At 32.7% G+C, this 72,089-nt stretch overlaps 4 protein-coding genes and 1 pseudogene across 7 annotated transcripts; 1 reads left to right on the top strand and 4 right to left on the bottom strand.

The window, feature by feature from the left end:
- Positions 1–18,541: 18,541 nt before the first annotated feature.
- Positions 18,542–23,647, bottom strand: LOC117913916 (ankyrin repeat-containing protein At5g02620-like). The gene is made up of 6 exons (XM_034829036.1): positions 23,613–23,647; positions 22,598–22,945; positions 22,030–22,204; positions 21,556–21,930; positions 20,879–21,426; positions 18,542–19,373 (listed from the first exon to the last, which is right to left on the bottom strand). Exons 2-6 carry the CDS (start codon positions 22,892–22,894, stop codon positions 18,756–18,758), a joined length of 2,013 nt encoding a protein of 670 aa, XP_034684927.1. The 5' UTR covers positions 22,895–22,945; positions 23,613–23,647; the 3' UTR covers positions 18,542–18,755.
- A 6,457-nt stretch (positions 23,648–30,104) lies between these two features.
- LOC117915214 lies at positions 30,105–32,027 on the top strand (annotated as a pseudogene).
- A 1,453-nt stretch (positions 32,028–33,480) lies between these two features.
- Positions 33,481–38,199, bottom strand: LOC117913879 (ankyrin repeat-containing protein ITN1-like). Of its 3 annotated transcripts, none has more exons than XM_034828977.1 (5): positions 38,112–38,199; positions 37,181–37,534; positions 35,950–36,447; positions 35,284–35,819; positions 33,481–34,259 (listed from the first exon to the last, which is right to left on the bottom strand). In XM_034828977.1, the coding sequence occupies exons 3-5, from the start codon at positions 36,074–36,076 to the stop codon at positions 33,642–33,644; spliced, it is 1,281 nt and encodes a 426-aa protein (XP_034684868.1). In that variant the 5' UTR covers positions 36,077–36,447; positions 37,181–37,534; positions 38,112–38,199; the 3' UTR covers positions 33,481–33,641. The 3 variants fall into 3 exon arrangements, with proteins under 3 accessions (XP_034684868.1, XP_034684866.1, XP_034684865.1); XM_034828975.1 differs by lacking the exon at positions 38,112–38,199 and adding an exon at positions 37,609–37,821; XM_034828974.1 differs by lacking the exon at positions 38,112–38,199 and having other exon boundaries at positions 37,181–37,577.
- On the bottom strand, positions 36,136–37,408 carry LOC117915213 (arf-GAP with ANK repeat and PH domain-containing protein cnt-1-like). The gene is made up of 2 exons (XM_034830778.1): positions 37,298–37,408; positions 36,136–36,447 (listed from the first exon to the last, which is right to left on the bottom strand). Exons 1-2 carry the CDS (start codon positions 37,406–37,408, stop codon positions 36,136–36,138), a joined length of 423 nt encoding a protein of 140 aa, XP_034686669.1.
- A 14,073-nt stretch (positions 38,200–52,272) lies between the features above and the next one.
- On the bottom strand, positions 52,273–71,504 carry LOC117914786 (UV radiation resistance-associated protein). 2 transcript variants are annotated; one of them, XM_034830253.1, is made up of 6 exons: positions 71,181–71,504; positions 70,519–70,725; positions 69,238–69,415; positions 64,899–65,047; positions 63,795–64,022; positions 52,273–52,673 (listed from the first exon to the last, which is right to left on the bottom strand). In XM_034830253.1, exons 1-6 carry the CDS (start codon positions 71,337–71,339, stop codon positions 52,557–52,559), a joined length of 1,038 nt encoding a protein of 345 aa, XP_034686144.1. In that variant the 5' UTR covers positions 71,340–71,504; the 3' UTR covers positions 52,273–52,556. The 2 variants fall into 2 exon arrangements, with proteins under 2 accessions (XP_034686144.1, XP_034686145.1); XM_034830254.1 differs by having other exon boundaries at positions 70,519–70,747; positions 71,181–71,266.
- Positions 71,505–72,089: the final 585 nt, after the last annotated feature.

Below are 72,089 nucleotides of genomic sequence, written 5' to 3'. Positions count from 1 at the left end.
GAAAAAAATCAAAGAAAATAAAAAAATAGAGTTAAAGATGATAAATTATTTTTATTTACTACTTTAAACTCATTTTATTTATTTCAACTCATCAATATAAAGATTAAATAATTTTAAAATGCACAAGTTTCTAACTAATTTTAATTATATTTAATTTTCTTTGGAATATTTTATAAAACAACCAAACATAAAAAAAAATCATTTTCTTTAACTAACTGAATATCATTAAGGAAGTGTTTCTTGGAGTAGGAATCCATGGGGAGAGACATATCAGGATGCATATATGTGTGTGTCTCTCATATCAGGATGCATATGTGTGTGTGTGTGTGGGAAGGAAATGTTTCTTAGAGTAGGAATCCATGGGGAGAGACATATCAGGATGCATATATGTGTGTCTCTCATATCAGGATGCATATGTGTGTGGATGCATATGTGTGTGTGTGTGTGTGTGTGTGTGTGTGTGTGTGTGTGTGTGTGTGGGAAGGAAATGTTTCTTGGAGTAGGAATCCATGGGGAGAGAGAGAGAGAGAGAGAGAGAGAGTGTGTGTGTGTGTGTGTGTGACATATCAGGATGCATATATGTGTGTGTCTCTCATATCAGGATGCATATGTGTGTGGATGCATGTGTGTGTGTGTGTGTGTGTGTGTGACATATCAGGATGCATATATGTGTGTGTCTCTCATATTAGGATGCATATGTGTGTGGATGCATATGTGTGTGTGTGTGTGACATATCAGGATGCATATATGTGTGTGGATGCATATGTGTGTGTGTGGGAAGGAAATGTTTCGTGTGTGTGTGTGTGACATATCAGGATGCATATGTGTGTGTCTCTCATATCAGGATGCATATGTGTGTGGATGCATATGTGTGTGTGTGTGTGTGTGTGTGGGAAGGAAATGTTTCTTGGAGTAGGAATCCATGGGGAAAGACATATCAGGATGCATGTGTGTGTGTGTGTGTGTGTGTGTGTGTGTGTGTGTGTGTGTGTTTTAGATGTCTATCCTGCTTTCGCTTCTATGTGTGTATGTAGACAAGTTTTGGATTGGACTCATATGTGTGTGTGTGTGTGTGTGTTTTAGATGTCTATCCTGCTTTCGCTTCTATGTGTGTATGTAGACAAGTTTTGGATTGGACTCATATGTGTGTGTGTGGGGGGGAAGGAAGTGTTTCTTGCAGTGTTCAAAAAATCGGCCGAGTCCGGTACGACTCGGCCGAGTTGTATCCGCCTCGAAGTGGACCGTGACGAGTCCGATACCTAATACTTAGACTCGGCCTGAATCAGTTGGACTCGGATGAGTCGACCGATATTCCGAGTTAACTCGGTTAACTCGGGGAAAAAATTCAATAGATTCTCTGGAAAAAGCCACACAACAAATCTTGATTTTTCAGAGAAATCAGAGATTCCTCTGCAAAAGAAAACCTATGAAACCTATGAAAATTTAAAAAAAACCTGTGAAGATTTGAAACAAACCTGTGAGTCCGTGACCCTTTCAAAAGCTTTTAAAAAGAGGCTCAGTTGAAGAAATCCACCATTGCCGGAGTCTATAATCTTCATCTTTGGTGCGGTGCTTGGTGGAACCGTGGAAGGTAGCAGATCGTGCCACGAGAGGCTGCGTCTTCGTGGTTTGGGGAAGAAGACAGAGGGTTGTCGGCTGCATCAGTGCATCAGAGCATCTTCGTGGTGTTGCTGTGTTGGGGAAGAAGAAGAAGAGGGCAAAACGTGTGTTGCTATGTAGGGGCTGTTGTTGTTTTGGGGAAGAAGAAGAAAGAGGCAAAACACGGTGTTGCTGACTTGCTGGGGAAGAAGAAGAAACAGAGGTAGGGGGTTAGGGCAGCCTGGGCAGGAGGTCTCATGTTTGACCGTAGGTAATAAATTCATATAAACTTATATTGAATAATTTAATTCAATTATAAAATAGGTTAGAAGCAGATAGCGAATTCTGATACTTTTATTACTTGATTTAATAGGATTTAGTCTTGCAAATCTCAATGGAAGTCAAGTGTTCCTAATTTATATGATATATTATTCCTTTTTAATTTAATATATGTAATCTCTATATATAATTAAATATTATTGCTATATATAATTTGTTATTCATTTTCAAATATTATTGTCATATATCTTATAAACTAAATAAGATATAATTAATAATTTTAAATTATTTCATGAATTTTTTAATTTTTAAAAATAATTTTGAAATTAAAAAACCAATCTAATTAATTACATATAAAATAATTTTTTTTATAATATTATGTTGATAATTCAATTCTAAATGAGTACATGGAATGAAAATTTTGACTCATTTTTAAAAAGTTAAACTTTATTAATTATTCAATTTAAATAAAATATTATGAAAAATTATTAGTTTAAATATTTATTATTAATTTTTAACCCAAAAAATGATAAAGATGTTAATATTTTTATGTTTCTAACATATGCTAAAATAGTATTTTTTTTTATAAAAATAAAATAAAATTAACCTATAATTTTATTTAATATCATATATATAATATGTTATTCCTTTTCAAATTAATATATATAATCTTTATATATGGTTTAATATGTTGCTATATATAATCTATTATTTCTTTTCAAATACTAAATAAGATATAATTAATCATTTTAAATTATTTCATGAATTTTTTAATTTTAAAAATAATTTTGAAATTAAAAAACCAATCTAATTAATTACATATAAAATATTTTTTTTATAATATTATGTTGATAATTTAATTCTAAATGAGTACATGGAATGAAAATTTTGACTCATTTTTAAAAGTTAAACTTTATTAATTATTCAATTTAAATAAAATATTATGAAAAATTATTAGTTTAAATATTTATTATTAATTTTTAACCCAAAAATGATAAAGATGTTAATATTTTTATGTTTCTAACATATGCTAAAATAGTTTTTTTTTTTATAAAATAAAATAAAATTAACCTATAATTTTATTTAATATCATATATATAATATGTTATTCCTTTTCAAATTAATATATATAATCTTTATATATGGTTTAATATGTTGCTATATATAATCTATTATTTCTTTTCAACTACTAAATAAGATATAATTAATCATTTTAAATTATTTCATGAATTTTTTAATTTTAAAAATAATTTTGAAATTAAAAAACCAATCTAATTAATTACATATAAAATATATTTTTTTTATAATATTATGTTGATAATTTAATTCTAAATGAGTACATGGAATGAAAATTTTGACTCATTTTTAAAAAGTTAAACTTTATTAATTATTCAATTTAAATAAAATATTATGAAAAATTATTAGTTTAAATATTTATTATTAATTTTTAACCCAAAAAATGATAAAGATGTTAATATTTTTATGTTTCTAACATATGCTAAAATAGTATTTTTTTTTATAAAAATAAAATAAAATTAACCTATAATTTTATTTAATATCATATATATAATATGTTATTCATTTTCAAATTAATATATATAATCTTTATATATGGTTTAATATGTTGCTATATATAATCTATTATTTCTTTTCAAATACTAAATAAGACATAATTAATAATTTTAAATTATTTCATGAATTTTTTAATTTTAAAAATAATTTTGAAATTAAAAAACCAATCTAATTAATTACATATAAAATAAATTTTTTTTATAATATTATGTTGATAATTCAATTCTAAATGAGTACATGGAATGAAAATTTTGACTCATTTTTAAAAAGTTAAACTTTATTAATTATTCAATTTAATAAAATATTATGAAATTATTAGTTTAAATATTTATTATTAATTTTTAACCCAAAAAATGATAAAGATGTTAATATTTTTATGTTTCTAACATACGCTAAAATAGTATTTTTTTTATAAAAATAAAATAAAATAAACCTATGATTTTATTATAATATCATATATATAATATGTTATTCCTTTTCAAATTAATATATATACTCTCTATATATGGTTTAATATTGTTGCTATATATAATCTATTATTTCTTTTCAATATTGTTCCTATATGTCTTATAAACTAAATAAGACATAATTAATAATTTTAAATTATTTCATGAATTTTAAATTTTTAAAAATATAATGTACAAGAAATTGTCTTGAATACTTTAAAAATATCACTCAATTTTCTATTAGTATAAATAAATTTAGATTATATTAGTGACAAAAAATTTCCCTATTACTCAATTACATTAATACTATATTGCAAAATTAAATTACAATACAAATTAATCATTATTGAAATTTTTTTCTTCAAATAATCATAAATGATTTAATAATACGGAATGAAGGGTATGCATTTACATGGTCAATTACATTGATTTTAATTTAAAAAAAATATAAATAAGTGGAAAACAAAATATGATGAACTTAGGTGAGATCGTGTTTATTGCTTTTTTAGTATAATTTATTTTTATATGGCAACAATATGAAACATATAAGTGAGTGGAAAATTGAATATTATAATTCTTATATAAATGTGTTTATATATATTCAATTTGAAAAGTAAATTGTTTTCCTTTTATACATGGTTAGGTTAAAATTTCAAAATGGCTTCAAAACATGATATTGTTGGGAGCATGCAGAACCTGTTGGTGGTAGTAGAAGAACCACAAAGTGTAAATATTGTGGGAAAGTTATACATGGCGGTATAACAAGATTAAAGCAACACATCGCACATATATCTGGACAAGTGGAAGGATGTCCACGTGTACCGGTAGAAGTGTCACATAGTGTTAGACAACATATGTCTAATACTTCAAAAGAAAAAGCACAGTTAAAGAAAAAAAAAAACGACTTTTGAATTCCTTGAATAGAGATAATTTCTATGAAATTGATGAGGGTGATTCTGATGATGAAATTAAGAAAGTTGCTATGGCTGATTTTGAAAGAAGACAAATGAAACAAGCAATGAAAGAAAGTCGTCGAATTTTTGAAGAAGGTGGACAAGAGCATCAGTAGGGTGGTAGTTCCTCACAACCTTCTAATGCTAGGATTAAGCGCGGACTGACACGTAGCTTCAGTGTAAGAGAAGGAGCTAGCATACCTCCAAAAGGAATTGATCCCTACATGTTCCCATCAAAACAGAAATCAATAAAAAGCTTGTTTTCTACTGAAGGCGTGAAGAAAGTGGGTAAAGCTATTTCTAAATTCTTTCTCTTTAATGCAATACCCTTTAATGCAGCTGATAGTGGGCCTTACTATCAATCAATGATTGATACCATAGCAGAAGCAGGTCCAGGCATCAAGGGTCTCACGAGATACCAAATTGGAAATACATATTTGGAAGAGGAGGTGCAAGAACTTGAGGTATACATAACAACATTGAAGGCTAAATGGCCTATATATGGGTGCACAATCATGTGTGATGGTTGGAGTTCTAGGACTAGAAAGCCTATCATCAATTTCATGATTTATTGTGATAGAAGTATGATATACCATTCTTCAGTTGACACTACCAACATACCTAAGACAGCAGACTACATCTTTTCCCTTATGGATAAAGTTGTAGAGGAGGTTGGGGAGGAAAATGTTGTTCAAGTAGTCACTGATAATGAGGCAAGTTTTAAAGCAGCCGGTATGTTGTTGATGGAGAAGCGAAAGCATTTGTTTTGGTCTCCTTGTGCAGCCCACTGTATTGATTTAATGCTTGAAGATATTGGAAGCATGAAGCAGATTAAGGAGACATTAGATCAAGCTAAGATGATCACAGGATTTATTTATAATAGCTTGAAAGTGGTGAATTTGATGAAAGTGTTCACCAAGGATAGAGATCTGTTAAGGCCAGGAATAACCCGTTTTGCCACTGAATTCATTTCACTTGAGAGTCTTATACGTTATGAGGCTGATTTGAAGAGAATGTGCAAACAAATGAGTGGCGTGAATTCAATAAAGATAGGAGCAGAAAAAGTGTAAGAGATAAGGTATCCAACCTTATCTTAACTGATCGATTTTGGAAGAAGGCCGGAGAAGTTCAAACCATCATGGAACTCTCGTCAAAGTATTGAATTGGTTGATCAAGATAAAAAGCCCACACTATCAATCATTTATGAAGCAATGGATAGAGCTAAATTGGCTATCAAGGCATCGGTCAAGCAATGGGAAAAGTATTGGGAAGTCATTGATAGAAGGTGGGAAGGTCAATTGCACAGACATTTGCATGCTGCAGGTAATAAAAAATTCTTTATATATTTTTTATTAATTTTTTTAAGTACAAATTATTATAAACTGATCATTATTTAACTTATGGCAGCATATTTTTTAATCCAATGTTCCAATATTCAAAGCATTTCTCCAACCATCCGGAAATTAAAGTTGGATTAAAGGAGGTTATCAAGAGATTAGAGCCAGATTTGGATAGACAAGCAAAAGCTATTAACGAGGTATAATAATAGTTTGTGACCTTTATATAATGTATTTTGTATATGTAATGTGCATTAACAAAAAAAAAATTGTTAATGATGTAGGTGAAATTATTTGTTGACGGCCAAGGAGAATTTGGAAGTGCACTCACAAAGAAAGCAATAAATCAATCTCTTCCAGGTACTCAATACATTTATGTCTATTACAAATAAGAAGTTATCATCATTTTTTGTTAAATATATCATAGTGATTAATAAGTATGCATTTTCTTTATTATAGCTGAATGGTGGAACAACTATGGCGACGAAGGTCCACATCTACAAAGATTGCTGTTAAAATTTTAAGCCAAACTTGTTCTTCATCAGGTTGTGAAAGAAATTGGAGCACATGGTCATTAATTCACACAAAGTTGCGCAACCGTTTGGCAATGAAAAAGTTGCATAAGTTAGTTTATGTGCACTACAATATGCGACTTCGAGTTAAGAATTTGATGCAAGAGCGAAGCAATGAAGATTTATACAATCCAATTGATCTGAATCATATCTTTAATGATGGTGATATATTAGATGAGTGGATACGAGAAGGAGAGGAGCCTATTTTATCATCTGATAATTTGGATTGGTTGGATAAAGGTCTTCCCACTAATGAAGAAGGTAGAGAAAGAGATGTTGATTCTCGTCGTAAAGGTAAGGCTTCTAGAACAATTTCTTCAAGTTCTAGCAGTGATGATGGTGACAATAGGGGCAGTAGGCGGAGTGGTGGCACTAGTGGGGGCAATAGAGGAGTTGGTGGCACTAGTGAGGGTGTTGGGGGAGATGGTAGCACTGGGGGCGGTTATGTTAGTCAAGTAGATCCTGGCATGTCATGGGCACAAGGAGGTGAAAATTACTATGCCACACAAGATACAGATCATGGATATCGACCAGGGATATGGGAACAACGAAAGCATTTGGAAAGACTAACTACATTTCCCAGTGATGATGATTATTCTAGTGGGCATGATTATCATAGATCAAATCATCACCGTATTGATGAGCACTTACAAAATTTGGGTATAGGATCAAGGCCGTATTTCAGAGGGGTAGATGATAGATCATATCACAACTTTAGAGACCGTGATAGCTCTTCCAGTACTTTTAGTAGAAATGATTTTAATCAATTTCCAATGATGCATCCAGAGGGATATTCAAATACTGGAACACGAGCTAGTGACTCATATGGATATGATCAATCTTCTAGTAGCAGTAGCATTGCTTATCGAGGTTTGGATACTATCGAGGTTTTGGATACTATCAAGCTGGTGTTGATCCCGAACAGCCTTCGAAACCATATTTTCTTGATTATGGATCATCAAGCCAATCATCTCACCACCATATTTGAGTTATGAACCACTCTTTCAATTATATCCTCACTACGGGAATTGCCACCCCAATTTGTATGCTCGTCGTAGGACTGATGATGAAGATGATTTTGAACCCCTCGTCATTCAACATGGAATTGATTGTTGTATTGTATGTGTTGTTAGTAAAAATGTTATTATATTTGAAATAAAATAACTTTCTTTTTATTAGCATTATCATAAATAATTTTGAGCAGATACTTTTATAACTATTTAAATAATGTTAAATGTGAGACAATTTTATTTTTTTAATTTTTTGAGCTTATTTAATTGTATATATTTTTCTGATGATTTACATAATATTTTTATATTTTTTTGAATTTTCTAATTAGCTTATTTTACGTATCGCCCAATACCAGGCCGATACACCGAGACCGATACGCCTTGGGACCCTCCGAGTCAGTGACCGATACCGCGACTTTGAACCATGGTTTCTTGGAGTAGGAATCCATGGGGAGAGACATATCAGGATGCATATGTGTGTGTGTGTGTGTGTGTGTTTTAGATGTCTATCCTGCTTTCGCTTCTATGTGTGTATGTAGACAAGTTTTGGATTGGACTTTGACGTGCAGTCACCAAGCCCACACATCTTTTAGATCACGCATGCCAATTTCCACCCCATGAGGTATGGAAATAATGTCACCAAGCCCACACATCTTTTGAACCCCGCATTTCGGTTCATACGTTTCCCACTCGATGGCAAGCTCGATTTTTATTTGAAAATTGATTTTATTGATTAAAAGAATGACTTGGAGTCGCCACTTATTTTTGTTTTATTTTTAAAAGGTAAACAAAATAAGAAAGAAAATCCTAAGTGTGACTCCTTATTTTGGAAAATGTGGTCTGTAAAAAAACCGGATCAGGCTTGGGGGTCAGGTTACTTATCGGGAAGACACGGTAAAAACCGTAGCACCCCTCTAAGTCCCTAAAGTCGGGTCTCTACTAATAAAATAAAGCAAACAGGGCGATTGATAAGCAAATCAATGAATACCGAATGAAAATCCCAACAAAATACCCGAATGGATATGAGAGGCAAAGAACATACCTGAGTGATGACTTGACTTATTTCATGGGGAGCAAATGTTAGTGATCAATCACATAATAAACGCGTGTATTTCGTAGAATAGAATAACTCAATCACATATAGCAATCAAATCAATCAATCCATCAATCAATCATAGAATCACGTATATGGGGCCCTCACCAAAACCTGATTTATTTTTGCATGAATCAAACTCAAAAATTCCATTATTTTAGAATTATGAAAATTCATCACTCTTGCTTATGTAAAGTCAAGAGGAGCATAAGGTTATTTGAAAATCAGAGTGGAATTAAAATTGTTCGAGAGAAAACTAGAATTTTGAAGTTTATTTAAAAATTAGGATCTCGAAAATTGTTTAAAAATTGGAGTCTTGGGAGTTAAATTTAAGAATAAGAATTTTTGGAATTATTTAAAGATTGAATTTTAAAAATAAACAAATAAATAAATGAATACAATGATAAAGGATTAAATAAATTGATATGAAAATTGGGATTTCAAAATTTTGGAATTAAATTTAGAAGACGGAATTTTGAAGAGTTATTTAAAGATGTAAGTTTTAAATTTAAACAAACAAATAAATAAATAACATGATAACGATTAAATAAATAGATATAAAAATTGGATTTTCCGAAATCTAAATTATAAAAATTGGAACTTAGGAGAATTATTTAGAGATGTAAGTTTTAAATTTAAACAAACGAATAAATGAATAAAGTGATAACGATTAAATAAATAGATATAAGAATTGGATTTTTGGAAATCTGAATTAAGTTTAAAAACTGGAATTTAGGAAAATTATTTAAAGATGTAAGTTTTAAATTTAAACAAACAAATAAATGAATGAAGTGATAACGATTAAATAGATATAAAAAATGAATTTTCGGAAATCTGAATTAAGTTTAAAAAAAATGGAATTTAGGAGAATTATTTAAATATGTAAGTTTTAAATTTAAACAAACAAATAAATTAATAAACGAATAAATGAATAATATGGTGGGTGCATGCATGAAAATGAAAAAACAAGAGGAACTAATGGGCTTTGGAAATGGGCCAAGAATGATGGCCAGCAAATTAGGGCCTTTAGGAACGGGCCCAGGGGGGGAGGAAAGCCTACAAAGGACGTCCATGGGCCTTGGGCTTGCTAGCAGCCCAAACAAAAACAACAAACAAGGAGGTGGAAACAAGAATAAATAAATAAAAAAAAGATAGAAGGAGGTGCGGCGTGGGCATGCATGCATTTTTCCAGCAATTTTTGGGCTTGGCAGCTGCATTCAGCTTAGCAGCTGCTTTAGGCTCAAGCACGGAAGCCTTGGGCTCGGCTGGTGCCTTCTTTGAGTTATGAGTCCAATAATCAATGACCCTTCAGACGGCAACATTAGCTTCAAATGGATTTTCTGGTTCACAGCCGCCATTTCTGCGCCATGGTAGAAAAACTTTGGGTAGTTCTACCGAGGAGTGGACATGCATGTCTGGGTCATTCTCACAATTTTTGTATACTTAGATTACCTACAGAAATTCATCAGTACCAAGGACACGAGGTGGTAAACGCTCATGATGAAGGAGGTCAGCCCGAGCATGAATCCTCCCGCGTGTATTCTGAATCATGTGCCCACTTTTACCAATGACACAAGACAATCTGACCATGACGGGAACTCTTGGGCAGTATATTGTTTGTGCTTGTGGAGGTCTCTCATGCTTACGCTTGTTGGCAGCATCTATATCAGACGAATACCGTGCTATTTCAGCCGTGGATGATGTAAAGAGAAAGAGGGGGGCTGTGCGAATAGGATTTTTGAAAACCATGGAAGGTGGGGAGATAAATTCAGGTATGAGGGTTAGAGATGGGGTGAAGCGGAGATGGCCACTTGCGAGGGCTTGATGGTATGGGCGCATGAAACTTGGGTTGGCCATGGGTGCATGTAGCGCAAGCTTGGTGGGTACGAAACAATGGGCTTGAGGGCCAAGGATGCACGCATCTCAGATTGGTGGTGCGGGGTGGTGTAAGTCAGTGAAAGATCAGTATGCATAATGGACATGTGGTGTAGAGAGAGAAAATATGGTGGGATGAAATGGGCAGTGAGAAATGGGCATGAGAGGTCTAATGGGATGCAGGTGGTTGGAGGAAGGCGTAATGGGCGTTAATGTGGACACTTATGGCCATGCATTGAAGGAAAGAATGGGTTTGAAATGCACTTAGAAAATGGGTATGTGTTGTGGTGAAGAGAGAGAAGTGGGTTTATGGGTGTGTGTTTGAAGAAATGGAGTAACAGAAATAATTAGAAGAAGAGAAAGAGAAAACAGAGTAAGAGAAAAATAGAGTAAAGTTTCTTGCTGTTATTTTTTAGTGCTGATATCATTACACTTCTGTAGTATTTATATACTTAGTTGTTGATAGCTGTAACTAACTTGAGAGGTTGATTTCAAACAGAAATGATTGGTTGAAACTAACTAGACTAACTCAACTAGTTCACTAACAGCCCCCCTCAAACTCAGGGTGGACTTTGGTTGACATTGAGTTTGGCACGTATGGTGAGGAATCTGGAGTTAGGAGTTGCCTTAGTGAAGACATCTGCTAGCTGATCAGAGGAAGGTACATGATGGATTTGTATTTGCTTCTGAAGAACTTTTTCTCGAACAAAATAAAGATCAATTTCGATGTGCTTAGTTCGAGCATGAAGAATGGGATTAGCCGAGAGGTACACTGTGCTGAGGTTGTCACACCAGATGACCGGAGTTGTGGAGGAAGATATGTTTAATTCTTGGAGGAGAGACTGCAACCAAGAAATTTCAGCAACTAAGGTGGCTACACTTCGATATTCTGCCTCGGTGGAAGACTTAGAGACTGTATGTTGCTTTTGTGAGTGCCAGGAAACCAAGTTTGGACCAAGAAAGAGGCAATATCCTGATGTGGAGTGGTGGTCATCAACATCTGATGCCCAATCTGCATCACAGAACCCTGTTATGTTGAGGTGTGAGTTGGAGCTGTGCTGAAGATGGAGTCTACGGTGAAGAGTGCCAGCCAGGTAGCGTAGAATTCTCTTGACAGCCTTCCAATGAGCAGTCAGAGGAGCTTGCATGAATTGGCAAACTCGGTTGACACTATAGGTGATGTCTGGCCTTGTGATGGTGGCATATTGGAGGGCACCAACAGTGCTTCTATAGAGTTGAGTGTTGCTGAATGGAGCACTTCCAGAGTTGGATAGAGACTGATTAGATACCATAGGTGTAGGAACCGGCTTGACATGAAGCATCTTGGTTTTTTGAAGTAGATTGGAGATATACTTGGCCTGTGATGCTACGTTGTGGTTAGAGGTGGCAGGAGATATTGATGGATTGGTTGAAGAAGAGGTTGGAGAAGGGAGGACCATTAGTGGGAAAGAGGTTTGACAAGAAAGGGAAGTGAATGAAGAGCTGAAAGAAGAGGTTGTCTGTTTTTGGGACTGCAGCTGGGCAAATGGAAAGGCATGTTCATCAAAGATAACATCACGGGAAATCAATATGTTACCATTAGGGCTGAGACATTTATAGCCCTTGTGGTTGAGACTATATCCAAGGAATGTGCAGGGAATGGACCTGAATTGCAACTTGTGGTGGTTAAAGGGCCGGAGGTTGGGGTAGCACATGCAGCCAAAGACTTTGAGCTGAGAATATGATGGTTTTTTGTGGAAGAGAACTTCTAAGGGAGATTTGTTTTTCAAGACTGGAGTAGGCAATCGATTAATGAGATAAACACTAGTGCAAAAAGCTTCATCCCAATATTTAAAAGGAAGAGAGGCTTGAGCAAGAAGGGCAATGCCATGTTCAACAATGTGTCGGTGTTTACGTTCAGCAAGTCCATTTTGTTCATGAGTATAAGGACATGAAATACGGTGGATAATTCCATTGGAGGTAAGGTATTGAGTGAATGAACGATATTCACCACCCCAATCAGATTGCACAGCTTTGATCTTGTGGCCTAGTTGAAGTTCAACTTGAGACTTGAAGTGAAGAAAGACTTGAAATGCTTCAGACTTATGTTTAAGCATGTAGATCCAAGTGAAACGGGAGTAGGCATCAATGAAGTGAATATAGTATTGATGTCCATGTGAGGAGGGTGTTGATGCTGGCCCCCATAGGTCAGTATGTATAAGTTCTAAGGGTTTGGTGTAGGAGGATGTTGAATGCAAGTATGGGAACTTATGAATTTTTCCCATGCAACAAGCTAAACAGATAAGAGATGGAATTTTATTAAGGTGAGGGAGATTACATTTATTGAGTACAAGAGAAACGATATGTGAGGAAGGATGACCAAGTCTATTATGCCACAATATAAAGGGAGATGTAGATGAAGCAGGTACTGTTGGTTCCTTGGACGGGAAAGCTGTAGAAGCAAAGCATGAAGAGTTGAAAGTTTCTACACTGTGAAGAGGGAGTTTCAACTGTGTGTTATCAAACACATATAATCCCCCCTTAAGCTGGTCGTGCATGAGGACTGTCCGGGTGGAAAGATCCTTGACAAAACAAGAGGTAGGATGAAATTCAAAAAATACATGATTACCAGCAACAAACTTAGAAACACTAAGAAGATTCTTTGTAATTTCTGGTACATGGAGAAGTTGTTTTAAGGCAAGTGTTTTGGAGGGAATGAATGATGATGAAAAAGATGTGTGACCAATGTGATGAATAGGGAGACCCTTACCATTTCCCACGAAGACTTCTTCTGATGAAGGAAACTGTGATTGGGTCAGGAGATTGTTGAGGTCTGGTGTAAGGTGATGAGTGGCTCCAGAATCAAGGTACCAGTTGTTGTCTTGGATTATTTCTGATGTTGTTGGTTTGACTGATGGAGATGAGGTTCCTGGGAAAAAAATTTCAGATAGTTGTTGATGAAGATGAGTCATGTTTCCCTGTGGACGATTTCCTTGAAGTTGTGAGGGTCCTGTGAAAGATTGATCAAATCGGTAGTAGCACTGCATGACAACATGACCAATTCTTCCACAAAGTTGACATTGAGGTTTGTTGTTGCCTTTCCAGGAGCCTCGACCATGGCGTCCTCTTCCTTGTTGAGTGAAGTTCCCACAAAAGTGTTGCATTCCATTTCCAGAATATGTAGGTGGACGGAAATTTGAGTTTCTGGTGCTAGCTCTGTAGTTGAAATGTGGAGAACCATTTCTGTTAGTTGTGACGAGATGAGCCAAGCTAGGAGTGGAAAGGTCTGCAATCTTGATATTTTTCTCAATACGGCTTTCTTGAGCAAGAAGAAGAGCTTCAATTTCCTCAACTGTGTATGGATCAAGTCTGGAATTGACAGAGATGATGAAGGTTTCATAATCTTGAGGGAGACCTTCAAAAATTGCATCTATGTGATCTTTGACAGAAATCTTGTGGCCAACCAGAGCAAGAAGGTCAACTACATTTCTGATTTTAAGGAGGTAATCAGTTATGGACAATTCTCCCTTCTTGGTGTTGTGCAATTGCATTTTGAATTGAGTTACTTTGGCTTTCACTTGAGTAGCAAAGTATAGTTCAAGGGTTTTCCATACCTGGGCTTCACCATACGAGTGAGAAGAGCATCGGTTATAGATGCAAGAAGCCAAGACATAATAAGCTGATCTTGTTGTTCCCAATCCTGGAACTTGGGATTTACATGATTTTGGGTTTCATCGTCTAAGGAGAGAAACTCTGAGGGTAGAACTGAAGTTTCAGAAAGGAAGTGTTGCAGCTTATGGCCTCTTAATGTGGTGAGTATCTGTTTTCGCCAAACCAGAAAGTTGTGATTGTCTAGTTTGGATGAGACTGGATGGGGAAAGGAAACTAGGAGAAAACTGGTGGTTCCTGAGGTTTCTTCCATGGCGGATAACTAAGCTAAAGCCTGCTCTGATACCATGTTTGAAGAAATGGAGTAACAGAAACAATTAGAAGAAGAGAAAGAGAAAACAGAGTAAGAGAAAAACAAAGTAAAGTTTCTTGCTGTTATTTTTCAGTGCTGATATCATTACACTTCTGTAGTATTTATATACTTAGTTGTTGTTATTTTTCAGTGCTGATATCATTACACTTCTATAGTATTTATATACTTAGTTGTTGATAGCTGTAACTAACTTGAGAGGTTGGTTTCAAACAGAAATGATTGGTTGAAACTAACTGGACTAACTCAACTAGTTCACTACCAGTGTGGAATGGAAATGGTGGTGAGATGAAATGATAAGTGGGCATTAGAAATGATGACATGCATTTTATGAAAGGGCTTGGGAAGGATGCTAAAGGATGCATGCACGTGGGAGAGTAGGGGATGAGTGAATGGGAAATAGGGTTGAAGGTAGAAATGTGGTGACATGAAGGATTTGCATATCATTTGAATGAAATGACTGATAGATGGTGGTGAGGGAAACAAATCTGATGGGTATTAAAAAAAAAAAAATAGAAACGTGGGCACCATGGATTAGGGTTGTGGTAGGGGCATGAGGAATGAAGGTACGGATGTGGAGAGTGGAAGTGCGAATGATGGGTGCAAATTATAATTTCATCAACTCTCGGGATCATCTCCGTAGCCTCAATGACAGAGAGTATTACCACCTACTTAACATTGAATGAAATCTCCAGTTCTACCATATCTCCTACAGAACCAGAGATGAGATCAATCCCTGCATGACTTTCTTCCTTGTAATCCTCACCCTTACGGCGATCTCTATCATACCGTTCCTCGTCTCTGCTGCGCTCTATCTCTCCCATAACCATTTCGGTCTTCATTTCTTCCCTAGCGGCCTTCATATCGATCATCATCATAACAGTCACCATATCCTCCTGAACTAGAATATGAATTGGGCCTATACATACCGCCAGCTGAGTTTGTGTTGCGAAACCTGTCTCTGTTGGCGGTAGTCTTCTGTCAGACGTCCTATACCCTTTCTTTATTATTCACCAGAGCCACGAGACTTTGTGATTTCTTGCTGACATTGCTTCCTTGAAACTTCCCGGTATTATCTCGTCCATGCAAAAACCCATGTTGCCCAAACAATCAATGCCTCCCGATGTTCTGTATTCATCGTGCTCGACTCTCCGTAGATGGACACCAAAAACAGGGGAAAGAAGAAAAACACGACAAGAAAACAGAGTAGCGGTGAAAGAAGCATAGCAAATCAACGATCTATAGCTTCACGTTTCACGTAATATCCATGGGTTAGTACAGGTGGGGAGGCCTCAAACTGGACTTACAGAATATATGAGAAATAAAATCTTATTGACTCCAAGCCCAAACCACAAAAATAACGGCAAAACCAACAACAATAGAGTATAACAATAGCCTAGAAATCAAACAAAATCTGGCATACATTCCACATTATCCAACTCAAAATTGACAAGCAATGCAGAGAAATCCAAAACGCGAAAGAGAAGAGAAATATATGAATCAAAACGAACGTGAAACTCACCTCGAACTCACCTGCAACTGCTCTCGTTCCCTGTTATCCACCTTTTTTTTCCCTCATTTTTCCCTTTTTTCTTTTTCATTTTCCTCCCCTTTTTCTTCCTTTACCTCCCAGATCCGGAAAGCTAGCACCTGCTCCCCTGTTCCCTGCTCAGCCGGTCTGGAGCTCCAACCACCACCATGGCTCTAGTCACCTGCTCCGACACGCGTTCCACGCAGCCCCCTCATCCTTCAGGCCATCCCCACTCTTAAAACAGGTTTGTAGCTCTTGTTCCAGAATATCCTTGACACGTGTTGCCTTTCCATTGGGTCTTCAAACCATTACTTTGATTCTTCAGCATCCAATCAGAGGCACCACGTGGCTGCCCAAAAGTATGTCACTTGGCCCAAAGCTAGCTGCAAGAAAATGTGAGAAAAGAATGAGCCCCTAAAACGGGGGTCTACAAGTATATTTCTATTTCATTTTTCAAAGCTTCTTGGTTCCTGCTTATTTGACTTATAACTACGTTTCATCAATGTACGAGGCACGTGTTAGCTAATAGCGGATTTTTATATTTCAATTTAATTATTTGATAAAATTACAAAAATATGAAAAAATAACTTTCATCTACCTCATGATTGTATTTAAATATATTTTATTTTAAAAAATTATATTTATTAAATAATTTTGTTAGTAGGTAAAATCATATCTTTTTTTTTTAAGAGAAAATAAGATTAAATTTATTTTTTTTAAATGATATATTTTTAGAATATATTCTTTTTAAAAAATTAGTTTTCTAAAAATAATAAATTTTCATAGTTTTGAAGGGTATATTAATCTCTTCATATTTTATATTATCCCTATCAATTATGCAACTTATATGAACTAAAACTTAATTTTTTAGCTCAGTCAAGTCCAAAACACAATTATCTCATAAAAAATGTTAACAATGGTTTTAGAATCCAACCAGTAATTAAATTGGAAAAGACACTAATTCATAATTCAACAGTGATATATGATTGACAAATGATCAAATCAATTATATTATAAATATATAATTTATATATTATATAAAATTTAAAATAAACAATTAAAAATTTAATAATATTTTATTTTTTATATTTAATATGTTAAATTAAATCATAAAAATAAGTATAAATATATTAATGTTTTAAATTTTATTAAATATAATATGTATAATATTTAAGATAAAAAGAAAATTATAATATTTAATTTTAACTATATATCCATATATTTTATTATTTTAAAATTTTAAAAATTAATTTATATTATTTCATACCTGTTGGGACGTCATTTGTTTTATCCGTGTTCATAGCGATCGAATTATTTTTTGTTCTAGTGCCAAAGCGACCCAGAGTGGCCTCCCCAGGATTCGAATTCATGATGGCAACAAGGCTCTTACCCCTTATTGTTTGCCCTCCTGATACCATCTTAGTTATAAAACAAATGACGTCCCAACAATACCTATTATTATAAAAATAAAGGTTGGAAAAAAACCATTATAGGATTATACAGAAATATTTACTATTATGATATATTGCACTTTTCCATCATGAGGTTCATGTTTCAAATCCCTACCAGCGCAATGACATGGTAATCTCAATTCAAGTGTTAGGCACCCAGTAAACCCAAAAAAGTCTTTTGTTATAATCCAAGACAACACCTCAAATTTTATAAAAAATAATTTATACAATAAAGTTCTAATTTTTTATATCAATTTTAAAAATAATAATCAATTCTAACTTTAGTAGTATCAATTTTATAAGAATTGATTCAAGTTCTGACTGCCAATCTTATACAATGATATCCATGGATAAAAAAATGAATGCATCAAATATAATTTATACAAAAATAATTTTAATTCAATGACAAAAACAGTTTATAAAAAAAAATGATTTCATTAATATAAATTTATCAAAAATCGTTTGTAAAACTAGTTTTGATTATATTAATCTCAATCAATCAATTGCATCCAAATTTATAATAATCATTAAGGTAGTGTTTATTTTTTAGTTAAATAGAAAAAATCAAATATTTTAGCTTTTTTTATTTAATTAAAAGCATCTTGTTGATTCAATCCAATATAATTAAAGTGAACTTATTATCAATAAGTTTAATTTAATTATGTTGGTTAATATTAATGAGTTACTTTTAACTTAATAGAAAAAATCAAATATTTTAATTTTTTTTTATTAAGTCAAAAAAAAGCACCTTCTAACATTATTCAATTGACAATTTTATCCTTCGACTAATGAGATATATTGCTCAGTCCACTGGGAGGTTCCTGGCTTGTTTGGCACCCAATAAGCCCGAAAAAGTCTTTTGATCTTTACAATAAATAAATAGTGGATTATAAAGACTTGAAAGTGTATGAATGAAATCCAAACCAAGAAAACACTTCAAATAAGTTTAATTTCAGCCCAGACAAATGAGTTCAATAGTCCACTCAGATTTAAAATATAATTCCCATGCAAATACAAATTCAAATGAGTATATTTTGATTCCCTACTTTCAGCTTTCCTTGCTTCCGATATCAGTTTGCTCAGAGCCGGTTCTCTCTCTCCTCACACCATCCAAAGATCAATTCAACTAATCCAACGATTATTTTGATTATGATGTCCGAAATCGTACCTCTCCAAAATAAACAATATTCAACTGCAATGGAGAGGAAAAAGCAAGAGCAGAGGATGCAAGTGAGAACTGAAAGGCCCGAGGAATGCGGTAAAACAGCGTACAAGCCGGTTGCGAAAGCGATGGCCATTGCTCCCATCCCAACCATGGTCAAAAAAAAGGCCCAAAGTAAGTGTTTTTCAAGGAACTCCCCACGTTGGCGCATGGTCATAAAAAAGTGAAGAAATACGGCGCATAGTGAAGATACCATGGCTATGGTATCCGTCACAACAAATGCTTCGAAAGCTGCTTTCTTTGATAAAATTGCCTGGCCATCATCCTCCTTGTAACCACCGGGTAAGGTGAAACCCGCAGCAAAAGTTACTGTTGTTATAAGCGCAGAAACTATCAAGTGGGTTTCCCCTTGTTTTTGCAATTGAGAGATGTATTCTTTCCTTTCTTTCTTTCTCTCCCATCTCTTAGTTACCCTCTCCCGAGCCGAAGAACTAAATTCAGCCATAACACACTCGAAGTCAGCTTGGATATCATCCTGAAATCAGATGTGAATAACATTTAAATTTAATTCAATTGATGAATCCATTTTTTTTCACATTCAGTCACTCATTGGTGGGTAAACAAGCTGATACAAGTGATAAATCAATCAAACTTAACCAACCTTTAATTAAATACATCAAATCAAGCTTATTTATTCCTAGAGATTTGGGGTTAATCTACTTGTTTGTTCCAAAACTTCTTGATGAGTGCCAATTTATTTAAATCTGAACATCAACATAAATTATTCAATAAATCCAATTAATTTAGAAACAAGGAAAAATGTTCCAACTTTCCTTTCATTTTTAATTATTTTTATTTTTTAACTCTCATAAGTTTTGGAATGCATGTTTTGCAATTATCTCTACAAAAAAGATAAACAAAAGAATCTTTCACCCTTATCATCCTTTAGTTTCACCATATTTTTTAATCTAGGAGGTATAGGTAATAATTCCACGAGGATAAAAAGGAAAGAAAAAAAATGCAAAATAAAATTTTATTAACTCTTCATCCTATTCACCTTCTTCTGCTTTAAAATGTGATAAAAATAATTAAAATGTGGAAAAGAAAAAAATATTTTCTTGATGTTATGTTTGGTTATTAAGAAATCTTAAAACTATTATAATCATAAAAAAGAAAAAGCGAAAACAAATGATAAGGCTATATTTATTTCTAAAAGAATCCGTAAGGGAAAATGTTAAGAGAAGAAAATTAAAAAAAGAAATCAATGAAATAAAAATTGCCTTAATGTTTTTCATGAATCAAATATAGTCTAAGAAAAATTCATGAAAATGTAAATATATATATAAAATAAAATATTTTCCTTAGAAAAAGTCGAAAAAGCTTGGAAAGACTACATTTCTCAATAATTTAATTTTTTTTCTCGACCTTTTTATGAACTATAAAATAAAAGAAAATTTTATAAATTGTTGTTTTCTTTTTATTTTCTTTTTTTTTTCCTTTTCTTTTCATCAAATTAATCTTAAACTACATTTGATTTTGGAAAGTAATGGAAAAAAAATATTAATAAAAATGATTTCTTTTATTTTTTTTATTTTTCAACATTTGGATACAAGTGAAAAAATGATAAGAAAAAAATTACTAAATAAAAGACACTAACAATTTTTCTCCCCATTTCCTTTTTTTTTCTAAGGAAAAAAAAGTTTATACTAAGTACATTCCTCTTAAATTTAAATTTATTTTGCTTAATTTCGCAATAAACAATAAAAAGAAATAAACATTTTGTAATTTTTTTTCCTCTATTTCTTTCTTTTCCTTTTCTCTATTATCCCATCTTGAAACTATGGAGACAAATAAAAAATAAAAAACTAGCTAATGCTATGGCGATGGATCTTATTCCCAACATGAATTGATTGGCGTTGGCTGAAAGGATGGTAAGTTTAGGTTGAAGGAATCCAAACATACCAAAAATAACAAAACATAACACAGCTCAAAGAAATGAGAAACGTGGTAAATTAAACTAGCATTTGCCAATAAACATACCTTTTCCTCATAAATGTCCTCTTTGGCCCTCAAAATTATGTCATAAGCTGTTAAGTCTTCATTGTTGTACGCCCTCTTATCTACAGTGTGGTGGAGTACGAACAAAAAATCTGAAATTTGATTAAGAGAGAGCAGGTGGATGGGTGTGTTTCCTTGAGCATTTTTCTCATTTACAAGTCCTCTTGACCCTAACCATTTATTGAAGTAATTACTAGGCTTCAAATCATCGTCTCCGTCTCCCTTTTTCATCATGGCAAAGTGAAAAATATTATTGCCCTTGTCATCGACCTGCTCCCGACAACCAGGAGAGTGAGATAGGATCTCCTCTACTATTTTTGTATGATGGTGGAAAGATGCAATATGAAGGGCAGTCTTCTTCCCATCTTTGCTCCTAAGGTAGGCTACACTCTTTTCTGATTTTTCTAGCAATAACGCCACTATTTTTAGATCACAACCTCTCTCTGCAGCATGGTGAAGTGGAGACCATCCCTTCTGATCTACTTCTTTGGTGAGGTCTGGTTTCCATTGCAGTATCGTCTTTGTCATTTCTGATTAATAGATAAAGGAGAAAAAGTTGAAGAAAATTAAGTAAATGAACGAAATAAATAAAGGCGTTTTCCCTTTTAGTCTACATATGTGGGGGGATAACATAATCATTAGTATTATGAGCATACTACCTTGGTCATTGCATATTACAGCTGCGTGCAAGGCTGTTCTACCCATGAAGCCAATGGAAGGGGGTGAAGTACCAGTTTCCTTACTTTCATCTATGATTATTTCCACCAAGTCTGTAAATCCTCTCTCCGCAGCCATGTAAAGAGGAGTCGTACCTGAATCATTAGCACCATAGACCAAATCGGGGTCCTCCTTGATCAATAACTTCACCACCTCACAATTCCCATATCGCACTGCCTCATGCAAGGCTGTGTCTTTCCCCTTATTTTTCATCCTCAGCATAACCTTATGTGGTCCAGGCCCAGTTTCAATATCTAGTGTAGGTTTTCTTGCAGCATTTATAAGAGCTTCCACGACCTTCAAATGCCCTTCCCTTGCTGCAAGGTGAAGGGGAGTGTCCTCATTCAAATTAGGGCATCGCAGCAGAGATGAAGATGAAGGAAAATCAAGGATCCAATTCACACACTCTATTTTACCGAATTCACTTGCAATATGGAGTATTGTGTTATGCTTTGGGCTTAATTGGGCATGAAATTCGGACTCTGGAATTTTCTTCAGAGCTTCAATGTCGCCCTTCGCTGCTGCCTCATACACAGAGTCATCCATGAGAGGGATGTCAGTTTGGCTACCATCTCCATCTTGAGCTGCATCCTAATTCAAATCAGAACCCGAGTTAATTCAGCAATTCTGCACTGTTGTTAGAAGCACCCAAGAAATTTGAGGGAAAATATAAAGAAAAAAAAAAAAAACAGTAGAAGAAACAATTGAAAATAAAAAATACTTTGAAAATTAATTAATTATATTTCTACATTGCTTCAAACTCGTTTAAGTTATTTCAACTAATTGAGTTGAACACTTAGCAACCAGACTCAAATAAACTCCTAAACAAATTATCCTACAACCCATTAATATAAAGTTGTAGTCAGAACCCTTCTTAGAAGGACACATTCCAATCTTACAAATTAGTAGGAAATATATATATATTACTTTATTTGACTGAATCTAAAAATTCAATACATTGTAACTAATCAATAATGCAAGTACCAGGCTTGTGCTTTGATATTTTGTTTGCAAAGTGTCCCATGCTTCCTTAGACTTTGTTGCCTTTGAAATTTGAGGAAAAATACTCTCTGTGATTGCTTGTTGAATAAAAAACAATGCCTTAGCATCATTCTTTCGTACATCTCTAATAGCATCTCTTGGAATTTCCTCTTCTACATAACCCTTATCCACAAGCTCCCACAGATCTTCGGAGATAAAAAGAGTCCTCATCTTTATACTCCAAGTATCATATCCATTTCCTTCAAAAAATGGGATGGTAGGTTGGATTGGGATAACCATCTGATCAACTTGACTATGATACCAGATGATAATCCAAAGAAGATGTGTTTTCTACAATTGTAAGGAAGATAGAAATTAAAAAATAACACAGCACTTCAAAGAATCGTTGAGATAAATGAAAAAAGTCTTATAGAGATGATCTAAAATTTGCCATTAAATAAAGCAAATGTGGTCCCCTTTACCGTGAAGTTGTGTGGTGGAGACCAAGGATTGAAATGTCGAAATTTTTCGTCACCGATTATCGGTCGACGGAAATTTCGGTAATTTTCGAAAATATCGCCGATATTTCGGTACTTATCGGTATTTTTACCGATTTTTCGGGAAATTTCCCGATATTTCCAACCAGCCCGGCCTGCGCACAGGATACAAAATCTGTCCAATTTTTTTTAGAACAAAAACATAAGATGCTATTTAGTAATCTCATCATGATTTGCAGGCAAAGGTTGTGTTTTTCAGCCTGGCTCAAAAACCGTGGATTTAGGGTTCATGAAATTTAAATCGAATGGCACAAAAGCAAAAAGACCCCTAGAACAGATCCAGAAAACACAGGGAGCAAAAAAAAATAGCAATGCTTTTGGTTTTCCTTGGGGGTTTTGCATGGATTTTCTCGAAAATCAAACGAGTATGAATTTTCCCAGAAATCGAATGGGGATGGATTTTCTTGGGAATCAAACGGGGGTTGCAAAAAAAAATAATAATAACATGATTAGATTAGTACCTGCGAGGATTGAGAGTGGCAGAGGAAAATAGGGCCTTTTTAGGGATTCTCTCGTCTGGAAGGCAACTTCAGATAAGGGCTTCTTGATGCCCGAGTGAGAGATGTGAGTGGCCCTTTCGGTTTTTAAATTTAGTAGAGATTTAAAAAGAAACAACTCATGAGAACAATTTTCCACCCTCTGTATAAATAATTATTAATTATGCATCATTATTTTGATTAAATCACTACGAAATTTCGACTTTTTTTTATGATATTTTATAAATTAAAATTAATTTGATAAGATAAATTATTAATAATTTTAAATATTTAAATAAATTAATGTTAATAGAAAAAATTATTATCACATATTTTTAATAAAATTTTAGAAATTAAATCTCAAATAAAATATGTTATATAAATTAATTTAATTTTTTATTTAAAATATAATAAAACATGTTTTAATAAAAATATTTTAAAATTTTTAAAATAAATATTATTTTCAACAAGATAGGATCCCTTCATATAATAATATGATAAAACCATATTAATTTTCATTTTAATACTAAGACTATTGCAATGTCGTATGCATTATATTTACATATAAATTGTTTTTATTTAATAAAATCAAATATTTCTTAACTTAATTCTAACTTTATACTCTTCCAAAATTTATATTTATTATTCTTAAAATTCAAATATCAAATCTATCAATATATCTCTATCTACCGATATTTTTCTTCTTGATGATATTTATATCAATTACATTTATAAAATAACTTTAAATTACAGCTTCTTACTTATTTTATCAATTCTTAGAGTTTTTTAAGCATTTTTATGAATTTTAAATAATTTTCGCTTCACCGATATTAGTGAAAAAAATATCCACCAATATTTCTGATATATCCGTAAAATCAAAATACCAATATATCCATAATTACCGATATTTTCATCCTTAATGGAGAGAAAGTGCATATATACTTTCCCTTTCCTTATCTCTTTTTTCTTTATTTTTTCTTTTATCTAAAAAAAAATACAAGGGAAAAAAAATTAAAAATCAATAAATTATTTTTATATACTACTTTAAACTTATTTTACTTATTTTTTTATATAAAAATTATATAAATTTCTAACTAATTTTAATTACATTTTTCATAATAAAGTCAAATATAATAAAATTATCTTTTTTAACAATTTTTTCCTTTATTTAATATTTTCAAAGCAAAATATAGTCTTTAATTTCTATGTTAAAAGTCCCTAATATATTTTGCCAACCCATGTTGGGAAGTACGGATAACACCATTGAGTCAAATATGATAGAATTTCTTAGTTGTGTGGTGGGGAGAAGGTGCACAACTCTTTTTTTCTTTTGTTTATTTATTTTAATTGTGTCTTTTCCTTTATTAATTGAGTGGTCACGAAAAAGTTTTGTCAAAGTGAAATATTTAGTCCATTGCGAGGCCAATGTTCAAGCCAATAGCAACATATATATATATATATATATATAAAAGCATAAACTTTGTAGTTTTTGTTTAATAAATTTATATTTATCCTTGATACGATTTTATATTTAAGTAATTTGTATTATGTGTATCAAAATTTTTAACATTCTCTAAAATAATTCACTTTCTATGCATCTATATATCATCTCTTGTTGTATATTTAATAAAAGGAACTCCTAAGGTATAAATTCGATACTTTCCGAATTTGTAATTGTTAACTCAATAGTTCTCTTAATTAGGTTTTGATTATAACAAATTATGGTTAAGTAACTAATTGGTTTGAATGGTAAAGAATCTTAGGTGTAAATTTAAAAATTCATCAAAAAACCAAATGGATACAAAATCGAGACATTTGGAAGACTTTTAATCATCGAAAATAAATGTAAGATGAATACATGGGTGCACTTAGGTTTTATATATCTTTTTATGGATCTTTGGAAAATTCGATTTATTCTTTAAAGTTATAATTTCATTAAAACTCGAGTTTTAGCAAATGTACCTTAGGCAAAATATTTCAAAATTGACATATTAATTTACTTAAAGACCTTGCCTAAGTATTGGAAAGGAAAAGAACCGAAAAAGATAGGTTTTTTGGGCCAAAAGGCTAAACCGGTCGAGGCACTGGGCAACCGGCTCAACCAACCAAGAAACTGGTTGATCGGTTGCCCTTGTTCGGTCAAGGTCTAGTCAAGGAGTGTCAAAAACACTTTCTCTCATCCAGTAACCTTCCCTTCCCGGTTGAGGTACTCTCCATCCCGGTTTAGGTTTGATTGATTGTGTTTGTATTTTTGGTTATTAATTTGAATATTTTACGTTAAAACCTATAGTAATTTGGGGTCATTTTAATTAACGAAATTTATGAGACTAATTTGAAATTTAAATTTTGGTTTAAATATTTGTTTAGGATTTTGTACATCTTTGGATATCTACGTTTAAGCTATTTTTGTTTTTACATGTACCTATTCTGCAATTCTGTTGGCTAAGTGCAAATTTATGACCCGTGGAGTACGAAATTCCATAAAAGAAAGTAAGAATAAAAAAGTTGTAGGAAAACATTGAACTTGTTGTAAGCTTATTTAGGTACACGTTTTATTTCCCAGTTTTATTTGATTTTATTTTTATTAGTTTCTATAAATATTTATTGAGTGTTTACATAATCGAACTTCAAACAAATAAGAGATTTTGTTTAAATAAAAAGAATAATTCAGTAAATATGTTTTAATAAAATAATAATTTTAAAATATTCTTCTAAGTAAAAGAAATTTTTTTATTATTATTAATAAAAATTCAAAAAAAAATGTTTTTAATAGCATTTAAAAAATTGTTTTTTAATAATCATTGTCTAAAAAATTCTTTTAAAAATGTCTACAAATTGTTTTGTAAATAAAATTGTTCAAAAAATTAATTTTTATTTAAAAATTCTTTTGCAAATAAAGTTATATATATATATATATATATATATATATATATATATATATATATATATATATATATATATATATATATATAATAATTTGTATAAATAAATTTTCTTAAATGAAAACAAATTCAAATACTTTTGCAAATAAAATTGTAAAAGTTCTTTTTTTTTAAAAAAGCAAGTAAAAATATTTTTTTTGTTTCAAAATTGAAATTTTGTAATAAATTCTTTTGATACAATAAGTATAAATAAATTTTCTGAAAATTGAATACAAATTAAATTGAGAAAATAAATTGACTCTTTTTTGTAAATAAATAAATTGAAATCACTCATTCAAAATTGTTTTTAATAAAATCATTTAAAATTTCTTGAAAAAAATATTTTTTTAATATCTTATTTATTTATTTAAATAAATCATTTTGTATAATTCTCTTGTTATTTATTTTGTGTATTCTTTTAATTAGATTTCATCATTATTTTTGTGTATATTGATTTTTACCATGACTTATACGTTATTTTTCTTGGCATCCATGATTAATTAATTAATTGTTACAATTCTCTTAATTTGTTTAGTAGAGACTGTATGCATACAAGGTTAGAGAGGTGCTACGACTCATTATCATACTTTCCCAATAGGTAACTTGACCCCCGAACCCAAATTCGGTTTTTCGCAAACCTGTTTTTCATTCAGGAGTCACATTTAGAGTTTTTATTTCTTATTCTGTTTTTCCCTTAAAAAATAAAATAAAAATAAGTAGCAACTCCAAGTCTTTCTAAAAAAAATCAAATTTTCACCAAATAAATAAATTTAAAGCGAATCTCGCCATCGAATGAGGACGCACGTGAAAAATACAGAGTCCACAGTTTCATTTTTAAAAAATATTAAAGAAATAAGAAAATAATATTAAGGAATGTGATTTTCTTATATTTAAATACAAAAAAAAAAAAAAAGAGGAAATAAAAGACCAAACAAAAAATGATGAAAAATGATAATAAATTTCATTTTCCTATTTTCCTTCTTCATATTTTAATTTTTTGTCTCTTTCAATTTTATTCTTTTTCTTCAAATTAAGATCAAAGTATCATTTTTCTTAAAATTTTATTTTTCTTTTATGTTTTTAAGGTCCGAAAAAGTCTAAGGTACCAAATTAACACCTATTGAAGTTCAAATCCAAGCTGTCATTCAAAGTTTATGATAAAATTTAGAGCATTGAAATAAGAATGAGGTCAAGGTACAAAGTATTAAAATCATATTTGAGGTACAAAGTTAAAGACCTCGTGTAAAACATGATAAAACTTAAATTACATATATGACGTGGCCTAATTAGTTCCATTTTGATATGGAGGATGCATTTAATTGATGGATAAAAACATTAAATAAGGTAATTTAAGTTTGATTGGTTGAACAGGACAAAATAAGACATAACATAATCAAATCTTGATATATTATATCTAAAGTGATAATGGTATTTTAGATATTAAATCCAACATAATATTTTATTGCATGTTTATATTTAATTTATAAAAGGAATAAAAAAATATTATAGAAATTTTATTACATCTCAACATCCATTTTTTTTTAAATAAAAAATATATTGAATTCCTGTTATAAAATATTTATATATATATAGAAAATCTTTCTCATGTTTAGTCCTATTTGAAAATCATTTGATAATTTATAATTTCATGTCCATTTGAACATACTTCTTGGTGTTTTTTTTTTTAAATTAAAAAAAAAAATAGTAAGAACTTCTAAAAAAAAAATCCTCTTATACAAAAAGTGTAGACCAAGTTTATATTTTTAAAAATAACTTTCAAAAAATTTTAAATTTAAGATATTAAATTTTTATGAATACCTTTATTTTTTTTAAATAGTTTTAAAAAATCATTAGCTTTTTAATGTAAAGTTTTAAAAGTAAAGTTATTATTATTTTCTATTTTCGAAACTAAACAAAATGAAGTGTATAAATGGAAATTTAGTATTATTTTTTTTATTTCTTTGATAATAACATTTGTGTTTAAAATATTTAGAATTTATAAATAAAAAAACATTGCATTATGCTATTAGAGAGTGTAGACAAACATGAATCCATTGTCGATTTTGAAGAAATATGATTTTTCTATGGCAATAGAGGAGGAAACCACCTTTCTATTTTTTCTCTTGTGATAGGAGGTAGGAGAGGGAATGTTTTGTATTTTCAGAAAAGAAAACTTAAGACACCAAACTTCAGTTTCCTTTTCCCTTTTATTAATTTCCTCTATGTCTTAGGGACCATACCCATTGGTTGTTGGGTCACATGTGTTTTGGGCCCATCATGTAAGACACATGTGACTTGGGCTCTACACACAAAGTGACCCATACTTAATAAATATAAATTGAATATGTATAGATAGCTTAATCATAGACTATTATTAATCTGAGCTCCTGGAATGACTCTATGCACTTCTGCCAGTGGGAGGGGGTTACATGCAGTCACCAACTTCAGAGGGTCACAGCCTTGAGGTTGGAGAGTCAGAGATTAGCTGGTTCCTTGCCTCCTATTGAGAACTTAACATTTCTCAGAGAGTTGGAATTGTCCAACAATAACTTGCACGGTACCATCCCAGTGATATTGGCCATTTGCCACGGATGCAACATCTCAATCTGAGCATGAACTTTATCCAAGGTGAGATTCCGATTGAACTGACAAACTGCTCAAGCTTCAGAACTGTGAATTTCACAAGGAACAATCTGACAGGGCAGATTCCCTTGCACGTTGGCCATATGTCGAAACTCCTACATCTATGGCTTGGTGCCAACTATCTAAAAGGGGTCATTCCATTTACTTTGGGAAACCTTTCATCTTGGCTGTCCATTGCGTACATTTGGAGGGAAATATTCCACATGAATTAGGTCGTTTGAAGAGCATGAGATATTTATATCTGGGTACAAATAACTTCTCTGGTATGATTCCTCCCTCCCTCCATAATTTGTCATCTGTCATTGAACTTGTAGCAACTGACAACCATCTGTCTGGAAATTTCATGTCAAACATGAGGTTCAGTTCTCCTCAACTCTGCAAGTTTGGCATAGCAATGAGTCAGTTTACTGGAATAATTCCAGATACACTATCCAATATTTCAGGACTTGAACTTTTGGATCTTGGTGACAATCATCTAACTGGGAAAGCCCCTGATAGTTTGGGAGTGCTCAAGGATCTGTATTGGTTGACCCTTGACTTCAATAGTTTAGGAAGGGGAATGTCTGGCGATTTAAATTTTCTAAATTCTCTCACCAACATCATCGGTTTAAGGTTAATCAATCCAGAAGGCAATCATTTTGGGGGTGTGTTACCCAACTCCATTGTCAATCTCTCAACCCAACTGCAGCAACTCGTCCTAGGAGAAAACAAAATATCTGGAAACATCCCAAAAGAGATTGGAAACCTCATCAACTTGATTCAATTCATTGCAACTCGGAATTATCTCACTGGTATCATTCCCACATCAATTGGCAAGCTTCAGAACTTAGGAGAATTGGACTTCGGTTAGAACAGGCTATCAGGTCTGCTACTGTCCACCCTCGGCAACTTAAGTCAACTGTTCCACCTTAACATGAGCTACAACAATTTGGATGGGAACATTCCTACATCTCTCAGGAACTGCCACAATATGGAAACTCTGGACCTCAGTCACAATAAGTTGAGTGGTAGTGTACCTGAAAATGTCATTGGTCATTTCAATCAGTTGAGATCACTCTACCTTCAACAAAACTCATTCACTGGTTCTCTTCCAGCAGATGTTGGTCAACTGAAAAACCTAAATGAGTTACTTGTTTCCGATAACACATTTGTCAGGGGAAATTCCCAGGGAACTTGGCAGCTGTTCAGTATTAGAGTGCCTCGACATGGCAAGAAACTCTTTCCAGGGAAAAATACCCGTCCTTTAGCTCTTTACGAGGAATTCAATTCCTAGATCTTTCATGCAACAACTTGTCTGGAACGATTCCCAAAGAACTACAACATCTTTCTGCTTTGCTGACTTTAAATCTGTCTTTTAACTACCTTGAAGGTGAAGTAGTTCCAAGTGGAGGAGTTTTTAAAAATGTGAATGGGATTTCAATCACTGGGAACAAGAAGCTTTGTGGGGAAATCCCTCAACTGCATCTGCCACCATGCTCTGTTGTAGAGTCAGCAAAGCATGCCAAGGGCAAGCATCCTTCAATCAAAATTATTATAGCTATAAGCATTGCTGGTGTTTCTTGCTTGGCTTTCATTGTGGCTTCAGTTCTCCTTTATAGGAGAAAAAAAGACAATAATGAAGTCCTCTTCCACTTCTTTGGGATATGGGTACTTGAGGGTTTCTTACAACTCAAAGCAACTGGTGCATTTGCTTCCTCCAACTTTGATTGGCATGGGAAGTTTTGGTTCTGTATACAAAGGAATTCCTAGTCAAGGCGAAAGACCGGTTGCAGTGAAGGTACTGAACCTTCAATAGCATGGAGCTTCCAAGAGTTTCATGGCTGAGTGCAAGGTCCTCCGGGCAAATTCAACATCGAAATCTCCTCAGGATCATAACTTCATATACAAGTGTGGACAAACAGAGGTAGTGATTTTAATGCTCTAGTATTTGAGTTCATGCCTAATGGGAACCTAGATAGCTGGCTGCATCACGAATCCAGAAATTTAAGCTTCAGACAAAGATTAGATATTGCAATTGATGTGGCTAATGCTCTGGATTATCTTCATCACCAATTGCAGACACCAATTGTTCATGGTGATCTAAAGCCAAGCAATGTTCTTCTTGATGATGACATGATTGCCCATGTCGGGGACTTCGGGTTAGCCAAGCTCTTTCCTGAAGCTGACGACATGCTGAGTAGTGATCAAACCAGTTCGACACTGATGATGGGATCCATCGGTTATGTCGCTCCAGGTACACTTCCTTAAGTCTTTTTTCCTCAATCCTAAAAATAAGTTGTGAAATTGTTGGTTTAAATTGGCACGCAGGATAGCATAGCTACACTCGGCCTATTAGCCTTACTTTTCAATGGACTTTTAAGTAAAAAAGATGAATATATGCATGGCAGAATATGGACTAGGTGGCTCCATGTGGCCTCAAGGAGATGTGTACAGCTATGGCATCCTTTTCCTGGAGATGTTCACGGGAAAGAGACCAACAGAACACATGTTTCCGGATGGTTTGAGCCTTCACAGTTTCTCGAAGATGGCATTGCCAGAACGGGTGATGGAGATTGCCGATTCAAACTTGGTTGGGGAGTCAGGTGAAGCAATCAACAATATAGCAAATCACGGTGATGTGGAAGGTAGAATGCAGCATTGCCTTGCCTCAATTGCGAGAATTGGAGTAGCATGTTCTGAAGAATCACCTGGTGATCGAATGGACATCAAAGACGTGGTGATGGAACTGAATATCATTAAGGAAGTGTTTCTTGGGGTAGGAATCCATGGGGAGAGACATATCATGATTAGGATGCAACTACCTGCGGAAGGAACATCTCAGCTCGGTGGTGACTGAAGAGTAGTGGTTTGTTCTAATTGTGACTGAAGACTGTAATTGAAAAATAGTATATTTCTATTTCATTTTTCAAAGCTTCATGGTTCCTGCTTATTTGACTTATAAGTTATAACTACGTTTCATCAATGTACGAGGCACGTGTTAGCTAATAGCGGATTTTTATATTTAAATTTAATTATTAGATAAAAATTATAAAAATATGAAAAAATAATTTTCATCTACCTCATGATTGTATTTCAATATATTTTATTTTAAACATTATATTTATTAAATAATTTTGTTAGTAGGTAAAATCATATCCTTTTTTTTAAAGAGAAAATAAGATTAAATTTTTTTTTTTTAAATGACATATTTTTAGAATATATTCTTTTAAAAAAATCAGTTTTCTAAAAATAATAAATTTTCATAATAATTATTAAAAGAAAATTAAGACAAAAAGGTTTATCAAACATTATGGTAGAAAATAGTTTTGAATGGTATATTGGTCTCTTCATATTTTATATCATCTCTATCAATTATGCAACTTATATGAACCAAAAATTAATTTTTGAACTCACAATTGTCTCGTAAAAAAATGTTAATAATGGTTTTAGAATGGAACCAGTTATTAAATTGGAAAAGACACTATTTCAAATCCATGATTGACAAATAATCAAATCAATTATATCATAAATATATAATTTATATATTATATAAAATTTAAAATAAACAATTAAAAATTTAATAATATTTTATTTTTTATATTTAATATGTTAAATTGAATCATAAAAATAAGTATAAATATATTAATGTTTTAAATTTTATTAAATATAATATGTATAATATTTAAGTTTGAAGATATTTAAGGTAAAAAGAAAATTATAATATTTAATTTTAACTATATATCCATATATTTTATTATTTTAAAATTTAAAAAATCAATTTATATTATTTCATACCTATTATTATAAAAATAAACGTTGGAAAAAAAAACCATTATAGGATTATACAGAAATATTTACTAATGTGATATGTGATATATTGCGCGGTGGCTTATCTCTTACTTTTCCATCATGAGGTTCATGTTTCAAATCCCTACCTGCGCAATGATATGGTAATCTCAATTCAAGTGTTAGTCACCCGGTAAACCCAAAAAAGTCTTTTGTTATGATCCAAGACAACACTTCAAATTTTATAAAAAATAATTTATACAATAAAGTTTTAATTCTTTAATCTCAATTTTAAAAATAATAATCAATTCTAACTTTAGTAGTATCAATTTTATAAGAATTGATTCAAGTTCTGACTGCCAATCTTATACAATGATATCCATGGATAAAAAAATGAATGCATCAAATATAATTTATACAAAAATAATTTTAATTCAATGACAAAAACAGTTTATAAAAAAAATGATTTCATTAATATAAATTTATCAAAATCGTTTGTAAAACTAGTTTTGATTATATTAATCTCAATGAATCAATTGCATCCAAATTTACAATAAACACTAACATTATTCATATTCACAATTGTATCCATTGACTAATCTGATATATTGCTTAGCCCGAAAAAGTCTTTTGATCCAACCCAAGAAATAGTGGATTATAAAGACTAAGATCGATTCGGGAGCCCTCATCTACGCGTCTGCATTTTCTTTTCTTTTCTTTCAGAAGCAAGGAGGATTTTGTGGATTATTTTGATTATGAATTCCGAAATCGTACCTCTCCAAAATAAACAATATTCAACTGCAATGGAGAGGAAAAAGCAAGAGCAGAGGATGCAAGTGAGAAATGAAAGGCCCGAGGAATGCGGTAAAACAGCGTACGAGCCGGTTGCGAAAGCGATGGCCATTGCTCCCATCCCAACCATGGTCAAATTAAAGGCCCAAAGTAAGTGTTTTTCAAGGTACTCCCCACGTTGGCGCATGGTCATAAAAAAGTGAAGCAATACGGCGCATAGTGAAGATACCATGGCTATGGTATCCGTCACAACAAATGCTCTAAAGGCTGCTTTCTTTGATAAAATTGCCTGGCCATCATCCTCTTTGTAACCACCGGGCAAGGTGAAACCCGCAGCAAAAGTTACTGTTGTTATAAGCGCAGAAACTATCAAATGGGTTTCCCCTTGTTTTTGTAATTGAGAGATGTATTCTTTCCTTTCTTTCTTTCTCTCCCGTCTCTTAGTTTCCTTCTCCCTAACCGAAGAATGACTTTCAGTCATAACATACTCGAAGGCAACTTGGATATTTTCCTGAAATCAGATGTGAATAACATTTAAATTTAATTCAACTGATGAATCCATTTTTTATTAACTCTTCATCCTATTCACCTTCTACTGCTTTAAAATGTGATAAAAATAATTAAAATGTGGAAAAGAAAAAAATGTTTTCTTGATGTTATGTTTGGTTCATGAGAATCCTTAAAACTATCTTAGTCATAAAAAAGAAAAAGTGAAAACAAATGATAAGGCTATGTTTATTTCTAAAAGAAACCATAAGGAAAAATGTTAAGAGAAGAAAATTAAAAAAAAAACAAAAATCAATGAAATAAACATTGCCTTCATGTTTTTCATGAACCAAATATAATCTGAAATTCATGAAAATGTAAAATATATATATATAGAAAAAATAAAATATTTTCCTTAGAAAAAGTGTAAAAAGCTTGGAAAGACTGCATTTCTCAATAATTTAATTTTTTTTCCGACTTTTTTATGAGCAATAAAATGAAAGAAAATTTTATAAATTGTTGTTTTCTTTTTATTTTCTTCTTTTTTTCCTTTTCTTTTCCTCAAATTAATCTTAAACTACATTTGATTTTGGAAAGTAATGGAAATTTTTTTTAATAAAAATGGTTTTCTTTTATTTTTTTATTTTTCAACATTTGGATACAAGTGAAAAAATGATAAGAAAAAAATTACTAAATAAAAGACACTAACAATTTTTCTTCCCATTTCCTTTTTTTTTTTTAAGAAAAAAAGGTTTATGCTAAGTACATTCCTCTTAAATTTAAATTTCTTCTGCTTAATTTCTCAATAAACAATGAAAAGCAATAAACATTTTGTAATTTTTTTTCCTCTATTTCTTTCTTTTCCTTTTCTCTATTATCCCATCTTGAAACTTTGGAGACAAAAAAAATAAATAAATAACTAGCTAATGCTTAGGTTGAAGGAATCCAAACATAGCAAAAATAACAAAACATAACAAAGCTCAAAGAAATGAGAAACGTGGTAAGCATTTGCCAATAAACATATAATTGAAGTTATGTGCGAGCCTTACCTTTTTCTCGGAAATGTCCGCCCTCAAAATTATGTCATAAGCTGTCAAGTCTTGATTGTTGTACGCCTTCTTATCCACTTTTTCATTCCATACAAACCAAGAATCTGAAATTTGATTAAGAGAGAGCAGGTGGATGGGTGTGTTTCCTTGGGCATTTTTCTCATTTAATAGTCCTCTCGAGTCTAACCATTTATTGACGTAATTACTAGGTTTAAAATCATCATCTCCCTTTTTCATCATGGCAAAGTGAAAAATATTATTGCCCTTATCATCGACCTGCTCCCGACAACCAGGAGAGTGAGATAGGATCTTCTCTACTATTTCTGTATGATGGTGGAAATATGCAATATGAAGGGCAGTCTTCTTCCCATCTTTGCTCCTAAGGTAGGGTACACTCTTTTCTGACTTATTTAGCAATAGCTCCACTATTTTCAGATCACAACCTCTCTCTGCAGCATAGTGAAGTGGAGACCACCCATTCTTATCTACTTCTTTGGTGAGGTCTGGCTTCCATTCCAGTATCTTATTTGTCATTGCTGATTAATAGATAAAGGAAAAAAGTTTAAGAAAATTAAGCAAATGAACAGAATAAATGAAGGCATGCATGTTCCCTTTTAATCTACATATATGAAAATAACATTATCGTTAGTATTGTGAGCATACTACCTTCATCATTGCATAATACAGCAGCGTGCAAGGCCGTTCTACCCATTAAGCCATTGTAAGAGGGTGAAGTTCTACTTTGGTCTATGATTAGTTTCACCAAGCCTGTAAATCCTCTCTCCGCAGCCATGTAAAGAGGAGTGATACCTGAATCATTAGCACCATAGTTAAACCCGGGGTCCTTCTTAATCAATGACTCCACCACATCTTCAAATGCCCTTCCCTTGCTGCAAGGTGAAGCGGAGTGTCCCTGTTCAGATTAGGGCATCGCAGTAGAGATGAACATGCAGGCAACGTAAGGATCCATTTCACACACTCTGTTTGACCGAATTCACTTGCGATGTGGAGTATCGTGTTATGCTTTGGGGTTAATTGGGCATGAAATTCGGACTCTGGAATTGTCTTCAGAACTTCAATGTCGCCCTTCGCTGCTGCCTTATACACAGAGTCATCCATGACTGGGATGTCAGTTTGGCTGCCATCTCCATCGTGAGCTGCAACCTAATTCAAATCAAAACCCGAGTTAATTCAGCAATTCTGCACTGTTGTTAGAAGCACCCAAGAAATTTGAGGGAAAATGTAAAGAAAAGAAGAAAAGTAGAAGAAACAATTGAAAATAAAAAATACTTTGAAAATTAATTAATTATATTTCTACATTGCTTCAAACTCGTTTAAGTTATTTCAACTATTTTGTATAAAGGTTAAATAATTTAAAAATAAATAATTTTTTAATTAATTTTAATTATGTTTAATTTTTTCTTAATAAAACCATACATGAAAAAATAATTTTGTTTAATATTTTATTTTATTGTTTTCTTCCTACTTTTGGGAACCAAATATAACCTAAGTATTCATTAGGTCTTTCAATCCTCCCAAATAAAAGCGAATTCAACTAAAGTGAAGTGATCTGATATATGATCTATGATGTCATTATATCATTTACAATAATAAGAAAAAGATGCCTTCCTACCATAGAGAAGTTAAAAAATAATAAAGCACTTAAAAAAAGTTCAAGATGAAAGATCAGAAATCTAATTGAGTTGAACACTTGCCGTTAAATAAGCAACCAAACTCAAATAAACTCCTAAATAAATTATCCAACAACCCATTAATATAAAGCTGTAGTCAGAACCCTTCTTAGAACAACACATTCTAATCTTACGAATTAGTTGGAAACATAGATATTTTACTTTATTTGACTGAATCTAAAAATTCAATACATTGTAACTAATACCAGGCTTGTGCTTTGATATTTTGTTTGCAAAGTGTCCCATGCTTCCTTAGACTTTGTTGCCTTTGAAATTTGAGGAAAAATACTCTCTGTGATTGCTTGTTGAATAAAAAACAATGCCTTGGCATCATTCTTTCGTACATCTCTCATAGCATCCCCTGGAATTTCCTCTTCTACATAACCCTTATCCACAAGCTCCCACAGATCTTCGGAGATAAAAAGAGTCCTCATCTTTATGCTCCAACTATCATATCCATTTCCTTGAAAAAGTGGGATGGTAGGTTGGATTGAGATAACCATCTGATCAACTTGACTATGATACCAGATGATAATCCAAAGAAGACGTGTTTTCTACAACTGCAAGGAAGATAGAAGTTAAAAAATAACAAAGCACTTCAAAGAATCGTTGAGATAAGTGAAAGAAGTCTTACAGAGATGATCTAAAATTTTATTCATTAGATTTGCCATTAAATAAGGTGCCTCTTAGGTATAGCTTAGAAGGTGGTGGTCCCCTCTACCGTGAAGTGTGTGGTGGAGAGCAAGGATTGAAATTTCGAAAAATTCCGGCGATATTTCGGAGAAATATCGCTTATCGACCGGCTCCGACACAATATTCGTCACCGATTATAGTCGAAATCTGATCATGATTTGCAGGCAAAGGTTGTGTTTTTCAGCCTGGCTCAAAAATCGTGGATTTAGGATTCATGAAATTTAAATCGAATCACAAAAGCAAAAAGACCCCTAGAACAGATCCAGAAACACACAGGGAGCCAAAAAAAAAAAGGCAATGTTTTTGGTTTTCCTTGGGGGTTTTGCATGGATTTTCTCGGAAATCAAACGAGGATGAATTTTCCCGGAAATCGAATGGGGATGGATTTTCTTGGGAATCAAACGGGGGTTGCAAAAAAATAATAATAACATATTAGATTGGTACCTGCGAGGATTGAGAGTGGCAGAGGAAAATAGGGCCTTTTTAGGGATTCTCTCGTCTGGAAGGCAACTTGCTTCTTGATGCCTGGGTGAGAGAAGTGAGTGGCACTTTTGAATTTTAGATTTAGTAGAGATTTAAAAAGAAACAAATCATGAATAATTTTCCACCCTCTATATAAATAATTATTAATTACCTATCTTTATTTTGATTAAACCACTACGAAATTTGGACTTTTTTATCGATGATATTTTATAAATTAAAATTAATTTGATAAGATAAATTATTAATAATTTTAATTATTTAAATAAATTAATATTAATAGAAAAAATTGTTACTATATATTTTTAATAAAACTTTATAAATTAAATCTCAAATAAAATATTTTATATAAATTAAATTAATTTTTTATTTAAAATATAATAAAATATGTTTTAATAAAAGTATTTTAAAATTTTTAAAATAAATATTGTCTTCAACAACATAGGCTCCTTTCATCTAATAATATAATAAAACCACATGGATCTTCATTTGATACTAAGATTATTATAATGTCTTATGTATTATATTTATGTATAAATTGTTTTTATTCAATAAAATCAAATATTTCTTAACTCAATTCTAACTTTATACACTTCCAAAATTTATATTTATTATTCTTAAAATTCAAATATCGAATCTATCGATATATCTTTATCTACCGATATTTTTCTTCTTGATCATATTTATATCAATTACACTTATAAATATAACTTAAAAATATGTATTCTTACTTATTTTATTAATTTTTGGAGTTTTTTCAAGCATTCTTATGAATTTTAAATAATTTTCGTTTCACTGATGTTTGTAAAAAAAAAAATATTCACCGATATTTTTAATATATCCGTAAAATCGAAATATTGATATATTCATAATTACTGATATTTTCATCCTTTGTGGAGAGAAAGTGCATATGTACTTTCCCTTTCCTTATCTCTTCTTTCTTTATTTTTTCTTTTATCTAAAATAAATTGAAAACAATGCAAGAAAAAAAATGAAAAATAAAAATAAAAATAAATAAATTATTTTTATATATTACTTTAAACATATTTTACTTATTTTTTATTTATATATAAATTAAATAATTTAAAATTATATTAATTTCATAATAAAGCCAAATACAATAAAATAATTTTTTTAACAATTTTTTCCTTTATTTAATATTTTCAGAGCAAAGTATAGTCTTTAATTTCTATGTTAAAAGTCCGTAATATATTTTGCCAACCCATGTTGAAAAGTACGGATAACACCATTGAGTCAAATATGATAGGATTTATTAATTTTTTCATAAAAAAAAAATTAAAATATGAAGATCTAGAATGGTCAAACAAAAAATGAGGAAATAAAAGACCAAACAAAAAATGATAATAAATTTCATTTTCCTATTTTCCTTCTTCATATTTTAATTTTTTTTGTCTCTTTCAATTTTATTCTTTTTCTTCAAATTAAGATCAAAGTATCATTTTTCTTAAAATTTTATTTTTCTTTTATGTTTTTAAGGTCCGAAAAAGTCTAAGGTACCAAATTAACACCTATTGAAGTTCAAATCCAAGCTGTCATTCAAAGTTTATGATAAAATTTAGAGCATTGAAATAAGAATGAGGTCAAGGTACAAAGTATTAAAATCATATTTGAGGTACAAAGTTAAAGACCACGTGTAAAACATGATAAAACTTAAATTACATATATGACGTGGCCTAATTAGTTCCATTTTGCCTATTCATGTGCAAGATATGGAGGCTGCATTTAATTGATGGATAAAAACATTAAATAAGGTAATTTAAGTTTGATTGGTTGAACAGGACAAAATAAGACATAACATAATCAAATCTTGATATATTATATCTAAAGTGATAATGGTATTTTAGATATTAAATCCAACATAATATTTTATTGCATGTTTATATTTAATTTATAAAAGGAATAAAAAAATATTATAGAAATTTTATTACATCTCAACATCCATTTTTTTTTTAAATAAAAAATATATTGAATTCATGTTATAAAATATTTATATATATATAGAAAATCTTTCTCATGTTTAGTCCTATTTGAAAATCATTTGATAATTTATAATTTCATGTCCATTTGAACATACTTCTTGGTGTTTTTTTTAAATTAAAAAAAAATAGTAAGAACTTCTAAAAAAAAAATCCTCTTGTACAAAAAGTGTAGACCAAGTTTATATTTTTTAAAATAACTTTCAAAAAATTTTAAATTTAAGATATTAATTTTTTATGAATACCTTTATTTTTTAAAATAGTTTTAAAAAATCATTAGCTTTTTAATGTAAAGTTTTAAAAGTAAAGTTGTTATTATTTTCTATTTTCGAAACTAGACAAAATGAAGTGTATAAATGAAAATTTAGTAATTAATTTTTTTTTTTATTTCTTTGATAATAACATTTGTGTTTAAAATATTTAGAATTTATAAATAAAAAACATTGCATTATGCTATTAAATATATAAAAGCATTTTATTTATATTGAATAATGTTATATATTAATATTATTAATGGTGTGTTATATACATTTTTAAATTCTCTGTCAGCTAAAATTTTAATTTTTTTAATCAAATTTTTTTTATTTTATAAAGGAGTAAAATAAATAAAAATGAAATAAGACTAAATTTCCATGACGCATATGATGACATCCATGCCATGTAAGTACAATGACATCCATGCTATGACAGTTTTGGCTGTCAGCTCCGTTTACGGTCTGTTTTGGGAAAACCACCCTTCACGGCTAGGGATGGCAATGGGGCGGGTTCGAGGCGGAGTGCCCCCCTCCCAACCCCGCCCCGTTTATTTAAAGCAATTCTCATCCCCGTCCCATTTAAAAAATTAAACGGGGCGGGGCGGGGCGGGCGGGTATGCTACATTCCCATACCCACCCCATTTAACTTTTTATTTAATTTTAATTTTTTTAAAATTACTTTTAAAATTTTTAATTATATTAAAATAAATATATTTTATAAATAATTAAATTATTATATTTTTTATAACTTATTTTATTAAAAATAATTTATTATTATCTATATATTAAAAATAATAAAATAAAAATTAAATTAAAATAATTTTAAATTTTAAATTAAATTTAATTTTAATTTTAATTTTATATATAATCGGGGCGGGGCGGGTCGGGGCGGAGCAATACCCGAACCCGCCCCGAGTTTCAAAAAAAATCCCAAACTCGTCCCATACCCGTTTAGGAAAATAATATCCCGTCCCTAATGGGACGGGGCGGGGCGGGTACCCGAAATCACCTGTCCCATTGCCATCCCTATTCACGGCAAGGTTGTGTGGTGGAGGGGGTTGCATATGTCCTTTCCCTTCTCTCTTCTTTAATTTCTATTTTTTTTAATAAAAATAAAAAAAATAATAATAATGCATTTCCTTGGTTGGATGATGACGTTGGATAGGATAAGACAAACTTATGTTTGAATAAGATGCTTATTAGTTTTGTGGTGGAGAGGATGTGCTCCAGTCTTTTCTCTTGTCTCTTCTTTAGATTTCTTTTTCCTTTATATTAATTGAGTGGTTATTGAAAATGTTTTGCTCAATCCATCGTGAGGCCAATGTTGGTGCAATAACTATATAAACAAACTTTAAATAATAAAGAATATAAAAGCAAAAAATTCATATTTGTTGTTTAATAAATTTTTATTTCTTTTTTATAAGATTTTATATTTAAATAATTTTTTTATTCATCCAATTAAAAAAAAATATTATATAAAAAGCACAATAATAAGAAAAAAAAATACAATTAATAACACGAACTTTATACTCTTTGGAAAGAATATGAAAATTCTAACAAATAATAACTAAAAAGTTTTTATGTTAATTTAAAATAATTTATATAAAACACTTACATTTAAATGATAAATCAAACTATCATTTTTAAAATATTTATTTCAAATATGATTTATGGTTAGAAAAATAATATTTGAAATTAAGGAGTTTAAACTTTTTGAGAAATACCATTACAAAAAATTATTTATTGAGTTTTAGAAAAATATAAAATAAGGAATAATTTAAATAACATATATTGATATTTTCAAGTTTCAACGCAACTTTATGGAATAATATAAAATATGTATATATTTAATTTTTTTTCTTTTTAACATTATTCGAGGCACGTGACATGAAATAGAAGTCAAAAAGGTACCATCATGTCGTCGGTCCAAAGTGTCAGGTACATGATGAACAACTTTCATGGTTGCTTAAAACTTTATTGAAAACTTTGATGCAATACAAAAAATTATATCATATCATCGCTTTTCTCATCACACCCACCACCGCACCTTTCCGGGCTTCCCCCCTTCTTCCTTTCTTGTTTTTCAGGAAACATTCATTGCACCAACTTATAGTATCATTGTTAGATTAATTTTTGTAATTAATCTATAATTTGGGCCACACATGTAAATAATTAAAATGTGTGTGCTATCATTTAATTAAGCCTAAATATAGTGATCTAATTAATAATTGATTAATTGGCTTAAGGGTATAATTGTCATGAGATTATTGTGTAGATACTATTAGATAATTATTATTTCTATGAGGGGCAGAAATATAATTGTGATAAAATTAAAACTGCCCTAGCAGTTTATAAATAGGGTTATGGTCCCCATTCTACCACTACGCATTCCAATTTCCGAAAATCCTCTCAGAGAGAAATTGACACAGAATCTAGTGGGCAGAATTGGAAGACCATCTCAAAGGGTTTTCTTCCTATAAGGTTTCTCTTTCAATGGATTCAGGTATGTTTCCGCTATTATTTTTCTACTCATTTTTTTAATCAGGAGATTCCAGTATAGATGAAATTAGGGTATTCATCTTAGTTGATTTTAACAAGAATATTCCAGTATATATATAAATTAGGGTATTCATCTTGGTTGAGTTATAACAAGAAATATTCCAGTATATATGAAATTGGGGTATTCACCCTTGGTTGAGTTATAACAAGAAATATTCCAGTATATATGAAATTGGGGTATTCACCTTGGTTGATTTACAACAATCATATGATTCATATCCAAATTGTTTAATATAGAAAAATTTTAATATACCAACATATGAAACTGAAGTCAAAATCTTGATCATTTGAATGAGAGTATAACAGTCTTTTTTTACCGTGTTTTTTAAATTTGTTTTTAAAAACTATTTTTTATTCTTTAACTTAAAAACAAATTTTAAAAAACATGATTAAACGGACTCATATTTTATTTTTATTTTTTAAAATTTATGAAAATAACTTTATTTGTTTCCTAAAAATTGTTCTTTATTTCATTTTATTTTTAAAAATCATTTTCAGAGAACAACCGTCAAATGATATTAAAAACAATTTTTTATTTTTAATAACTAAAAACTATTTTTAAATCACACAATTAAATGAACTATAAATATACGATATTAAGATAATAAGAAGTCCAATTAAATATGTATATATATATATATATATATATATATATATATATATGATATTGTATAATTGATGATGATATATTTTGATTTAGGTGCAAGTATAGTTTTCAAAAAATAATATATACAAAAGAGAGTCAAGTTATTTATTGAGTTTCTAACCATTAGTTTTAGATGAGACAATACTTGCAAATACCCAAAGCGGCCCTACCTTTGAGAAAGTATACAAAGTTCCGACTGGACCAACTAGTTTGATTGGTCCAACCATTGACCAAAGCTTGGTTCGGTTCAGTCCATAGCCTTTGGGCTGAGGTACACATTGAACTAGTTTTGAACCATTGGTTCTAGGTTGACCTTTTTTACTTCTCAACAAAAGGTTGGGTGGAAGCCCAGCCCAATTGATAAGACCAGGACAAGGCTCTGTCTTGAGCCTTCTTGCATGCTTATTATATCATGAAATGGACAGTTAAAGACATTCTCATCCTTATCAACTTCCTATGTGGGATGAGTTTTAAAAAATCCATAAAATTCACATGTCAGGACTATGACCACTTTACTACTAATGGTTGTTATTTAAAATTTCAAAATAAACTAAATCAACATAATTATTTTAAATTTTTTAATATAAGAAAATAATATAATATAAATAAAAGAATTTTCTTCTATTTTAATATATTTCTTCACATTTAAAGATTATACATATTTTATTTAAAAAAATTAAAATATTAATACATTTATATTTATTCATGATTTAAGTTTAATAATATCAAAGGTGAAAAATAAATATTATTATTTTTTAATTTCTTTATATTAAAATTTTTTAATTTATTTTTTAATATATAAATTATATATTTATGACCTCACCGGTTTAAACTCGGTTCAATGACCGATTTGACCACTAAACCATAAACCCGTAATTTTTTCAGTTCAATAAATAATCCAGTTCCAAAAACATTGTTCTCGACCATGCCTCTGCTCATTTCGTTCAACTTTATTTCTCTTTCTACTACCACCATAACAAACTTATCAAGGGTTTCTATATCTAGAGTCTTAACTGTAATTGCTTTATGGTAAACAGGGTGGGCCTTTGAATCATCACTGGAGACTTTTGGATGTGGGTTGGGTTCTTCCACATGCATTTGATGCTACCTGGGAGTAACTCTGTAGGGAAGGTTGTGACAGCTTTCTATGTAAGATGAGTGTGTGACTAAAACAAAGTGTAACATGAAGAGACTCATTCCGGTGTTGATTTCTAATGTAAATTGTTTTGAGTTAGATTTTGAGCTTTTGGGCAATCTAGAGAACAAGACCCACATCATCCACAGACCAATGTCTTTGTAAATGGTGTAGGAAAGAGGGAGCAGAGGATTTAAGCCATGGTTTGATCCCATTCCAGGCTTCCATTCCTATAAAATCCTTTGGAACAAATCAAATTGCGTAAGACAACCATTTTCTTAAAATGTATTCAAGTATCCCTTCCATTGATTATCTCGACAGGTCGTGCCACGGCATGAGTGCATGTCATGTGAGAGATGGTTTTAAAATCCACAGCCGGTATAAGGGAGGGCCTTTTATCAACCATGAATTTCATATTGAAACTGTTGACATTGCATGCATCTAAATAACAATGATATGAGGGAAATAATAGTGTTACAAAGATGAGTCAAATCCCAAAAACTTCAATAATTTGCACCTCTAAAATGCATAACCTATCTGACACAACCTCCTTCCCCTTGCCATTCCTGCAAACCTGTTTCAAGAAAGAAATCCTAACCTTCATAATAAAGAAGGAAAAAACAAAAAACAGAAAGAAAGAAAAGAAGGCCAACAATGATAACAACAAAGAACACTAGAACACTTCATTTGGAACTTACCTTTGGTATTCTATTCCAAAACCTATGATTTCTTGTTTGTAGGCCCATGGAACCCAGAGTATATTGATATACACGTAATATGGGACTTGTCAATGCTCCCAAATCCAAATGTAATCTATTCCTTCAACACGAAACAATGATTTGGTAGAAGGTTTTTTTATTGTAGATTCCCAGTCGAAACAGATGCTAGGAGCTTAAGTACCACTGGGTTTGAGAGTTCTATACAGTTTATTACATATAACATGCATTCTAGTTGAAGCTCTTATGTGTCTTTCACTTATACTATTGGTCGTATATAATGATGGACTAACTATTATCACAACGTGTTATTTTCTCTGCTAATCTCAAAAACCTACCGACCAAAACAAATTGCATTTGCAACCCTTTAATAGGTTCCCACCTTTTTCAGTTTATGACATTTAACTTGTTTCATCTCTAATCTTTGCTAACTTTATAGGTTTTTTGTTGATGGCATTCCTACCCGAGTTTTCAAGAACTAGTCGCATATAGGAGTGGGCTAGCCCCACACATCCAAGCTCAATAATGGCAAGTATATCGAATGGGTCTAGTCGGGCGATGATAGTGGTCCTACCTAAAATTAATTGGACTTATTCACCATTCAGAGCTCCTTATCCAAGTTTTTTGGCATCATCAGCGACCCTGCTCTTCACTCCAACACACATATATATATATACTACTTCCCTAAGTTTTGATGGAACACAGAGCAGTACTGGAGGCTGACCCTAACAAAGAAAAACAATATCAAGTTGTAAAAAAAAAAAGCACATGACCTATGACTACTGCACTGATAAAGGCAGGTTGATAATAGAATTCCTCCAGAATGCCTGCAGTAAGAGAAGCCCCTTCATTACTCAGTTTGATGCCTTAACTTTAGGTTATTATATTGTTGGAAAGTTAACTTGGTTAGCATTAAACATCAATGTATAAATTCCCAATGAATAATCAAAATTAAAATATAGAAGCAACAATAAAAATAACATTTTAGGCTACTTTTGCAAATACAAATTTATAAAAACAATACCGAAGGAGATGCAGCCCATGTGCAAAGAAAATATATTGGACTGTGAACAAACAAAACAAAAAATAAAATAAAAAACCCACTAAAAATGAAAGGAAAAAAAAAAAAAACTGAAAACACCTTAGACACTGTTAGACAAGACAGATTATCCTTACAAGCTACCGAGTCAAAGCCACTTTTGTTAATGACTAATGCACTAAAATCTTGGCAATCCTTGACCGCTGACAGAAGTTAAACAAGTGCCTCAATGTTTGACTCTTGAATAGCTTGAATCTCTAGTTCAAACTTACATTTTAATCACTTTTGCCCGTTTTTAATTCCCATTTCCTCTATTTTCAGAGGGATGCCATGAGAATATCATGTAGAAGTTCTAGATCTGAATCCCTGAAATTGAATCTAAAGAAACTTATTCTCAAAGAATTAGGCATCCTTTTACAACAGCTCAGAGAACACTTCTACTACATGCAAAAGGAAGATGAAAATGTTGAATGAAATTTGGCATGGACTTTTAAGTGCAAGATCCATTGAAAATGTCATTTTTAGCAAATAGTTCTCAAACATGTGCTTTTAGACTTAACTAATCATATTCAAAGACTAAATTCTAAGAGGATTTTCTTGTTGAATAAGCATTAGGGATATTAGGCATTTGCCGATTCATTTTCCAACCATTACAACCATCACCACCACCAAAATGATGTTGATGGAATGAGGAAAATGCAGTGAACTAAATCATCACTTGAGAAAATAATCTTTAGAAAAAGAAAAGTTTAAAAAGAAAAGGGAAAAAGAAGGAAAGAAAAAGACAGAAAATTTGTCTTGAAGGAATGAAGCAAGATCCAAATTTTTATTTTTAGCTAAGATTGACATTCAAAGATTTGTAAATTGAAGTTGATCTAAATTATTAATTCACTAAACATGTGCCATTAATTGGTCTACATGGAAAATTGGAAGAGAAACGACAGCCAAGAACATAAAACTCTGATTCTATAAAACAAACAAATTCAATACCTTATAACCCTCAATAGCAGTTGAAAACCTTTCTAAGGATAGAAGTGACAGATCACCATGCTTTCTCACAAGGATGTCATCTATGTTACGTGGGTTCAGTTATGGGTGTGTCTAAACATCTTATTCTTCATAGATCAAATTTTAGGTGGTAGGGACTTTCATCTGAAAAATGAATTAATGGTGCTTAGATATAGCACATAATAAAGAAAACAATCAATTAGAACAAGCGCCTAACAAAAAGGAGGTGCAATTATTTTTGAGATTCTAAAAACAGTGCTCAAAAAATAGTTTTTGAAAATAATTTTAAAAACATTTTTCTAATATTTTCTAGAACAAATATCTATTTAAAAACTTAAAATGTTCTCAACTTGTTTTTTATTTGTACTGTTTTATTTTCAATCATTCTTCATATTTATACGATTAATTTTTAAAACAAGTGAAAACAATCATATGTTTTTAGAAAACACCCTGCTTTTAGAACAAATTCTCAAAAAACTATTTTTTCGTAAAAAAAAAAAAAAAAATTATCAAATGTGTTTTCGAGTAAATGGTTTTCTATTTTTAAGAAAAAAAATTGCTTTTAAAAAACGACTCCCAATTATGCTCTAACTCTCTTATCTCCCACAACCAAGGAAGTCATGCCTTGGAATGCATCCCAACCAGTACTATTTAATTCCATAAACCAACCAAACTTGTCTCTGCCAGCTCTGTAACACCATCCCCCACCTACCCACCAAACTTCCCTAAAAAGACATAGCTTAGGCTACCCACTGTTCAATGGGACCTTGGATGCATGTGAAGTCGGTATATTTGAAAGATACAGGTGATATGCATTCACATCTCCCATATAAAAGCTTTAAATTCCAAGGGCTCATATGTAGTACACACATGGAGGAAATTAAGCAAAGAAAGGGTGTAATGTTCACAAATCTACTAAGCCAAGCCTGTGGTTGCTCAAGCTCATCATGTCATATAAACCAGCATAGAGCTAGAATATAAGCTTGAATTGTTCCCACATAAACAACTATGAATTCAAGGAACTTCATGTAGGATGCATTCAAGGACTCATTGAGGAAATTAAGGGAAAGCATGTAATGTTCTGGAACCTACCAACCCAAAGCCTATGGTTGCTCAACTTCATTAGTTACATAAAAAAACTCAAGCCTAGGACCTAAGTTTGAATTGCTAGTAGATGAACTAGCCTGAAAGAGCACATATGCATGTCCATCCCAAATTGTTCATGTTTGGTTCATTTGAAGTCCTAGTGGACACATCAATATATATTCAAGTGTTTTGTCTTTGCATTTAAAAATAATAATTATTATACTTGTAAGGAAAAAAATTAATTAGAGAGAACCAATAGTGATGATAAAATATGTATATAATCACAGACATTATATTTTTTGATCCTCATCTCTCAACTTGTGTGCTTAGTACCATGGAAATTTAGATATTGTGATCAAAACAATATCTAACACATATATAACAACTATATGAAGAAAACACAATTCTTTTACAATGTCATATTGAACCAGTGGATTTGGGACTCAGAAATATGGCAATTTGTGGGATGACAGGAACTCTTTGGGGCCTAAGGAGGTGCACAACTACTTAACTCGGGTGATGTACAGTAGGCACAATAAGTTCAATCCTTTGTAGAACTCACTTGTCCTCGGTGGTGTGAAAAGTGGACATAAATATCTTGCCACGTGTAATATGATTGGTGTACATCTTGAGGAAAAATCATGTGGCAACCAATTTGGAAATTACTTTGCATGGCCAGTTCTTCGTGATGAGTGACATGACAACTTGAGTTTTGAGGATGGTGTTAAGTTACATGGATCCTGAATATGCGATCGCTCAAAAACTCAGTGAGAAAAGTGGTGTGTTACGGTGTGGAGCTATTGGAGTTTGTGACTGCAAGATACAAGCCAACAAGAATTTGGTAGAATGTCCCAAACATTCATGGCATTAGAATCAAGACTGCACAAACTAATGGACCCTAGTATTGGGGACTCCTTTGATTTCGGTCAGCTTCAAATGGTTGTGAGATGGTGCACACAAAGAGAGTGGGAGGAGAAGTTCAGAAAGAAGTAACTGTTGTAATCACTAACTATGCAGTCTCAGTTGCACCCTAGACCCACTCTTGCATGGCCATCCCTCCTGTGCATTATTTTAAAGCGATGTGACTCATCTCTTAATTCCTCTTGCATGCTTTCAAAAATTGATTTTCAAAAATCTAGTTTTCAAACTGTTTTAATTCTTTATCTTTTTATTCTTCTTTAGTGATCTTAAAGTTAATAAAAGCTCTTTTAAATCATTTTTGCTGCCATTTTCTCTCAGCAAGCATCTTTAATAGTTTTTCTTGATTTTTGCTAAATTTGTTGATTTTCTCAATTTTTAATAAACATGAATAAATTCTATAATTCCAAAAATAATAGAATTCATCCAAATTCCTAAGACCCTTTTCCATGATCATAAGGAAAATGGAACTCATAAAATTAATTCATACAAAAATAAATTGGGAAGTGGCGGGGCCCAACATTTATGACACTATTAGTTCCAATGTTATGCCTGATTAGTGCATATTGATTTTAACTTGCTACATGATATATCTTGTACCGGTCATTGCACACTAACCCTATTTTCCATTAAGCGCTTTTCTCGTTGCTTAGGTATGCTCATACCTTTACTCATCTATTTAATTACTTTTCAATGCTCATCAAGACCATAGTTCATCATGTTTATTACTTAGTATCCATAGATTAACCAAGTATGCTAAGAATACTGAACTCGAAGTGTCATCAAACTCCATGATCCATCAAAATCCTCTATCAAATTATCATATCTCAATGCCAAACATCCATCAAGGTGGCTATGCCTTAGAATGAAATGATGCCCTCTGATATAGCTATGCCCTAGTATGCAATGAGGACAAAGATGAAATAGTCCAATAATCCCCATATTACTTGTCCAATGCTCCAACATAATGAATAAATCTGATCACCCTCTGAAAGATGGATATGCCTCGATGTAAAGAATCCAATAGAGTGGCTAAGCTCCAACAAAAATTACTCTCCATCGTGGCTATGTCTCATATTATGATAGCATATCCAAATCAACAACCGCTAAGTGGACCATCATGTCATAGCGTACATCAATAGATCAAAATCAATCTCTACTCCTAGTGCTGAAAATGGATACATCTCAACATGATCCATACAACTCATGATCCACGTGCTCTATATATGAGAATCAATTAAATGGTTAATGCCCTAGTGTAAATTGCTTGAAATGGCCATGCACTAAGATAAAACAAACTCCATCGCTGATAAGAGGGCTATGTCTCAAATACATCATCAAATCAAGATCAATCTCAACTCCTAATATTGAAAATGTGTAAATCTCAATGCAATAATAAAGTGGCTATGTCTACCATGCATGCATATCCATTTCCAGTGTTTGTATCTATGTATACATGATTCCACAATCGAATTGTAGGCACAGTCTTGGTAGCATTCTAAAGGGATCAAGTGTAACTGACATAAGTAATGGGATGCAAACACTAGAGCCATATATGTTGGCTAACAATCTTCTAGAATCTAACAGATTGACTGACACATGTTTAAATCATTGTTTTAAAAGTCGAACCGGACCGGTCGGACACCAATTTGGTCCAGTTCATCCATTTGAACCAATGAGCCTTTGAACCGATGTCGAGCCGCCAAAATTGGTGATCAGACCGATGAAACCAGATGACCCGACCAGTTTTGGGTGAACCGAACGGTTCGCCTCCCCCATCTAACCCCCTTGGTCGTGCCCCCTACCCCTTCCTTCCTTCTTCACAGCCCCATGCGGCCTCCCATCCTTTCCAGCCCCCTGTCCCCTTCTTCACAGTCTCCCGCCCCACCCCTCCTTTCCGTTTCCACTGCTGCTAGCCCATTCTTCGTTCTAGTCCCTCGTAACACCGCTACCATTTTCCTTTTGGTTGTCCCTCTCCCCTCTTCCTTTCTAGATTTTTTCCCTTTCCGTTTCCAATTGCCTTCACCCCCGACAATCCTTCCTTTTTCCCTATCCTTCAACCCCCCTACCACTTTTTCCTTTTTGGTCGTCTCTCTCCACCCTTCCTTTTTAAAATTTTTTATTTTTACTTTATGATTTTTAAAACTTGTGATTTTAATTTAAATTAATAAAAATAATACAATTTCAAATAAATTTCTTATTATAAAATAAGTTTTTGATTTAAAAATAAATTTTAAAATTTCAAATTTTAAATTAAAATTATGATTTTGATTTTAATTTTAACTTCTATTTTGAAACTAATTTTATGATTTTCAAATAAAAATTTAAATTTTAAATAACATATAAATTATTATTTTATTTTTATAATTATTTTAATTTTTAATAATATATAAATTATATATTTATGATATCATCGGTTCAACTGTCAGTTTGAACAATAATCCGTGAATCAATAACTTTTTCGGTTCAATGACTAATCCGATTTTGAAAGCATTGGTTTTGATCCCAAAATTCCCTGCATTAATTTTTTATATTTTCAATGCATTATATTCAACCTATAGACAAAATTTACTAGGTATTTAGGTTTTTTTTCTTTTCTTTTTCAGTCATTTCAACAGGAAAATATGATGTACTACTAAATACCACAAATATATTATGAGAAATGCTAATATATGAAGGAACCATTCGTGGGGTTGCATAAACACAGTTATCTAGTGCGATTGGAATGGATAACTCTTCTATGGTTCATCACCATGATGAGCACAAGTTCAGATCCATGCTAAACTCTAATTTCCAATATCTCATCATCCATTTTCTCTAAGGCATATATCATACACTTCATCAAATCCTATCTTACCACACTACTAAGAATATAAAAAAATATATATTCTTCAAGAAAAGAAATCAAGTTACAAATAATTGGCATTTTTTTAAATGTGGTAACTAACAAGCCTTCATGGCAAGGTGCTCCATTAAAAATTTGCACCTGTATATGAAAACAGATGATCCATTTACACAAAAAGGTTTCTAACTTACAGTCAGGATGTCAAATTATGTATCAATAAATCCTGGAGATAGAATGGTCCTTAGAAGCTCCTTCAAATTAGCCAATACATGGCGTGGCCCTAAACTCTTTACACCAATGAAATTCAGCAGCTGCTCTAAATCCTGCAATCAGTAAAGAAATTAGTTACAGAACTTGGACAAGGCATGTAAGAGAATACTGAAAAGGCAGATAAGTACTGGGATTCTACACTAGAGAATTAGAAGTCCAATTCATCAATGAGACTTCAAGAAACAAGGAACATTTGTGCTTAAAAGTTCTAATTGAAATTTGAAATCATAAATTCAGAAAGTGAACAACCCATTTTGCCCTCCTCCATCAACAAGGGAAGAAAAAAGAAATTGATAGAAGTTCCAACAGTTAAACTAATCTGTAGAACACATATAGTCAGATGGTCTTCAGCATTGATTAAACTGGTTCAGAAAACATTAGTACTAAGAAATTGTAAATCAATTCAGATAAAACTAAAGCTCACAAGATCAATAACAAACTAATTTGCTTATAAGGGTCCCTTTGTCTATCTAGGAATTAAAGGTCAAGGACGACAGAGAATGCCATCCAAAATGCTTCATGATCCTATCGATGTAACTCAAAATGCAGTAGCTTATACACTTCCACTTTGGTGTTAAAAGACAATAGGAGATCCCAGAAGAAACCATCCAATATTTACTTGGGAAGTGACATGCACTTTGCATGTGCTCAAGTTACATCCCTTCGGTGCCTCTTAATATATGTTCTTTGCACAGGGAAAAATATCAAATAAATGTTCAAATATCAGGTTTTGTGATGAACAACGGCAAAAGAGATCCTTACAATTACTATCCTTCCATAGAGATGCAAACTTAGGTACCATTGCAATCTCCTTAAGCAAGGGCTTGACCAAATGGTTATTGGCTGCCCCAACCTTGAGCAAAGTTTGATATTGTTTCTAGAATATATATATATATATATATAGGCAATTCTGTCCTAAAAGCGTGTAATTGAGTATCAGTCATTGCAAGCCCATTCAATCCACTTGATTGTGGGGTTCAAAGTTGTAATTTCAGTCATTAACTCAAAGGTCCCAAGACAAGATCAGCATCAATCAACATACACAATACAATAGTATTAAAGAAATAACAAACATGATTGATGATTCAAAGTCGCAGTCATTGACTCATAAGGTCCTAAGGCATATTAGTCTCGGCATCTCAACTTGATATTGGACAATACGCAAAATAAGATAAATAAAAATTATAAAAGTATTATAATTATTATTAAAAGTAAATAAATATAATTAAATAAGCTTAAAAATTAATAAAATAAAATTCTATGAAAATTGGAATTATTCAGTAAATTTTTTATATTGAAATTGAAAATAAATTAACTCTTTAATTACAAAACTCAAATTTAAAAAAATAAAATGTTACAATTTTTAGTGCACATTAGCATTTAAAACAATAAAATTACACACCACTACCATGTAATTTATATTATTGATATTGGTATTTAAAACAACAAAATAATACATTAGCCCTTATTCAAATTCCCAATTCTCAAACAAAGAGCAAAGAGCTTCCTCTACAGCACACCCACACCAATCACATCACATAGATCAAGTAGAAAGATGAGAGACCAGCACCCAAGATCGTTGCCAATGGAGTACAAAGGATCCACGAAGGTGTTGCAGTCCACCCCGCGATGAGGTTAGCAATGAAATGCCTTTAACCTCCCCTTCTCATACACCTCAAAGACAATCATGGCTTGGACTAAAAAACTTTTCAAAGACTTCATTGAGGTCATCTTCTTCATCATGGATCTTCAATCATGGGTCATGATTCTCCTAAAAAAAATTTCCTTATGAAGAGAATCATTGGTTTTTCAAAGATTTCTCAGTTTTGGTTGTTGTTTGGTGTTATCTGGTGTTCTCTTATTGTGATTTGGAAGAAAATTTTTTAGTTTTGAGTGTAACTCAAAAAAATTTTGGTTAACTCAAGTGATTCACCCAAGTCAACTGAGTTTAACCGTTTCCTTGTCAAGTCTTAGCATGGGATGATATTGCATATCAAACTCAGCGTGGAAACGGTTAAGGCAAATACAGCTCAGCCAAGTCATACCAGACTCGACCGACACTTTGAACCATGATAACAAAGTCTCTCGACCTCACTACCCTATAGATGTCTAGGAATTGCTCAACAAGAAGATTATCACCCCAATAAAGATTTTACTAGAAGCAAATTTTTATATCATCGCCTACAAAATAATGAGTAAATCAAGGGGGAAAAAAAGTTCAAGGAAGTTTGCACAAAAACCTTCCCATGGCGTCTGCATGACCATCTGACAACAAAGTTGGCACATCATCCATTAGAGTGTATCTCAATAGGTATTCAAGAAATTTTACCATTAACCATTGCCTCCCTGAGGAACCTCCACATTTTTCTCTTTCTTTTTTTGATAAGCATAAAGAGTGTATATTAAAAAGAGAAGTGCCATAAAAATGCTCCAAAGTATACAGGGAGTATACAACGGGAGTCAAAAACAACCCCAAAAGAACAAAAAAACTGCACCCCTCAACAAGACCCTATCCAATCCACAAAAATTGCCATAAAATAGGGTTTATGTGCTATAAACAAATTGGACCACACCCAAAAATTACACAAAAAATTAAGTTTAATCTTATGAACAGAATGCTCCTTGTTTTCAAATGTCCTACTATTCTTTTCCTTCCAAATTGTCCAATGAAGGCACAAGGGAACAGCTCACCACGCCTTTTTCCTCTTCCTACCCATAAAAGCCCCATGCCAACTTGTGAGTGTCTCTCTCACTGACAATGGTAGAACCTAAGACGCACCAAAAAGTGAAAATAGGAGATGTCAAACAGCACTTGTCTTGTCATAATGGATGAGTAAGTGATCAACCGACTCCTCCCCTTTACAACAAAGGAAACATCTATTAGCCACCGCCCACCCTCTCCTCTGGATGTGATCCAAAGTTAAAACCTTGTTCCAAGTGGCCTCCTAAGCGAAGACTCCCACTTTGGGTGGTACCCAAGATTTCCAAATAACATTTAAAGGGAAAATCAATTGTCTTCCCGACTCCAACTCTTTGTACAATTCCTTAACAGAAAATTTTTTGTTCTTCACCCCTATCCACATCGACTTATCCTCTACATCCCTGCACACCCTCCACCCTTGCAACTTCAAGAGAAACTGCTCCACAATATCCATCTCTCAATCGTTAAGATGCCTAAAGAAGCGGGGTACCCAACAACCCCCATCAGAAAAAGCAAACCAAACCTCCTCCACCCAAGCCTCTTTGGAGACAACTAGTGCAAATAAAGAGGGAAAAGATGTCCTAAGTGAATCATCTCCACATCACCTATCCAAGCAAAATCTCACTCTCCTCCCATTTCCCTCTTAAAATGCAACCCTACTACCTAGAGTATCCCAATTCTTTCAAATGGTTTTCCATAAACCAACCCCATACCGTCTCTCACTTCACAAGAACACCACCCACCCTCATCTTCCCCATATTTTTTGTTGGTTACTTTTTGCCAAAAGGCTCCCCTCTCCTCTGAATACCGCCAACTCCATTTGCAAAGCAAGGCTCTATTGAGGGACGCCAAATTCCTCACCCCTAAACCTCCCTTTCTTTTGTCTAAACAAACGATGGCCCACTTTACCAAATGGAGTTTCCACTACAATGTCCCTCCTCCCCAAAGAAAATCCCTTTGAATTTGCTCCGACCTCAACCTAACTAACCTCGGGATATAAAAAAAGGACATGAAATAAATAGGCATGTTAGACAAGGGGCTCCAGATCAAAGTAAGAACGTCGTCTTGGGGCTTTCTATTTTTCTAGGTCATTAGGGTGTTTTTGTTTCGAGTTGTTTGTTGTTTTCTCTTTTCCTTTTGCTTAACTTTTAGCACTATTTATATTCTCCAAGTGTACTTTGTGCACCTTTTCCAAATGCTTTCAACAAAACTGCTTAGTTTACCTGTCAAAAAACATTGGAACAATACCTTAGCTATTATTTTGTACCGCCTAGTTACCAAACTAATAGATTTAAAGACAAATGATTCATTTGTTTGGTTCAGTTTAGGCACTAGGCAAATGAAAGTTGCATTTATGCTCTTATTGATGATAGCACTATCATAAAACTCTCAAAATCCTTTAGCAAGTCCTCTTTACAATCCTGACAAAATGCAAGCATGAAACCATCTAAGCCTAGTGCCTTTTCATTGTCCATGTGAAAGAGTACTCATATTTCCTCTATTAAGAAGGGTTGCTTCAAATTGCTAACACTCTAGCTAAGATATGGAACCACTCTAACCTTCTAATCACCACAAATCCTCTTCCACTCTGCTAAATAGTTTAGCAAAGTGGCCTAAAACCTCTTTTAAAATACTTACTGGATTATCCAATATTATTGCTTTCTCATTGACAAAAGAATGATAGGTTTCTCTTTTCCTTCTATTAGATGTCATGTAGAAGTACCTAGAGTTGCTGCCCCCTCTTCTATCTTTCCATTGGCTGATTTTAGTCTCACTTTAAATCAAAATTGCCCAAATTCTGTTAATCAATGTATATTCACCTAACTTTCTAAAAAAATATCTTAAATTTCTCTTAATCCACTTATATTCATTTATTTGAAGAAAAAAATTTCAAATCTTCTCAATAAAATTATTAAATTTATTGGAACATTTCTACATCAACTTTTCAATACCAAAAAAAATATTAAAACCTTTTAAATAATATTTCATATCAAGTATTTTTACTTGAAAGTTTTTGTACAAATTTTGTTTGACAACTTTCTCTTACTAGTTTTTTAAAATTATTAAGATTATTGAAACTTCTATTTATAATTTTTCTTATCAAAAAATTTATATTCAAAGCTTATTTTTTATAAAATATTAAATTTAGATATTTTAATTGCCTACAAGTTCACTTTTTAATTTGACGAACTTTAAAAAATATATATATTCATTTTAAAGGGACAAAATTAAAGTGGTGAATATCCTATACCTAAAGAAACAAAATTAAAGTGATACTTTTTTTTTTTATGCAAATAAGAGAATGTATTAGAAAAGCCTAGAAGAGGCAAAAAGAGTACACACAAAGTATACAAGCATCGCCCAAGAAGCTAGGCCAAAAGAAAGAAAACCTTTCTCCTATCTATAAAAAAGCCACTTTATAAAATCAATCAAGGACAAAGAATGATCCTCTAAATACACCCTACCCCAATTCACAAAAGTGTACAAAAAAGAAAGTTTTAAAGCTTGGTCGGAACGTTCAGTGTCATTGAACACTCTTTCATTTCTTTCCTTCCATAAGGTCCACATTAAACAAAGGGGGGCAGCCCTCCAAGCCTTTTCCTTTCTCTTACTCACAAAAGCACCATGTCAAGCTATCAAATTCCTTTTGATTGAGGAATGCAAGACCCACTACACATCAAAAAGAGAGAAAAGCAAGCTCCATAGCATTGTAGCCTTCTTACAAAAGAGGATCAAGTGGTCACTGGTTTCCTCTTCCACTTTACACATGTAACACCTATTTGGCAAATTCCACCCCCTTCTTTTAAGCTGATCAATTGTCAAAATTCTGTTCCAAGACACTTCCTAAGCAAAAAAGCTTACCCTCATGGGAGCCCAAGATCTCCAAATAATGCTCCAAGGAAAAGGATCACTAGAGGCATGAGTGAGGGAACGGTAAAGAGATCTAACAAAAAATGAATCATTCTTACTATTCTTCCAACTCAAGACATCCTCCACATCACTATGCAAAACCAAAGGATGGAGTTTTCGGAGCAGGCCCTCCACCTCTTCCATTTCCCAATGTTAAAGTGTCTTGAAAACAAAGGGTTCCAACTTCCCACCTCTCCACCCTCCTCCCAAGCATCGCACACCCATTGATCCTTGTTAATCGCCAATCTGAATAAATTAGGGAAAGCACCTTTCAAAGCTTGGTCCTCGCACCACAAATCCTTCCAAAATTTGACCTTCCTTCCACTCCCAACAATAAGGCGGGATCTAGAGCGAATGTTTTCCCAATCTTTTCTAATGGCTTTCCACACTCCCACTCCATAGGCTCCCCTCACTTCTCTCGAACACCAACCTCTGTCCTCCACCCCATATTTATCTATGATGACTTGTTTCCACAAAGGATTCTTCTCTATAGCAAATTTCCAGCTCCATTTCTCAAGCAAAGCTTTATTTAGGGCCACAAGACTGCGAATACCTAAGCCTCCCTGTCTCATATCTGCACAAACCGCATTCCAATTCACCAAGTGCGTCTTTTTCTCTAAAGCGCCACCGCTCCACAGGAAGTCTCTTTGTAAATTGATACTTATCAAAAAATAAATTAAAAAAAATAAAATTAAAGTGATAAATATCATAAAGTAATAAATATCCTATCTATTTGCCAAAATTAGTTCAATCATTTGATTTCTTGAAAAAAAAGTAGTCATTAAATCAAAATTGGAGCTATTGGATGCATTAATTTATAAAAAAAAATAAAAATAAAAAAATAAAAAGTCGTTGGATCAAAGTGAGAATTTTAGCGCATTTTCCCAAAAAAAAAAACCAAAAATATCAGCAATAGGGATTTAATTGAATGAGAACTGAGGATTGGATTAAATGGCATATTTACAAGGTTTTTTTTTTTTTGGCAAAATATCCATTGGAAACTATTAGCCATTGAGAAATGATTATAACCAGGGGATGCATCAATTTTTTAAAAATGACAGTTAGATGGAAGGATCAATTAAATGCTTACCTCCCCACTACCAAACAGAGAAAGAGAGAGAACCACCCATTTTTCACAATAAAATGGCATTTTATGCTAAGAATACCTCATGCCACATTGCCACATTTTTCCCACAATTTCAACAAAAAATCACCCATTAACTAGCAAAATTGACCCCTTCCCCTATTTTTCAATTTACCCCTAAACAAAATATATATATATTGTTGATTTTTCAGCCAATATTGTCAACTTTTAAAACCTTGCTTATATAGCAAGTGAATACTTCATTTCTTCAAAGCATCTCCAAGACATCTAAGACTTCAAATTGATGAGCTTTCAGGTGTTGTATGGCTCATTTTCTGCAATGTATGCTTCTATTATTGACTCATGTCCAGTCTCAATAGTGTTAACCTATCACCATCATCCCTAGATGTTAGAGCTTGGTCTTTTTCATCTTTTGGCTTATTTTCAGGCAAATCCTTTTTCCTAGCGTTGTCAAACCAATCAACTTCAATTATCTTCTCTCCTACTAATTTCATTTGAAAATCAAAAGCCCTATCAAAGATCAAGACTTTTGCTAGGTTAGTGGCTAACAAGAAAAGTTAATACCAATTACTTGTTTCAAGTGAAAAGATCTTTTAAAGTCCTTAGTCTAGATTGCTGCACTCTATGTGTGGCCAATGGAGAATCAATAGATCACCCTTTTTTACATTGTTTGATGACTATAGAGTTATGGCATAAGTTTTTTAGATTAACAAATAGATCACCATTTCTTTTACGGGCTTGGGGAGCACGAATAGGGCAAAGTCATATGGCAAATCGTTTGTCTTCCTTTGATTTTGATAGTATAGCCAGAAAGAAATGCAAGAATCTTTTAGGACAACTAGAGAACAACCTAAACATTACAAGACCTAGTATATTTCTATTCATCATTTTAGGCATCTACAACTATAGCTTTCAAGGGCATTCCTCTCAACTTTATTCAACTCGATTGGATTTTGATATGTAGTTCAAAAGTGTCAAAATAATAGTAATGTTGAGATGTTTTGATGTCCTTTAGTTCTTTTTTCTTTTCCTTAGTTTTGACCAGGCTTGTAATTACGAAAGGATCTCTCATCCTTCTTAGTTTTGCTTTGTTAATGAAAACATTTTTATTTTTGATATATATATATATATATATATATATATATATATATATATATATATATTTATTTATTTATTTTATTTTTATAACCGTGGATGTCCGGGCCAGCTTACCCGCACCTCGACTAATCCCACAGGGCCCTGAAGTTAACGACCAGATAAACCTCCAGTGGCCCAGAGGGGACTCGAACTGGTGACCATTGGGGAGCAAACCCAGATATATATACACTTCAATTATTTAAAAATCAAACTTTCTTCCAAAGACATCTATAACTTCACATTTGAAAGCTTTCAAGTGTTGTGCAATATATGTTTCCATTCTTTAAAAATCAAATGTTTTTCCTTGCTCTTTTTCATCATGAAAAGGCTAACTTAGCATCACAACGGAATTTTATTAGCTTGGTCTTGCATGATTTGCTTGGAGAAAATCAAGGTTGTCATCCCAACTCATAGATACAAAGACGATCTCAAAGTAGATTGCACATAAGCTCTAATGAAATTGAGTAAAGAAGTTTTTTTTATATGAATATTTTTTATTGAAGGTAAAATAAGAGAGTATATGAAAAGCACTTGGAAAAAGTGCATCAAAGTATACAGAGAGTATACAAATAGCCTCGAGAGGGAAGCAAGAAAGAAAAGCGAACAACAAGGAACAACCCCACAAACAAAACAAACACCATAATAACCTAGAAAATCAAACTACCCCAAGTCAACCCTCTTGCCACCACTACTTCCAAACCAAAAAACAACCCATTCCTCGATTTCGCACCATTAGGACTGACAATTGAAGCACCTTTGATTCCTAAAAGAGAACTAGATCAACCCTTGAGCATTTTTACAACAATTGCCCTCTAACATTCCAAGGGTGGAATTTTAGCAACCCACACTACAAGAGTTGGATCCTCGTTGCTCCACCCCTTACTCCAATCTATCAAAGGAGAGTTTTTGTCTTTAACCAAGCATTCCAATTCTCAAAGCTCCCTCTCAAAACAGGATGTTGAGTTTGACTTCCTCTTCCCCCCTCTCAAAAGCTATGTTGTGATTCTTGTAGGAATAGAGTCATTATGGAGTATAAGAGGAGTCACTATTAGATTGATGATCTTAGAGGGTAGCCATCACATAGATGGGCAGATGAACATACCTAGGGTCATCATCCCCAAGAGGGCACTAGTAAATTGTCTATGGGCAAAGAGGATAATAATAAAGTTAAGAACAAGTATGAGCCTAGAGTTAGCTACTTGCTATGTGTCGGTCCACAATAAGCAAAGAGAAAGACTGATGTAAGACAACCATAAGATGGTTGCCTACAATCAAATAGGTAGGTTAGGGTTTGTATCTTTTAGAGCTTAAAGAGAGGAACAAGGGATAAAGTTTATGGCAACAAAATAAAATAAAATATAGAGAAAGAAGATGAGGAGAAGAAGGGATAGAAACCTCAGAGTTGCACTAAGGCTTTCTAGGAACCTCACCTACAAGAAAATCAATGGAGTCTCACCATTGATAATTGCAAAGTATGCAAGAAAACGCAATATTATTAATCAATCAATACTTTGGTTTACATTAATTAGCCATATTTGTAAACTTCTCTAAGAAATTTAAAGACAACTAAGATTCTAATAACCTATTATGACTCTATTTCCAATCATTTTGTAACCTAATTTACTGCTCCTAATTTAAATCCAACAAATACTAATCATAATTTAATTTCAAGTACTACTAATCAACTTTAATTGCAACTAATACTAATTCTCTTTCTTAATGCATATCTTGGAGAATCATCCTCATAATGACAAGGCAGAGGAAAGAGAGAGAAAGGAAGGATTTGTTTTGGATCTCGCAAATTACTCAATTTTCATAATGTGAAAACAATGCCTAAATTTCTCAAGAACAAAATGTTAATATGCACGTACTTGCATTTTGAGATTCCCCAAGTTTTCCTTGATTAGAAATTTGAGAACATGAGGAGCTTTAAGACTTGCATCTACTAACACTTGGTCAAAAAAGAGAGGATATCACTTTGTTTTTTAAATATTTTTTTGGAAAATAGTTCTTGGGAACTATTTCTTAAAATTGTTTAGTGATGTTTTGTAAAATAAAAATCAATTTGGGAACTTGAAACGTTCTTGACCCATTTTCTATGCTTTTAAATATTTTTTAAAAATAACATGTATCTGTAATACTTTATTTTCAATCATCTCCACATTTGTATAATTATTTTTTAAAACAACCCTCGGAAAACAAGTGAAAACAACTTAAATATGTTCTCGAAAAACGCCATGTTTTATGGTTTTAAAAACAAAAAAAAATTGTTTTTTGTTTTTTGGTTGTCAAATATGTTTTTCTGTTTTTTTCTTGAAAATAGAAAATAGTTTTTGGAAACAACTTCTAAGCATACCCTATGTTCGAGGTTCTATAAAAGGGTAACTTTTAGGCTAAAATCCTTCTACACAGTAATGTCCTTTAAGTCAAATCTTTGTTTGTTCAATCTTGAGAAGCTACTTAGGAAAAGATCCCAACCTTAATAAGAAGGGAAATAACTTTTGTGCATTGGTGTTGCTTATACATAGTAAGAGAAACAAATGAATCATATTTTAAAACATTGTGCAAAAACATGAAGCCTTTGGGGCCTAGTGTTGTTTTTGTTTGGCTTATCTTGGGTCTTGCCTTGTACAGTTAAACGATACCAATTGTATTAGCAAGGTAGCTTTATGGGAATGAAAATGAGGAAGGTATGGAAGACCGCTCTATTTTAATCTATTTTGGTGTATTTGGAAAGAAAGAAATTGGAAAATTTTTATAAGTGTGAAGTTGTCAAAGTTAAAGGTGAAATATATTTTGTGTAAGCTCTTGCTTGTGGTCAAAGGATTCTTTAAGGCAAGGAAAATTTTTTTTTTGATAAGTTCTCTAAGGTAAGAAAATTTCTCATCTGTAGATTCTACTGACTAGGAAAAGATGACCAGAGGTTGTTGGCCTAGGTTTTCCTTGTATATCTTCCATGTATTAGGATTTTTACTTCCTTTAGGGCGCATTTTATACATTATTAGTTTACCTATTTAAAGGTTAGTACAACAATGGTGGGAACTACCACTCACTGCAATCACCTTAGGCATGCAAATGAAGAAAGGTTTTAAGAAAACAGCTGACATTGGAAAATCCTGCAGGTAGTTAGGAAACCATCTAGAGAGTAAGTCACATATCTAGTTGGTAAATAGGAAACAATCTAGAGAAAATCCAAAGTAGTAATGTTGTGTAAATGACACTCTTGAAAGAACTACAACACATACTACAAAGTAATTATTTTATTTCAAAGCTTTATGAGTACCATAAGTTGCAAAGATAGCATATAAAAAGAAAGCACACCTTGTTTAGCAAGAATACAGCATAAGCTGCTCTTGTTGTGTCTTGACCTTCTAAGAAGAGAGGAAACTCTATGGGCTTCAAATTTGTGAGAAGTAGAGAATTTGACACTGAATCAGTTGGTGTAGGTTCAATGGAAGGTGCATAGTCATTTATATATGAACGAGAGCCTCCCAAGCGCAAAGGGTAACGCAGAGGAACTTCTAAGTAAGAAGCGATTAGTGAAACTGCCTGCAAGAAAAACAGATTAAGAGAAATTAATTTTCCTGTTATTAGCTAACAGTCATAGCTAGTTAAGAAGGTAAATAAATAGATTTTCTGAATTTCTTATGACAAAACAAAAGATAATTCTTTTAGCACAAATAAAACAATCATCCTATTATTGTCTTCTCATGAAAGTACTTATTTTATCAGAAATACACACTAAATCTGTTCTATTAATAAAAAAGATGAAGAACGAGACATCTTCCCACAATATACACATCTAATCAAAGCAAGAGAAGAAACTCCTTAAAGAGAGGCCATACAGGCTGGACAACTGAGAAATATTACAAAAATTTAAGAGCAAACCATAACAAACACCAATTACAATTCATGAATGTAAATTTCCATAGCAAATAGGTTTAGAGATGCACCATTCACACATGATTAGAACTGGTGGATGGACGGATTGATCAAGTGAAATGCATCATTCTTCCCCTATTGGAAAAAATCTTTACAATTGATACAATCAGTTTGTGGCTAAGGTAAAAAACCTGAGTCAGCTTGAAGCTTGGATTAAATTTTACTGCTTGTACATATACAAAAATCTACTGAAATCGATATAATTAATGAAATCAGGTAATCCAGTAACCTGACCCTTCCTACCCCACCTCTAAAGTGGGGTTTTATAATCTGGTTATGGGTCAGAATGAATATTTAAACAAAACTCTGGTCCAAACTTGTTTGGGTGGTAAAACCTCTAGTTTGGTCATTGGCTCGGGATCACCCCACCTAGACCAGATGGAAGATAACTTTTGATGTCAACAAAAATACCACCAACAAGAATGTGCTAGTGGGAGTGTGGTAGTAGACAATTCTTATGTTGAGCAAAGAGAAAGAACACACATGTGCGACATATCCCAAGGCAGTTGCGGACCTCTGAACCTCCTTCTTATCAGTGAAAAAACTCATCTTCTTAATAGCAAGCATATTCAGTTGTAGACCTGAAATAGTCAATGATCCTTCATTGAGAGGTTTGGAACCAACAGCATTCCCTGGGAAAAAAACACGGGAAAGAAAAGAGAACTCTTAGTGCCAATCTTCAGATATTGGCAACATTAAACATTGTGAAATATAGTAGGACATGTCAGCTAGATACATCGCCTGGTTCACAAGGTACACATATACTACTTTCCATGTCAGTTCAACAAAATTATATAATATGTCAGAGAAATATACTTATACACATTTCCCCATGTCAAACAAGTGTAAAGCCAACAGAGACTCAAGACAATGTAATCATCTAAAGGATTTTTCTCTAGAGGGCAATTCCAGGGCCTTAGAATTTGGGTTCCTATCATACTAAAGAAGTGTCCAAAGGGCTGGGTAAGTGGAAAAAGAGTTGATTGGCCTTGAAAAAGAGCTAAATAGATTCTTTGGTCAGGAGCAGAAAAAAGTAAGTGGACCCTCTTGATTAATTGGTATTTGTTGGTCATCCAAAAAAACAGAGGATAGATCTGGTAGTTTAATGTTGAATATCAGTAGGTTTTCTGGCGAATGTTTCTTTTGGTGCCCCACTGTTTACAGATCATTTTATTCTAGTATTTCCTTTTTCTGTTTCAGTTTGGAGGACAGCTCATCTTTCTTTAAGCTTAATTCTATTCTAACAAATAGATTTTCTAGGTCCTTCAATGATTGGGAGGTGGAGGAGGTAGAGAGGCTTCTTTTGGCAATCCGAGGTGTAAGGCTTAGTCCTCTTATGGAAGATAGACTGATGTGGAAGGCGAATTCGAATGGGATTTTTTCAGTTAAATCGCTCTATAATGATCTTTCTTCAAGAAGAGCTGGTCTTTTCCCTCACGGTGTGATATGGAACCCTAGTGTGCCTTCCAAAGTGAGCTTCTTTGCTTGGGAGGCCTCTTGGGGTAAGGTGCTCACTATGGATCAGCTTAAAAAGAGGGGGTGGGCTGTTGCTAACAGATGTTTTTTGTGCTGTGAGGAAGAGGAGTCAATTGATCACATCCTTATACATTGCTCCAAGGCAAGAGCTTTATGGGATTTATTGTTTGCCCTTTTTGGAGTATGTTGGGTCCTCCCTTCTTCGGCTAGAGAGACCCTTATTGAATGGGGGGGCTGTATGTGGGGTAAGAAGCATAGAAAAGTATGGAAGGCAGCCCCGTTGTGCCTTTTTTGGACGATTTGGTTGGAAAGAAACAGGATTGCTTTCGATAACGAGGACTTTTCGGTTCATAGGGTGAAAAATTCTTTTGTTTGTAATCTTTGGGTATGGACAAAATCAATTGTAAATGAAGGTTCTATTACTTTACCTAGTTTTATTGATTGGCTAGGCGCTAGATGAGGGTCGGGTTTGTATTTTCTCTTCTTTTGTGTGTGCCTTAAGGGGCCTTTTGTATACTTCCTGTATGCTATTGGGTTTTCCTCTTGGTGCCCTTTTCTAATATATTGTTGCCTTTGCCTATCAAAAAAAAAAAATTCTAACAAATAAAATTTCTATAGTTTCCTATCAAACATAAAAAATGAAAAATTATTAGCGTCAATGAAGACAATATTTCTCCATGCAATCTTAGCAATCATTTAGGGAATACAGCTGAGAGCAATTCTAAAGTCTGAGGATAATGAAGCTTCCTTGAAGGAGATTTAGCATAAAGTGTTTTTTTTTCTTTCAGTTCCATCTGAGCCTTGTTTACCAAAAGGTTTGAGGCTCAGTATGCCATTGACTGCCTGTAAACCAGATTGCTCTCAAAGTCATATTAGGGATTTAAGATATCCTTCTTGGATTTCCCATCCCAAGTACTCTCAAATTAAATTTTGATGCATGGGCTTACCAGTGAACATGGGAATTGACAGATTTATCAGAAACTACAAGGGTGAGACAATGTTTGCTGATTCCAGAACTAGGTATGGGATTTGCTACTGGGACAAACCTTTTAGCTCTCTTGGAGGAGCATTCTGCATTAGAATCCACTCAAATCTTAATCATGTCTAACCTAGCAGCTTTCATTTCCTGGTAGAGGTAGAAGAGAAGCAGCTAGTGGAGGTTGTTGATTAGATTGAAGCTTCAAATATATGTGAAATGGATTCAAAAAGCTAACCAAGGGAAAAAAAAAATTATTTTTTTTATTTTTTAACTAAGAGAGTGGCTAATTGTCCCATGCGTGATTGAAAAGTTATTCCAGAGTTTTGTGCCTTTTTTTCTTTGAGCTTTTTGGTATTTGAGCTATTTTACTTCCCAACCCAAAGGATTCATATCCCTTATCCCTTGTAATTCTTTTTTTTTTAAAATCAATACAACAGCATCTTTGTTTATCACATGTGTGTTTTGCATAAGTTGCTGTGTATATGGACATATACACATGAGTGTGTGTGTGTGTGTGTTTGTGTGTATGTGTGTTTATAGAACTCATTAATAAGCATAAACTGAAAGGATAAGTCCCTGGCTCAATGAGATATGTGAAAGAGCTCGAAGAAATCAACAAAATATTGGTATATTAATGAAGCAACTCCATCAAAAGCCTGTATGCCATAAAAATATGCTGATCCCTCCAACCTCAAAGACTTGTTTTGTGGGGATCTCAATCCTATCATATTTTTTAAACCAACAGTCATGACATCCCTCTCTTTAATTTTGACGTAAATGGTTCATTTGTCAATCACCTTTTGCAGCAGCAGACCCCAAATAGGATACCAATTTCATTTTTACCAGCATCAGTCATTCTAAGAGGTAAACCAAAAGGAATTGACAACCACAGTTTCTTAAACCCTCCCCTTTTTTTTTTTTAAAGACAAAGCCAAATAATTGGCCTGTTGAAATAAAAAATAAACGATGATAGAGAATTAAAAATATCAAAGGTATCAACTTTCTTTAGGTCAAATCCTGCCCAGCCCATAAATCATAAAAATATAAAAATATAAAAATCTGAAGAAGAAAAAGAAGAAGATATCAACTTCCTTTAGGTCAAATATTGCTAGCAACTTGTCAGAGATCTGTAGGGCTTCGGAGGAGAAAAATTTGGTCTTTGGGCACCTCCCCAATAAGTTTGTTGCCTTCAGTAGCTTTCCAGGTTTACCAGTGATGGGGTTTGAGAAGGAAATCAATTCCCTTCTCAAGAAATTGGAGTTAAGAAAGGGTCGTGGAGTAAAGATTGCAGGGGGAAAGAAGAAATCACCTTTGGCTACTCGATTGGAGAGGGAGATCAGAAAGCTGGAATGCTTGGTCAATTATGATTGCGCTCCACTCTCGGCCAGGGAAGGGGGAGGGGCAGCAGAGTCTGTGCTCCCTCCCTTTGAGGTTACTCTCTTATTTTGCAGCCTGGTGGCAGGTGCCAGGGTCCAAATGGTCCTTGGGGCATTTCATGTGTTCTGCTGCTATTTAGGGGTCCAGTCTGGTAGGGGGTGGTGCTTTCTGCAATTGCCTTTCCTTTTAGGGAGAGTCCGGTTGTTTTCTTGTTTTTGTGGTATGGGATGGTTGGTTTTTCCATTCTCTCTCTCTTACTAGCCTTTAGGCACGGGTTGTATACTTCCTTGCGTACTTGGTTGTGCCTTTTGCACTTTTTAATATATTCTCTCATTTACCTATCAAAAAAAAAAAATACTGCCCAGCCCAGAAGTGATGAGAATATTATATTTAAAAAAAAATTAAAAAGAGGAAGAAAAACAAAAATCCCTCCAAAGGTTGACCTTTCGAAATAAAAATTAAATGAAGGTTAGAGAATAAAAAATACAAAGTATCAAATTCCTTTAGGTCAAAAATTCCCCAGCCCAGAAGTGATGGGAATACAAAAATTTAGAAAAAAAAACATACAAAAATAAAAAATAAAATAAAATAAGTAAAAAAGAAGAAAGAAGAAAAATAAAAATCCCTCCAAACAGGGACTTTTTGAAATATATCAAAGGTATCAACTTTCTTGAGGCCAAATCCTTTCTAGACCAGAAGTTTATTCATAAAAGTACAAAAGAAGAAGAAGAAGAAGAATCAAATCCTTCCCAGACCAGAAGTTCATTCATAAAAATACAAAAATAAAAATAAAAACAAAAGAATAAAAAAGAAGAAGAAGAAGGAAAGCTGCAATGTCAGATTTCCATAATATAACAGAGGGCCACAACTTATTTAGAACTTCTGCCTTGACTTTTCGATTTTTCTTTTTTAATTATCTTAACAAAGAAAGATTGAGTCTTTATATTTTGGAAAAATAATAATAATCTCCAATATTTTTTAGCACAATACCTGCTCTGCTACTGCTGGGAAATGATTCAAGTTCTTGCTCAAGTGATCCAATTGAGGGCTTTACAGGATAGAGAAATGAAACTTGTGATATCATGTGTTGTTGCCTCACTCTTAGCATCTTCTCCAAGTTTTTGAGATGAACATAGCCCCTTTCTCCAGAAAGTAACCTATTGGCATCCTGTAATAAACACATAATCAGATTTTTATTCACAATTTAACCAAAATGGAATATGAGAAAGGTAAACGAAACTACCCATAATAGTCACACTCCAAGGGCTATGCTTCTTCATATAATTGACTTCACATTGTTTTAAAATAGAAGTAATGGATGATAGATTTATAAATGTACAAGATGCACATCAAACTAATAGCAATAGAAACACAGGCCAATAATGAGCTATAACAAAGGGAAGGGCATACAGTCATGTATGTTCATAGGGACTAAATACACCTATACAATACTTGTTCATGAGTGCATTGGTGTAATCAAGCACCAGGAACCATGTTATTGTGTAGTCAAACAACCTCTTGAATGAACTTCTGAGAGCAGCATCCAGCATTTTTTTTTGTTGGGACAAATAAACCGAAGAGTTAAATATGATAACAGTAAAAAGCCTCTAGAGTACTTCTTAAATGATTTAAGATCAGAGGCCATGAACAGAGGTTGCATTTATATCCTTTTCCTGCCCTCATGCATATGAAATTGTATCAATACCTTTGCTAAATTTATCTGAATTAAAAACAGCCAAGTGCAACCCAACATTCCTCAAAAAATAAAGGGCCATTGAAAAACCACCAAGACCTACAGCTTTAGGTCTATCATTGTCAGACTGCTCTAGTTCCTCAATCTCAATTGTTTAAAACCCCACACCCAAAATAAAATTCCACAATTGCATCAATTCAAATCTACAGTGTTCAAAAGAAACAAAAAAAAAAGCCACAGACCAACTAAACATCCTCATAGAAAAATGTAAGATCTCCACAGAAATTTATGCAGCAGGCTGGAAATCCTCACCTGCACCAATTCTAGCTCCAACATTTTTTTTATTCTACCCGTACCTATAATTTTGATCTTTAAGGGCCCTCGAGGACTAGCTCGAGTGGCAAGGAGTTGAGATAGGGATGTGAGAGCTTCTGGGTTCAGTGAATAAGAAAAAATAAATATAGATAAATAATTATCTATCAGAAAAAACCTTAAGAGCAATATTAATGAATGTGGTTATAAAAGAATGACTAGGAAGAATAAAAGCATCAATCCAACAAAGTATTAACTAAGATTACCTGCAACCGATTCCTAGACACTGAAAGAGCTGTCCCAGCAACTAATAGTGATCTAACTTCAAGACCAAGCCTCTCCTCTTTCTTCTTAATATCCTCTTCTACAATCTTTGACTGCATTGACATGTCTCCAGTCACAAATTTCCGGTCATCCAGCCTCTGCTGCATCTCCTCGAGCTCATTTGACCGATTCAAGGACTCTGCTTTCACCTGCCCACCATGTTATTGCCCGCTAATTGGCGGGCTAATCAATTAAAGCCTAGTAAAGACAAAAAAAACAACAAAGATACACTATTTGAACTTCTGCAAATTCGTTATCCGCTTGATTCCGTCACTAAGATTCAGTAACCGAGAAAGTGATTGAAAAGAAAAACAAAACAAAATCTCGACATTTTTATTTTCCATTATGCACAACCATCATTTTTTCATTTTTGTTTTTCTAAAACCAGTTAACAAAATAAGGGAACATAATTCTTCATATTTGTCTTTTTCTTAGTGTCACCAGCCATTGAGCAGGAAGGAAAAGTTTGTTAATTGTAAAAACATGTTCAAATGATAAAATTATTCATTCAAAATCGCACTACACAAGATAAACCCTAGTATCTGGAAAATGATAAATTATTCATTTATTTTCTGGAACACGCCAGAAGAACTAACGCCAATACCTGAAGGAGAGAATTAAGCTTTTCTTGAAGGGAATCTTTCTTCTCTTTAGCTTCTTTGAGGGCAGAAGACAGACTCCACAATCGCGCCAACTCTTGCTCGAAATCTTCCCATTCGATTACTTTGACATTTTCTGAGGAGAGAGATTGGTTCGGTTCCATCAAGAATCGAGAAGAAAATTGGGATGTTTGGACTCAAGAACAGATCGCGGGTCCACCTCATCGTCCTCGAACGGGCCGTTAGGATTCGAAGATCATCGATGCAGAGTGGGCGTTTGGTTCCGGGGAAAATGTGGAAAAGGCGAAGGCTTCTCTCCTCGGTGGAAATATTACTCGCAAATCAAAGAATGACAAGCAAACTCGCGACAAGGGTGTTATCGTCATTTCAGCGGATGTCTAGTGCTTGGAAGTTGGTACGTGCGGTCCGTTGACTTGAACTATTTACTATAATAAATTAATTTAATCGAACAAAATAAATCGTTTTATTAAGCTTATGTTTGAATTCTGAAAAATATTTTTTAAAAAATGGTTTTTTTCATAATTGGCTTTATTATATAAAAGAAAATCAAATATAATTAAAATTAACTTTAAAATTTATAAATTTTAAAATTATTTAATCTATATATAATGAAAAAAAAAAAGTAAATGAATTTAAAGAACCGTATAAAAATAATTAATAATATTTTTTTTACTTTCCTTTATTCTATTTTTTTTTTCACTTTTTCTTTCTATTTTTTTCCTTCGCATTTTCTCTTAACTTTTACGAAAACTAAACATAACCTAAATCATGGTATAAATTTAAAGTTTTATAAATTTTAATATTGATAAGAATGAATCAATTCTAACTAATGATTGTACATGTTTTAATAAAATTATTGATAAATTTTTTATATCAAAATTTAAAATAATTAA

This window comes from Vitis riparia, chromosome 5, assembly GCF_004353265.1.
Source record: "Vitis riparia cultivar Riparia Gloire de Montpellier isolate 1030 chromosome 5, EGFV_Vit.rip_1.0, whole genome shotgun sequence".
Lineage (NCBI taxonomy): Eukaryota > Viridiplantae > Streptophyta > Magnoliopsida > Vitales > Vitaceae > Vitis > Vitis riparia.
The sequence above is the reverse complement of the archived record's forward strand: the minus strand, read 5'-3'. Positions and strand labels throughout refer to the sequence as shown.

Bases quoted from the DNA above. Each gene is read 5' to 3' on its own strand.
- LOC117913916 (XM_034829036.1), bottom strand. From the start codon at position 22,894: ATGGTTATCCCAATCCAACCTACCATCCCATTTTTTGAAGGAAATGGA. The intron at 22,205-22,597 runs GTACTTGCATTA...GATTTGAATTAG, and splicing joins AATATCAAAGCACAAGCCTG to GATGCAGCTCAAGATGGAGA. The intron at 19,374-20,878 runs GTATGTTTATTG...ATCTGATTTCAG, and splicing joins AGGACATTTATGAGGAAAAG to GATGATATCCAAGCTGACTT.
- LOC117913879 (XM_034828977.1), bottom strand. From the start codon at position 36,076: ATGGCTGCGGAGAGAGGATTTACAGGCTTGGTGAAACTAATCATAGAC. The intron at 35,820-35,949 runs GTAGTATGCTCA...TCTATTAATCAG, and splicing joins TGTATTATGCAATGATGAAG to CAATGACAAATAAGATACTG. The intron at 34,260-35,283 runs GTAAGGCTCGCA...ATCTGATTTCAG, and splicing joins CGGACATTTCCGAGAAAAAG to GAAAATATCCAAGTTGCCTT.
- LOC117915213 (XM_034830778.1), bottom strand. From the start codon at position 37,408: ATGAGGACTCTTTTTATCTCCGAAGATCTGTGGGAGCTTGTGGATAAG. The intron at 36,448-37,297 runs GCATTGTTTTTT...GATTTGAATTAG, and splicing joins TACGAAAGAATGATGCCAAG to GTTGCAGCTCACGATGGAGA.
- LOC117914786 (XM_034830253.1), bottom strand. From the start codon at position 71,339: ATGGAACCGAACCAATCTCTCTCCTCAGAAAATGTCAAAGTAATCGAA. The intron at 69,416-70,518 runs GTAATCTTAGTT...TGTTTATTACAG, and splicing joins TGTCTAGGAATCGGTTGCAG to GATGCCAATAGGTTACTTTC. The intron at 64,023-64,898 runs GTGTGTTCTTTC...TTTTTCTTGCAG, and splicing joins CCTTGGGATATGTCGCACAT to GCAGTTTCACTAATCGCTTC.